This window comes from Alnus glutinosa, chromosome 1 (assembly GCF_958979055.1).
Source record: "Alnus glutinosa chromosome 1, dhAlnGlut1.1, whole genome shotgun sequence".
Classification (NCBI taxonomy): Eukaryota; Viridiplantae; Streptophyta; class Magnoliopsida; order Fagales; family Betulaceae; genus Alnus; species Alnus glutinosa.
Window position 1 is genome coordinate 11,541,358 of NC_084886.1, and position 71,375 is coordinate 11,612,732.

General features: G+C 38.5%; 6 protein-coding genes across 7 annotated transcripts in view; 3 read left to right on the top strand and 3 right to left on the bottom strand.

Annotated features, from left to right (window-relative positions):
* The first annotated feature begins 3,506 nt into the window (after positions 1-3,506).
* Positions 3,507-14,462, top strand: LOC133872617 (dihydroxy-acid dehydratase, chloroplastic). The gene is made up of 14 exons (XM_062310194.1): positions 3,507-4,213; positions 5,359-5,430; positions 6,801-6,848; positions 8,457-8,611; positions 8,697-8,891; positions 8,977-9,088; positions 9,247-9,316; positions 9,404-9,462; positions 9,591-9,714; positions 9,820-9,890; positions 13,297-13,398; positions 13,644-13,724; positions 13,880-14,038; positions 14,127-14,462. The coding sequence occupies exons 1-14, from the start codon at positions 3,665-3,667 to the stop codon at positions 14,175-14,177; spliced, it is 1,848 nt and encodes a 615-aa protein (XP_062166178.1). The 5' UTR covers positions 3,507-3,664; the 3' UTR covers positions 14,178-14,462.
* A 6,161-nt stretch (positions 14,463-20,623) lies between these two features.
* On the top strand, positions 20,624-32,887 carry LOC133872626 (uncharacterized). 2 transcript variants are annotated; one of them, XM_062310215.1, is made up of 10 exons: positions 20,727-20,751; positions 22,551-22,638; positions 22,973-24,030; positions 28,222-28,897; positions 29,057-29,140; positions 30,129-30,377; positions 31,724-31,821; positions 32,014-32,113; positions 32,250-32,348; positions 32,439-32,887. In XM_062310215.1, exons 3-10 carry the CDS (start codon positions 22,976-22,978, stop codon positions 32,499-32,501), a joined length of 2,424 nt encoding a protein of 807 aa, XP_062166199.1. In that variant the 5' UTR covers positions 20,727-20,751; positions 22,551-22,638; positions 22,973-22,975; the 3' UTR covers positions 32,502-32,887. The 2 variants fall into 2 exon arrangements, with proteins under 2 accessions (XP_062166190.1, XP_062166199.1); XM_062310206.1 differs by lacking the exon at positions 22,551-22,638 and having other exon boundaries at positions 20,624-20,751.
* Positions 32,888-34,372: 1,485 nt separating this feature from the next.
* On the bottom strand, positions 34,373-40,572 carry LOC133872638 (3-ketoacyl-CoA thiolase 2, peroxisomal). The gene is made up of 14 exons (XM_062310220.1): positions 40,294-40,572; positions 39,817-39,893; positions 39,585-39,669; positions 39,323-39,449; positions 39,106-39,204; positions 38,937-39,004; positions 38,719-38,826; positions 38,559-38,636; positions 38,320-38,452; positions 38,130-38,226; positions 36,355-36,478; positions 36,162-36,270; positions 34,724-34,807; positions 34,373-34,608 (listed from the first exon to the last, which is right to left on the bottom strand). Exons 1-14 carry the CDS (start codon positions 40,378-40,380, stop codon positions 34,499-34,501), a joined length of 1,386 nt encoding a protein of 461 aa, XP_062166204.1. The 5' UTR covers positions 40,381-40,572; the 3' UTR covers positions 34,373-34,498.
* A 4,472-nt stretch (positions 40,573-45,044) lies between these two features.
* On the top strand, positions 45,045-47,061 carry LOC133858609 (9-cis-epoxycarotenoid dioxygenase NCED6, chloroplastic). The gene has a single exon (XM_062294086.1). The coding sequence runs from the start codon at positions 45,163-45,165 to the stop codon at positions 46,999-47,001; it is 1,839 nt and encodes a 612-aa protein (XP_062150070.1). The 5' UTR covers positions 45,045-45,162; the 3' UTR covers positions 47,002-47,061.
* Positions 47,062-53,332: 6,271 nt separating this feature from the next.
* LOC133869289 (uncharacterized) lies at positions 53,333-54,034 on the bottom strand. The gene has a single exon (XM_062306276.1). It carries the CDS (start codon positions 54,032-54,034, stop codon positions 53,333-53,335), a length of 702 nt encoding a protein of 233 aa, XP_062162260.1.
* Positions 54,035-70,739: 16,705 nt separating this feature from the next.
* Positions 70,740-71,375, bottom strand: part of LOC133869366 (uncharacterized) — a 7,296-nt gene continuing 6,660 nt past the window's right edge. The window contains exon 9 of the mRNA XM_062306382.1: positions 70,740-70,952. Within this exon, the coding sequence (XP_062162366.1) occupies positions 70,765-70,952 (188 nt within the window). The 3' untranslated portion in view covers positions 70,740-70,764. The remainder of the gene's footprint in view (positions 70,953-71,375) is intronic.

Here is a 71,375-nt window from a genome sequence, read left to right on the forward strand (position 1 = left end):
CGTAAGTTACAGGGACTCCCAATAATCCTAAGAATGATTTCCACGCAGTTGTGAGTCCTATTCAGATAAACAACTTGATTCGAAAGATCAAGGAACAAAATCAGATCCAAACGCAAACTCTTAAACTCATATAAAAGAAGGACGAAGTCTAGGTAAATGGGCCACACATTTTTCTCTCCCTAATACGCTTCATTCAATAAGTCCATTGCTCTTCTTGAGAAAGAGATTGACTTGAGGGTTGGAACTTGGAACTATCTCTGCAGAGGCTTGTGCTACACAGGGACACTCATCCGTCCCTGTGAACCTTTTTTAATAAAAAAATTAGTTTTTTATTAAAAAGTTAGCTCTGGTGTCACATTAAAGTCAACTTTTTAATAATTTTTTTTATTTTTATTATTATTATAAATGGGTGATCGGAGACGGATGAGTGTCCCCCATCAAGCATTTCCCATCCCTGCAAGACCATCTCCGGCAAGCTCTGATTCTTATATCTTTTGCAGGTCCTTATCACTCAATCTAGAAATGCTTGTCAAGATTGAAAATTATGAGTGTACAAGCGAGACGGTTTTTAACCGTTAATAACTGTCAACAAATCGCTGATCGCACAACTAGATAACCGTAAATAATTGCAAGATCTCTTGAATAAAGTATTTGTAATTGTATTTACCGCATATAAATTGTTGTTGAATGGAGTAATGTGCCCGTGTCATGAGAATCGTTGATTTTCTTTTTTCTAAGTAAATAGTTTTCAATTCTCATATAATTATTTGAGATTACAATAAGAAAAACAAATTAACAATTTATGAAAAGCGGTTACCGGTTAATAATTAATTTTTAATAATCATATAACTGTCAATTACTATACTAGTACAATTATAAGAAAGTAACTGCAACTCTGATCACTCGTATACCCATACCGAAAACTGTACTAACATTACATGATGTAGTTGAACCAGTTGCGAGGCGGCTATGCTTGTTATTCACTGCATGGCAAGAGGTTGCCAAACACGAGATAGTAATAGAAAATTGCGACTAAATCCACGCAATTTTGATAAGTACTTGGTAAAAGAAAGTTTCAAATGTTTAGGGGTTAATGAACACAGTTGCCAACATTTTGATTTAAGAGGAGTAAGATTAAAATAAAAAACTAAAGCAATTAGACTGATCATAAAAAAATAATAAAAATAAACCAATAATTAAACACTATTTAATTATCGTCATATAAATGCATGTAACATGTAATTTATACACTAATTTTAATTAATTGCTTTTTAAAAAATTTCATATTTTGAAATGTCTATATATTCACCAGTATGCTCACTACTACAAGTATATTTTATAAAATTAAATTTATTTACTTTGTATAAGAAATGAATAAGTTGTATAAGGAATGAATAAGTTAATTGAGCAACTCGTGAATAAACTTGAGTTAGTTTGAAAAAAAATAAATGAATCGAGCTTGAACATATTATCTAGGTCGATGATAAGTTCAAACTCAATTTGTGTTTGAAATAAAATTAAATAGTCTAAGTTTAAACATTGAATACTTAGCTCGATTTAACTCGATTGCAGTCCTAATCCTAACCTTGTCCACGTTGTTCAAACTAATGAGCCTAGTTTAAGCAATCAGTTATTGAAGTTAAGGGTGGCTATTCGTGTTCGTTTTTACGTATCGGGTTTAGGTTGTATTGAGACATGTGTATAAAACTATATATGTCAAAAGCCAAATGCGACCCATTTAATTAAACGCGTCATACCTTTCAACCCTAATCCACTAAATCGTATTGGGTTTGTAGATTGTGGAAAAAAAAATTCAGTCCTAAATATCGCGTGTCAGGTTCAGATCATGTCGAAGCATATATACAATACTATATAAGTAAACCCTAACCTAACTCATTTAATTATGAAAAAAATGTTATATGTACTTTTAAGTGCTTACTCTCTGATATGATAGTGAAAATTATCATTGATGTGAAAATATATAAATGTGAAAAATTTAAAATTAGTTCATGTGGTGGACCTAAATCAGAAATTGCTCAATGTCGTATCAAAGTGAATTCAGAGGTCTCTTGAGTATGTCAAAAAAATAATTTAGTCCCTAGAGTCAAATTTTGTTAAAACATTTAACAAATTTCGTTTGGTGCCACGTTATCTCCAATAAAAGGAAAATATGTGTCACTCTTAATAAAAAATATTAATACATAAAACTAAAAAAATTATTATTTTTTTTATTAAAAAGGAAAAAATGAAAGAGGTGGCTTGCCATGGGCTGTGGGTCCCTAGATCAAGCTGGGGTGGCACGCAGGCCACCACTTTGTTTTTTTTTTTTTTTTTTAGTTTAATATAATTAGATTTTTATTAAGAATGACACATGTCGTATTTTTATTGGCACTGGCATGGCATCTAACAGAATTTGTAAAATATTTTAGCGGAGTTTAACTACATGGACTAAATTGTTTTTTTAGTATTTCACATAAACATTTGAATTCACTTTGATACGACAATGAACGATTTGTAATTTAGGCCAACCACAATGATTAATTTTACATTTTTTCTAATATAAATTAATTCGTCTAAAATCTAATGGTGATTATCACCACACTTGGGAGTAAGCACTTTTATTTATTTATTTTTATTTTAAGGTAGATCGACATTCTATAAATTATAATAATTTAAGCACAACGTTCTACTTAGATAATATCATCAATACAATGAGAAAATTATTCAATGAATACCCGTTCCTCACTAAGATATAGGGCTTCCTTCGCATGACAGCGGGCAGCTCCATTGAAGATTTGTCGGATATGAGTGACATATCATTATTAGAGACTGTTTAAGACCTCACGAGCCTCTTCCATTAGATGCTCATATTTAGTCCAATTACAACATTTTCTTTACATGCCTGCACCATATGAAATTGGAGAGCTTATCCTTCCAATTTCAACTGTTAATGTCCCAGCTCACTACATCATATAGCGGCTTTGTCAAGCTGTAGTACTTTCGGTAATAACAAGGTCAGTAATATGATCTTTTGAAGCTGATAAAGTAGCCAATACCATACCCCGGCAATCTCGAATAATGCCTCAATATCCATCTTTCGGTTGTCTGTCTACAACCGCACCCTAATTGACTTCTACAAACTCTTCCAAAGAGCCTTGCCAACTCAGGTTCGTGATAGGAGCAACTTTTGCCTGAGTTCTTTAATAGGAGTTAGCACTACGATAAGCCACGAGAGTCTAAAGCTTTAGTCCATGTAGTATTTCTTATTAATTAAATAGATAAGACCTAAAATATGTTAATTTCTCATTAAATTAATATAAAAATTTATGAATCGTGTAAAAAAAAAAAAAAAAATTACCACGAAGCGGAAGTCGCTTGATGAGCCTACTCTTGCGGCTACCCCAGGTCCCCAACGCATTTGTTAAAAGATAAAGGTAAAAACAAATTAAAACCCTACAACGGTGCCCCTCACGTGCCATTTCAGTGTCTTTTCAGAGTCTTCCACTTCCTCCGTAAAGCCCAAAACCTCAGCAAAATCATAAGCAACTCGGTAAAAAGTTCGTATAAAAAAGTTACAATGAATCGTTACTCAAACCAAAACGCCCAACCCCTCTTCGGAAAAACGCCCCAGTCCCCTCCCTAAACCCCACCACCGCGGGCAACCATGCAAGCCACGCTGATAACCACAACACCACGCGCCGCCTTAATCCCCACCCGGTATGGACCCCACCACCCAAGTGGTAGACCCTGCGCCAGCTTATCTCTCCGGGCTTCCCTCGCCTCCCCGGCTGTCACTGTGGACTCCTCACCCGCACCCCCAACCAGCACCGAGATCCGCAAGCTCAACAGTTACAGCTCCCAAGTGACGGAGCCCAAGTCCCAGGGCGGGTCCCAGGCGATCCTCCTCGGCGTGGGGCTTTCCGAGGAAGACCTGTCGAAGCCTCAGATCGGCATCTCTTCCGTCTGGTACGAGGGCAACACCTGCAACATGCACCTCCTCAGTCTCTCCGAGGCCGTCAAGGAAGGGGTCCTAGAGGCCGGCATGGTGGGCTTCAGGTTCAACACCATCGGGGTCAGTGACGCCATTTCTATGGGCACCAGAGGCATGTGCTATAGCCTCCAGTCGAGGGACCTCATTGCTGATAGCATTGAGACTGTAATGAGTGCCCAGTGGTACGATGGAAATATATCTATTCCTGGCTGTGACAAGAATGTGAGTCAGTCGGCTCCCTTTTATTGAGATGGTGTCTGGTTAATGGGTTTTTGCGGGGTTTGAATTTTCTTTGATGGGTATTGATGATTGCGATTGGTTTTGTTGGTTTTTATCTTCTGGGTGTTTTTAGTTATAGGGAAAAAAAATCATTGTACTTCATTCTCACCTTTCCTTTTCTATATGTTTGTGACATTGGTTTTCTTTTTTACTGGGAGGATGATTCAGCAACCATAAAAAAAGGAAAAAAGAAAAAGAGGATGATTCAGCCTGAAATTATTTGCTTTTCTTGTTTTGTTTGCTTGCTGATATGTTGAGCTGCATAATATTTGTTTCTTGATATTAATGTACCATCTAGAAAAAGTTAGGTCCTTGTGGAAACCATATGCCCCTAGTCTGTGATTTTTGCTTTACCTCTCAATCTGGTACAGTAAATGTTTTGATTATTCGAAGCGAGAATGATTTTGAGATTCATAGTTTAATATCAACTTATAAAGTTATCTCAACTTGTATGTGGTCCATTCCCATTGCATGGACGGCACTTTGTGAGATTTTGTATGCTACCATGCTTGCGTTTTGGGTGGCTAGCCGAGGAAAGTAAACTATTAAAAGGGCTTCTTATTGTTCAATGCCTCCGCATGTTTGTTTCCTTAAATGAAGCTATCCATCAGCTTGACTATTGTGGGAGCTTTCTATTGTTGACTGCTAAAAACTGATGTAAGGAGTTGTTGCGTCTGTCATAACGATTACATTTAGCTGTTTAATTGACAATCCCCCTCCCCTCTTTCCTCTTGTATACACAACTACATTTGTTTATCATCTGATTAAAAAAAGCCAGGTATTTTGTTTTAATTTTTTGTTTCACTTGTGACTCCCAGAGCTTATCTTTGTATCTTGGAGGGATTTCTTCTTTGTGATCTATCCATTGGTTAAGATTTGTTTATGGTTTCATCGATACTTATTAAGCTTTGTTCATGAACAACCATTATACTACTGCTGCTGCTATAGTTAGTCAATAATGGCTTCAACACTATTCTATGTTGCTTTTGAGTATTATTGATAGTTTTAGACTAAGGTAAGTGGTGGATTAGCTGTTTTCTTGTGCAATTGTACAATTATCGATAGTCTTATGCTAGTAATTTTTGCAGATGCCAGGTACAATTATGGCAATGGGTCGGCTTAATCGACCAAGTATTATGGTTTACGGTGGAACTATCAAGGTTTTGGATCTTACTTTGGCTACTTAATGAGATTTGCTTTTAAGAATTAGTTGTCCGGTCCATAATATTTAATAATTACCTATAAAACCTTGGTATTTCTTCTCATGTAATGTTCCTTGAATAAGTATTTGGATAAGAAAAGGGATCTGACATCAGAGTCAGTGCTTTCTCAATCCACTTTGTTAGCTATTACTTAGAACATTCAGTTAGGTGTTTCTCTTGTATACTTCTTATATACTTAGGTTGCACTTTACGCTTTTCTATATATAAAATTATTACTCAGAACACCCTAACTTAAGATTTGTCTTGCTTAAGATGACAATTTTTGTGGCAAAATAGGGATCATTTACTTTAGGCATGGATTCTCTTCCAAAATGTGATGAAATTAGTTACGTTACGTAATGCATGTGACTAGATTTTGGTTAATTTCTGGAATTTAGTAGGTGAACGGTTTTGGAGTTAAGTAAGCTTAGAAGTGTTCACATCATTTTGAACCAGGTGACCACCTAGCTAATGCTGGATGATATTTTGCTTCTTTGGATTTTTCATATCACCTTTGCTGTTGGAGCTATGGGCTCTACATGGTTAAAAAACAGTGCTGACTGTGCTGTTAATATTAAAGGATCTTTATCCTATGTAGTCATACTATTAGACATGCATATCCAGGAAATCATATAATATAAAAAAAACAGCTCCCGTGTACCTTTTCTCCATTACATACCAATATCTCTTGTTTTCTTTAGCTTTTGATGTAGTTTAATGAATAAATCATAACAATCAGGGAGATCCCTTTTTTTTTTTTTTTTTTTTTTTTTTTTTTTTTTTTTAAAAAAAATTATAAAAAAAGGCAAGTTTTACTGCACTTTGAATCATCTAGGATTGGCAGACTAAGTACCTTCGTTCTTATTGGATCACCGAGGGTGCATATGAATTTTGGTGACGACTCCAAAAGATCTGTTCCAACAGAGGGGTTACCCAACATTATATGGACCCTATAGATTTATGGTTCTCAATCTGGCTGCAATGGTTTGATGTTCACCATCTAGTTCAAACTCATACTCTTTGAAGATGTCCTTTTTTTTGTAGTGAAATTTAAATCTTACAGAAAATTTACTTGTGAAGCTCTTCCAAAGTTACTATCAATTTTCAATTCTTGTACTTATGGACTTAGAGATGCTTAGATAAGCTGGTAATAAGCATGTGTGTCTATGATGTAGAGAGAATGAAGTATCCAGCTGTTGGATCAACTAACAAAATAACCCAAAAGAAAGAAAAGAAAATACTTCAACAAGGCTTGTTCAAATTGTAGCTGGTTAGAAAGAAGTTTTTTAAGTTGCTAAATTGTCTTCTTTAAATTGTTTCTTTTGCAGCCTGGTCATTTTCAAGGCCATACTTATGATATAGTTTCTGCCTTTCAGGTAGGTGCACTAACTTCCTGAGGCTAATTACTTCTGGCTTAAAGTTATATACGGTTACAATAATGTTTGATATCAACTCTCTAATTGTTTTTACTGTTCTTTACTCTTCTTTTTCTGCCTTTTGTGAAGCATTGAACATCTCTAACAGAACCAATAAAGAATTTGAAATTGTTCCTTTAGTCTGATAGATATCTGCAATGCTTAGCTTTTGGATACATCCAGTTTCTTCTTTAGATTATGGACCAGCTGAAGTTTACATGTATTTATTAGGTAAACCTTTTGCATATATCCTGCATACTTAAGGTCTTTCCTTTTTCTTACTTCCTTGATCCCAAAATAGATGGAGTGACTGCAAATGGCACACATTTTAGTGAAACAAATTAAACATAATAATATTCCAAAAATATCCTTAGGTAGGCCAAGAAGGTCAATTCTAATTTTAAAAAAGTGGGATCCAAATTGGAAAAAAAAGGGGTGTATTTAAATGTAGTGGTAATATGAGAAGTTAAATGGTCTTGGAAACTCTATATATTTTCGGGTAGCCTAAAAAGGGAACCCACTTCATCTTTTTCTGAGACGGAGGATTACTTATCGAGAAAAGACATTGAGCCATTAACACTAGTTTTTTTTTTGTAAGTACTTTAACACCAGTTCTGAATTGTGTTGTAAGCACTTGTTTAAAATCTAAAGCTAATACATAAGGATTGCTAATATTCAGGGCAGATTAATAATAATATCATAGGAAGAAATAGACACAGAAAATAGGGTTAGATACAAATTTTGAATGATGAGCTCTAAGAAACTTAGTCTCGATTTTTTTTTTTTAAAAAAAAAAAAAATAAAAAAATTAAATAGGGTTAAATACAAATTTGGTCCTTGTGGTTTTCCACTTCATCAAAAAGCTCTTTAAGTTTTCAAAAGTGACAGATTTGATCCACATGATTTTTACTTTAATCAAAATGGTCCTTTTGTCAATCTGTCGTCTATAAACTAGCGGAATATTTGCCGCGTGTACAAAAAGCCACGTAAGACCTGTAAAACATTGCCACGTGTATATTCTTGCCACTTTAGCATATCCTTTAAAACAAAAGGCAACAAAAATACCACCCCCACACTTGCGGAGGTGGTTTGCGGGGGACCCCCACTCTGTGACAACCTTCGCGGGGTTGGGAGAGTCCCCCACGACCCGCCCTCTCTTGTGTTGCATGGGTTGCGTGGTGTTGGTCGCTCGCGACCACCTCCTCGGGGCAAAATGAGGTGGTCGTGGGGGTGGAGGGTCTCTGCGATGACCTTCGCATGACAAAAGGAGGTAGTCACGGGGGTGGGGGTCTATCACAATCTACCCAACGCAGGAGAGGGCGAGGGACTCCTCACCCCTATGACCACCTCCGTGGGGTGGGGGTCTCCTGTGAACCACCTCCATGAAGGTGGAGGTGGGTCACCGGAGAACCTGACCACCACCGGCGACGGGGATTTTCCCCCACAGCCACTCCCTTTCTTTATTTTAATTTTTTAATTTTCAAGAATAAACTCTTACATGTAAAAGCTGTAACTCATTCTTTTCTTATCCTAATATTGCCTACTTGTTCTTTTGTCCTTTTGATGTAGTGTTATGGAGAATTTGTAAGTGGATCAATTAGTGATGAACAGAGAAAGATTGTAGTCCGAAATTCATGTCCTGGGGCAGGGGCTTGTGGTGGGATGTATACAGCCAATACAATGGCTTCTGCTATTGAAGCTATGGGAATGTCTCTTCCATACAGGTAGAAAGTTGTCTCCGCCTGATCACTTGAATTGGCAGCAGCTAGCAATGTTCTTATCCTCTTATTTGTTGTTTTTCCCTGAAAGCTCTTCGACACCTGCTGAAGATCCATTGAAGTTGGATGAATGCCGTTTAGCAGGAAAATATCTTTTGGAATTACTAAAAATGGACTTGAAACCACGAGATATTATCACTCACAAATCCCTACGTAATGCGATGGTTATCGTCATGGCACTAGGTGGCTCGACAAATGCCGTGTTACATTTGATTGCTATTGCAAGGTGAGGAGATTCTTTGGTACCAGATTTTACAAGTTTACCATTTATAGCATTATGTGGAAGTAGCTCATGCCGATATTCTTGTCAGGTCTGTTGGTCTGGATTTAACTCTGGATGATTTTCAGAAGGTCAGTGATGAGGTTCCATTTCTCGCAGATCTTAAGCCTAGTGGCAAGTATGTCATGGAGGATGTGCACAAGGTCTGAGTTCATAATAAATATCGTCTTGTGCTTTTAATGCACTAATACTAGGAAAAACCTTGGCTGGAGATAACATTTTTTATATGGTTTGCTTTATTTATTTATTTCTTCTTATCCCCATTTCCTCGTAATGAGCCAATAAATGATTGTGTTGATAGATTGGAGGAACACCTGCAGTCATTCGCTACCTTTTGGAGCGTGGTTTTTTAGATGGAGATTGTATGACTGGTACACATATTTGGATTGTTGCATTCATCAGAAAATGTACTTTGTTACAGTTTTCTTATTATTAACCTAAAAGTATTTCCTCTCTAGTTACCGGGAAGACACTGGCTGAAAATGCAGCAAGTTTCCCTCCCTTATCCAAAGGACAGGTTAGATGGCTTTTATGTTTCTATTTTTGAGATTTACGGATTCCAATGTTTCTGTTGTTTTTAATTTTGATTAATGTTATGTATTTGAAGACAAACAATGCAATTCTTTCTTGCCTTTTCTCAATCAGGACATAATAAGACCATTGGAAAATCCCATAAAGGAAACAGGCCACATCCAGATATTGTATGGAAATCTTGCACCAAATGGTTCTGTAGCAAAGATCACCGGAAAAGAGGGGCTATATTTCTCTGGTGCTATTTTATGTTCTTTTGCACTATTATTCTTGAAATTATATGTTCTATTTGAAGTTCAGTCCACTCTACTCCTAAAATATTTATTACAAAAATGTTTTCCAGGTCCTGCACTTGTTTTTGAAGGAGAGGTATCTATGCTTGCAGCTATTTCAGAGGATCCTCTGAGTTTTAAGGTATGTGTTCTAGTTGGCACTGTTGTGCAATCAGTTCTTTAGCTGCAGCAGTTTTTGATGTCATGTCACTAACTGGTAAGGAGTTAAGAACCCAAAGTTGCTGGGGTAAATGCTGAATTTTGGATAAATGACTGGGTCTTTGCTATGCCTATGCTTTCTTGTTCATGTATATGTAGTTCATGGGAAGCAGAAAGGACTGTTGCCCAAAAAAGAATCCCATGTGTTTCATAGTTAATTTGGGTGCATAAATTTTGGCCCCTTGTATCATCAAAAAGAAAAAAAGGAAAGAAAGGAAAAACCTGGGGAATTGGGCTTTGTCTCGTTGTAAAAAAATGTTGTTGTTTTGTTGGTATGGTTCCAGGGTGTCTCCTCTTCTAGCTCTTCAGATTTGCATTAGATGGAGTGGTGCTTCTCTGTGGAAGCCAAACGTTTTTCCTTTTCAGCGAAGGCTGAAGCGCCGGAACTGCGCTTGGAGGAGAGGAGAAAGGGGTTCTACGGGTTCATAGTTTTGGGTCTTCAAGGTTCAGCTTGGCTGTTGGCTTCTGTAGAGGAGGCCTTGAAGATTTCAGCGAAGGAATTCGTCAAGTACTTCCGGGAGGATGTGAAAGTATTGATGGTTCGAGGGGGTGAGAACAAGTCCAGCCGCTACCTAGAGGTGGAAGTCTTCGCTGAGGGTGGTCGAAAAGGGGCGATTGGGCTCCCCGAAGGCCATGAAGGTTGGGGCTGGGCTCGGGTTGCGGGGGTATTGCGGAAGATGATCAATTTCCTCGGTCCTAAGGATCGGACAATGGGTTTTGAGGCGTTTTCTTTGGAGGGGACTCAGATAAGGGGTGTCTCTTCCAGTCGACTGGGCGGGTCTCCTCCATCGTATGCGACTGTGGTTCAGGGGGAAGTTGTCTCTCACGGCACGCATGCTGGGTTGCGGGGTTCGGATTGAGAACTGCGTGGGTTGGACCTATTTTCGGTGTCATGGTGTAGGGTGCTCGAAGACGGGAGATTGGTGGTGAATTGCTTTGACCTGGAGGAGCAACTGCACAGGTCGACGGAGAAGTCCACGCCTCCAGTATGGTCAGGGAGCTCCTCGTTTGATCCGCTGGACAAAGGTTTACCTTGTCGTCCGCTGGGTAAGAAGAAGCATGTTGTTTACTCTGCACGAGGTCCATCTCGTTTGAATTCAAATTTGCGTACGTGGGCCAGGATGCTCCTCAGCTTTAAATTGGCTTTGGGCCGGGCTCTTGGGAATCTTCTGGGCCTGTTTGCTGGGTCCGGTTCGGGCCTCAAACGAAAAGGGCTTCGGTTGGGTTGCTTCTTGCTGAAAATCAAAACCAAAGCATCGTTTCAGACAGAAACTTCCGAGGATGCGGGTCCCGTGTCGACAGTTGTTCTGGGGTGCTCTCTTCGGCCGGAGACGACATCGCCGACAGACTCTGGGTTGATTCTGGGGTTGTCTTCTTCCGGGGGTGGGCCTAGCTGTCGGAAACTTTTTCCAGCTGGAGATGTGGGAATGGGTACGACGGAGATTCAGCCGGAGATTTTGTCGGGGACAGAATCTGGGGTGGTTGTGGGGCTGTCATCTTCTGGGAGTGTGTCGAGCCATCTGCCTCTCGTTCCAGCGGCTGAATCCGTCACGCTGCCTAGTCCCGATGCTTCTATCCTTTTGTCTAGCAACTCAGTGGTGTTGGTGCTGGGTTGACTCAACCTTTCTTCCCCTTTCCTTCTCTCTCAGGGGCGGCTGAATTGGGTGAGAAGATTTGTTCTTCTATCCCCGCGTTACAGTCTACTAAACCTTTCCAGAGCTATTACTAGAAGGCTAGGGATCTCAGGGAAGGTCACTCAATAAAGTGGAATGAGGGGCTGTTAGCAGATTCCCTGGCTGCTTCAAAGACGCCTATCTGTTCTGCTAAAAAGGAAGTAGCTGCAGTGCCTCCGTTGATGAATTCTATGGGCTCAATCCTCGCCCGGCTGCGATATCCCCTACCGCGTCTCATGAGGCCAAGGATGTTGGGATGATAGGGCTTCACTCCCCACTGGGAGGTCGCATCATTCCTTCATCCGTAGAGGGCAATGGTTTTTCTCAATCTCAGGATTGGCCTGTCGGGTATGATCTTAATGGGGAGTTAGTTGTTTGGGAGAAGGATGGTGATTTTTGGGATGGGTTGCCCTTAGACTGGTCGTTGGACGGGGTTCAGGGCGAGGAGTCTTTGGCAATCCTTGATGCCATGGAAGATGAATTTCATCGGGACAAGATGATAGCACGCCAAAAGACCAAAGGAAAGAGGGAGCTTTTGAATTTGAAAAGTTCCATTAATTTCGGCGTTGCAAGCCCTCCCTCTAGGCGTGGGAAAGGCAAGGCTCTCATGTAGGAGGGTTTTGTGCCCTTGTGGGTTTAGAGGTTTTCGGGTTTTAGGGCTTACCTCCTTGTGGGTTTTGTTGGGTTTTGTTGGGTGCTTTTGGTGGGTTGGCTTTGGTTGTTCTTATGTATACTCCCTGTGTACTTAGGGGTGCCTTGCGCTTTTTCTAATATAACTTTTCTTACTTATATAAAAAAAAAATGTTCATTTTTAAGCACTGCTCTCCCAGAGGGTGGCTTTCTCTCATATCATTTGGCCTGGGTAATAAATAATATCTTCTAGTGTGTCAAATATAATTATCCCAATTGACTTTTTTGCATAAGGATATCCATTAAAGCGATACTTATACAATATATTCTTGAATTTTCTTACTTCAGACTTATCTGTGAAAGGCTTGTTAAGCCCAAAGGACTAATTATGCTTCATTTAATCATTTTTTATAATTCATTTTTCTACAAGGAGAGGCCTGAAACTTACAATATTCTGTCTCCTATATGGTCTTCTTTCTAAATGTTCATAATATATATACTCATTTTATCTTGTGTTATTTTATCCTCCCAACTAAAGAATATGGATTTTGGAATAGAAAGAACTTTTCCAACTCTGTTTTGGGGGCTGACAATTTTACCTTTCAGGCTTCTTCTCTAAAAGTTATTTGCCTCAATTGCTGATTGTACATTTCATGCAGACCAGTACAATATCAATTCTCTGCCAAAAACTCATAAAATCTTTAGTTTCGGTGGTCTTATTTAAGGAGCTTCCACATTTAAATTTCTGTTTTATTGCATTAACAAATTTCAAATTCTCCGCATTTGTTTAACCCTAGGTATTGCTGATCTGCATTGTGAATATTTTGATAATTATTTAAATTGCACTGTGTGATGCTCTTTCCCTTGATACAATAATTTATCCTAAATTTTACTTGTTGGCTACTCTCCATTACATCCAATTGTAAGCAGCATTCTCCATGGACTTAATAGTGGTATATTTTCTGTTTTTACATGGGACTCAGATGTGGGATATCTGATTTCTTGTTTATGTCTGTCATGTTCCAGGGAAAGGTAATCATTATTAGAGGAGAGGGGCCTAAGGGGGGACCGGGCATGCCCGAAATGTTAACACCAACAAGTGCAATAATGGGAGCAGGTCTTGGGAAGGTATGACTTTATAATTAGATCCCTGTTCTAGTAATTAGTTGAGTCAAATCATTATCGTGTAGTTTTCCGGATTGTGAGGCAACTTGATAAATGCTTCTTCATTGTATTCAAATTACATTGTTACTTTAAGGTCATGAATCCACTTTACTTTTAGTCTGTCGATATGTTCGTTTCAAGCTAAATAACGGCAAATTTTGCTTTCTAAGAATGATGTTTTGTTTGGATATTGCTGTTGAATGCTGCAGGATGTTGCTCTGCTTACTGATGGTAGGTTTTCAGGAGGCTCGCATGGATTTGTTGTTGGCCACATATGCCCTGAAGCACAGGTGCACTACCTTTTTATACATGATAACAATATAAAAACATATAATGTAGAATAAGGAATAGTTTTCCATCTTTTTAAGGAAAAAAAACCCACAATTTTTTTCTTCACAAACAAAATTTTTTTGACCAACATTATGTGTTGTGAATTTCTTTCCAGGAAGGTGGTCCAATTGGTTTGATTGAAAATGGAGACATCATCAACGTTGATGTTGAGAAGAGGAGAATAGATGTTCTGATAACAGATGAGGAGATGGAGCAGCGAAGAAAGAAGTGGACTCCACCTGCATATAAGGCTAACAGAGGAGTTCTTTACAAGGTATGCGGGTCTCTGGCCATGACCTCCATGTTTTGCATATATTACTTCGACGAATTTAGTAAAGAAATTCCATCTTATTTATTTCCAGTACATCAAGAACGTGCAGTCGGCTTCGAGTGGATGTGTGACTGATGAGTAGTGGAGAGGACATATTTGTTGCATCCCATGGGGTGCCTTATTATTGCGGCTATTTTAGGGTATCTAGCTACTCAACTCATCGGTTTGTTTAGCCTTAGAGAACTAAGAGTGATGTACGTTTAATAAATTTCGATGTGGCAAATAGGGATTCCTTCTTTGTGGCCCTTGCTATTTGTAGAAAACTCCCTGAGGACCCTAATGGCGATAAAAGAATCATCATCCCTTGGCCTTGAGAAGGTTATAATGATAGCCGACTCCTTGCAGTTTTCAGTCCCAATTTAACTCATTTTGGAATTTATTGTTCAAGATAACTAATGCGTATATCAGTTGTTGAGGGGGACCATGTTGGGCAAATGGCCGATACATGGTCATGTACCCCGAAGCACCTCTAGCCGGGTAACATATTGGAACAGAACGGACAACCAAAACAGGGCCATCAGTTTCGTATCAAACTACTTGGTGATTGGCTACCCAATGCAAAATGAAGGAGACCATCGGTCCCTCAATGGCATAAGAGATTCGACGACCCCATTTGAGGCATCTGAAATCAACTATACAATTGTGACCTCCATAAAAAGACGACAAGTTAAGGGTTGGAAAGCAAAAGTCCCCTCAACATCTAAGGCGGTCATGTGATTACCTTCCCCGATAGACTAAGGGCACCTTTGACGGGTGGAGAACAACAGTGCAACGTCCTCTTACACTGAAATAGGAGAAAATCATGCATCGGCTCAACAAACGATGATCACAATCAACTTTTGATCATGCAACAACCATGAACCATCAACTTTTGATCATGCAACAACCATGAACCAAGCCCATGAGTTGTCTAATGTGGAAAAGTGAAGTCGTGGTTTGGAAGACATGGATGGGGTCCAACAATCATGCCGTCATACCATGACCACACATTGTATGGCTTGACACAATGAATGAGTCATAGGAAATCTAACATGGAGTTGATGAGCAACAGTTGAATAGTTAAACCTCAACTAAGTTTTTTTGAACCTTGACAAGTCACAATCTCAAATAATTTCATCCATTAATGAGCATTAGGAGTCTGAATCTCGTTTCCAGCAACTTGCATACTTGAGAAGCAAAAACATTCATCATGAGAAAACTAAGAGCAAAAGTCTTATTTTTCGCTTACCCATGTAATAACCCACTGCCCAAGATGAAGATGTGATGTCACATCACTCGTCTCACTTTCTTTTGCATTGCTATATGGATTCACTATCCTATAAAGAGAACATAACCTAAGCCATAAAGAGGACACAACAGGCCCAATTTGATACATTCACCCAAAAACACAAAATCAAAAAGAGAGAAACCATGGAAACTCTTTTCCCCCCTCCTTCTATCTCTCTCTATTGTTGTATGGATACTTCCCAACCAAAGGCGGAACTATGCTTTTTTGAGTGAGGAGTCCGAACTTATGTAAATAGTGCCTGTGCATGTGTTTATGTAAAATAAAAGCAAACAAGCTTTAAACTTAATTCCATATTAATTCATAATTCATAATTATATACAAAAGTCATATTTTTATAAAATCATTTTTAAAAAGAACTTCCATTTCAAATACAAAAAGTTTTTTAGTGCTATAGACATGTAGAAAAAAAAATATCCAGAGAAGAACTTGGCGTCCCCTTCGAATTATGCTCGACAACAATCTTTCATGGAATAAAATTAATTCATTATCATCTACGATTTGAAACCCTTAACAATTTTTTTTTTCAATATAAACTATCAAATGATTTGCCAGTCATTCTAATTTCTCTCTTTTTTTTCTTTTTTTTTTAATGTTTTTACGGGGTTCGTCAAGAAGATATTCGAGATTTTGCTCGTTACTAGAAACTTGTATAGTCTTGGTCCAATTCCCGCATTTTCTCCTATAAATATTAGAAATTTAATCTTTGTTCTTTTATCTATCCAATGCAAAAATTGATCTTGGTTGAGAATTTTTTTTTTTTTTTTCTAGATAAATAGGCATTGCTTAAAAGTATTATCGCCCCCTTCTTTGTAGTCATCCCATTGTAAAATAGCAGTTTCAATCAGGGACAAACGAGATTGTGGACTTTCTCTTTTTCTTTTTCCTAAGTGGGATTGAGAGAGACTTTGAGAGTTATTGACAATGTTTTTAGGATGAAAAAAAGTTGTTCAAATTGGCTCAAAACGCTATTTGCCCCTTCCCTTGTGCAGTGTATAGCGTGTTGGAGAGTCCATGTTTTAAATTTTAAAAATATTTGACAAGAGGTCCTAATCTAGAAAATTGTATTTTTATAGGGATTGTATTTTTAAAGGGGTTGCCATTGCCAAGACCCTCATGAGTCATGAGTCATAACCAACCATGTAGGTTTGCCCTTGTTTCCAACCATATAAAGGAGATTGGTCTAAAACCTCCAAGCAAGATAAACAAAGAGCTAGAATAGAGGGAGTTTATCATCTCAAGTATATTATCCCTAGATATTTTCCGAGCTTAGAAAAATTATGGAAAACGACACCGTACTGTTGAGCTCATCAATATTCCTATTGATGAACCTTGGGCTTTCTTGTATTATGGGATTTTGAGCTTGAGTGTTTCGCAGGTTTCTAGTACCCCGGTGGCTGTCAACTTCTCTAGTTAGCGTGAGTTTCAATCTTTGACTCCCTCTTTAACGAAGAGAAATGATCCCTACACTCATTTCTTACAACAGCCCTACAACAAGCTGACGTGGCTGGTAATATTTTATTATTTTTTTTGTTTTGTTTTCTTTTCTTTTTGTAAAAAAATAATAAAATATTACCAGCCACATTAGCTTGTTGTGGGGCTGTTATGAGAAATGAGTGTAGGGATCATTTCTCTTAACGAATCTGGGGAAAAAGAGTTGTCCATCCAATTTTTGACACATAGACAGCAATTGAAAAAGTTTCCCAAGCCCATATTTCATCTAAAAGTAAGCATTGAATATTGCATAAAAAGAGAGAAATGGAGACATGGTATCCTGTTTTGTTACGAAGAAAAATAGGTAAAATTAAGCAGAAATTTGAAGGCTTTTGATTATTTGGAAAAAAGAAAAGAAAAGAAAAAAAGAAGATAGAGAGAGAAGCAAATCTAAAGGGAAAAAAAATAATACAAAATTGGTCATTTTGGTTAATTATTACCCTTAAAATCAAACAAGTTAATTTGAAATCTCTTTCAATTTGTAAATTTTCATTATTTATTATATCAAAAGAGATAACAAATTAGTCCAAAACAATTTTCTCGGATTCATTTATATTAAACAAAGGGAAAAGTATAAAATCGGTTCATGTAGTTGTACCAATTTGCAATAATCTTCATCAGGCCTAAAAAATAGCTTAAAATTCTCCGTGGTAAATATAAGTGGCAAATAACCTTTCACCCCCAACTTCCGTCTATAATTTTGACGGAAACCCTCAATGTGCCACATCAGCACCAATAATAATATGACACGGGTCTTATTTGATAAAAAAATATTAATATAAAAAAGAATAGAAAAGAAAAGAAAAAAGACCAAATTTTATGAGGGTTGTCAAACCACCCCAATATTGGCAAAAGGGGGTGACTAAATCACCCTTAGATCAACCTCTCTTAGATTCAGCCAAAGCAGGTGGCTGAACCACTCACATGGCTTTAAGGTGGTTCAACCGCCCCTTCTAGCCAATCTGTGAATGCTTCGACTACTCCATAAAACTTTGTATCTTCTTCTTCTTCTTCTTCTTTATATTTATATTTATTTTTACATTTTTTTTTTATCAAATGGGACACATGTCATATTATCATGGGTGCTTATTAGCATACCGATGGTTTCGGTCAAAATTTCTTATTCTTCTTCTTCTTCTTTCTTCAAAATGGGAGACATATCATATTATCATGGGTGTTTATTGGCATTACCACAATGAGTTTTAAGCCATTTTTAGACCGTAGGGAGCTTTTTGTAAATGGGTGCAATCACATAAAAGGGTTTTGTATATTTTTTTGGGTTAAATACAATTCATCCCCCAAAGTTGTTAGCCATTTTTAATTTGGTTACTAAAGTTTAAAAATTTGCAATGTATCCTCCCAAAGTTTCAAAAAATTTCAATTCAGGCATTCTGTATGGTTTAACCGTCAAACCAGACGAAATTTTGACCACGTGCGTGTCACGTAAATTTTTTTAGGCAAATTTGTCTCTTTAGGGGTGGCTGCCCAACCACCCCTTAGTATTTTCTTTCTTCTACCTTTTTTTTTTTAAAAAAAAATAAAAAAATAAAAAAAAATTATTTTTATTAGATTTTACAATTTTTTATTTTTAATGGACACGTGTCAGCTTCTTATTAGGTGTGACGTGGCACCCATAAAGAACAAGACGACGTCGTTTCGAGTGAGGGTAAAACGGATAAATTTGCTTAAAAAAAGTCACGTGACACGCACATGGTCAAAATTCCATCTGGTTTGACGGTCAAACCAGACAAAATGCTTGAATTGAAATTTTTTGAAACTTTAGGGGGGCACATTGCAAATTTTAAGCTTTGGTAGCCAAATTGAAAATGGCTGATAACTTCGGAAGGGTGAATTGTATTTAACCCTATTTTTTTCCTAAAATAAATTATCTTAAATCAACCCATACAAGTAATACAAGTTAAGCTAGACAAAGTTTTCCTCTGATCTATATAAAAGGAAATTCACCAAATCAAATATATTAAACTGGCATTTATCCAAAATGCATGTGATTTTCACAATGCAGGACAAAGATTTTCTTCAATCTAGGTTGAACGAAATTCCTCCGATCCAGTTGATTAAATTGACATATGTCCTTAGAGTACATATCTTCACATGCATTTTTTTTTTTTACATATGTCCTTAAAAATTAATGTGAGAAATCACATGTTATTAATCCTATTAAGTGATGTCTGTTAATCTTATTAAAAATTGCATGTGAGAATCATCTACTCTAAAGATATATGTTATTTTAATAGATTAAGTTAGAAGAATTTCTTTCAATCTAATTTGGAGAAACAATTTGTCATAATTAAACTTGAAATAAACGCCGTCTACATTTTAATGAAGTTCTTCTATATTATGCTCAAAACTAGGGTTGAGCATGGGGCGGGGATGCCTGTTTTTTGGCCCCGCCCCACAGGGGTGCGGGTTTCCCAAAGGGAACCTGCACCCCGCTAAAATCCCCCTGCATCCGTGCAGGGGGATGGGGATGGTGAGGGGATTCGCGGGTATGCGGGGATTCTTACGGGTATAGAACACCTAAACAAAGAAAAAATCTAAACAAATAAAAAATCTAAGAACTCATCTCCATAAATAAAGAAGATTCTGTGAAGAAAAAGATAAGAAGGAAGAAGAGAAGAAGAAGGGCTACGGCGCTAGGAAGAATAAGAATTTGGAAGAAAAGGAAAATATATGAGAGAGAGAGAGGGGGGGGGGGGGGGGGGGAGGCTATGATTCTGTGAAGAAGAAGAGAGAAAGAAGGAAGAAGAGAAGAAGAAGGGCTACGATGCTAGGAAGAAGAAGAATCTGGAAGAAAAAGAAAAAGAAAATATATGAGGGGGGGTTGTGATTCTGTGAAGAAGAAGTGCTATGGCGCAGGAAGAAGAAGAAGAAGAATCTGGAAGAAAAAGAAAAAATATATTTATGAGGGAGGAGGGGGGAGGTAGCGCTCTAACACTAAAAATTAGTTTTATTTACACAGGGAGGGGCAGGGATCTGGGAAAAAAAAAAGATTAAACCCGCGCCCCGCCCTGTCCCACACGGGTTGGTTAAAATTCAACCTGTACTCGTAAAAAAAAAACATTAAAAATTGCATTTTTAGGGGCGGGTTCGCGGGTTTTTGCTCACCCCTAATCAAAACATAAGATATGATGAAACTATTTTGAGTTTTTCTTTGATTTTGATTATTTTCTTTTTGGGGAAACTACCTTTTAATTATCTTAACTATAATCCTTTTGCAATGTCCCCCTACCTCTAATGTTTTAATTTTTATAGTGTCCTCCATAACCTATTATCAGGGCTGTAATGTCTCCCTTCCGCGACAAAAAATAACAAAAATATCCTCCATAAGATAAAAAATAATGTAGTCATTTTGTATCTTATAAAAAGTATTTTTGTCATTTCATATCACATAGGGAGACATTGCAATCTCAATGATAGATTGTCAAAATTGAAATATTGAGGGAAACATTAAAAAGAAAAAAAAAAAAAGAAAAAAGAAAAAGAAAAAAGAAAAAAGAAAAAAAAGAAGAAAAAAATGGTTAAGAGGGGTAAATCTCAACCCTTTCCTATTTTTGGGCCGGGGGGGGGGGGGGGGGGGGGGGTGGGGTTGTTATTCTCTGGGTCGGAGAAAATAAACAGGCTGGGCTGGTACGGTTTGGGCCTCAGGTTTTTCTCTCCCATTTCAATTTGCAAAGAAAGAAAATTAATGCTCAAGCTCAACCTAACCTAACCCAACTAGACCCGACCCATTGATAGCCTGGAGCGAGACAAAACCATGGGCTCAAGGGACGGAGCGATAGGAAGATACAAAATATCGTACTTGAATTCAACTTCGGTGCTTCTTTCTCTCTTGGATTTGAACCTCCAACAAGATCAGGTATTGATTTTCGTTTTTTTTTTTTTTTTTTTTTTGCATTCTTTGGGTTTTAAATCTCAGTTTCCAATTTTTTTTTTTTTTTTTTTTTCCTTTTTTCTTTTTGAATTGAATATGTTTTCTTGTTGCTCTATTTGTAATTCACTCCAGAATTTGTGATCAATTTATAGTTAATTAAGCAATTTTTATTTGAATTTCAATCAGAATCGTTATGGAATTAGTTATATTTATTGTTTGATGGAGATTGAACCTGCTTTGGTTTTCTCATTAGTTTTTTTTTTTTTGTTAGACATTCTAATTTTGTTTTTTTGTTTTTTTGGTTGTCTACCAATCATTTGATGTGGTAAACATATTCTGTGAATTTCATTATCTGGGTATGCATGACATGATGGGTTGCATTTTTTAAAAAAAGTCTTTTTTCCCCCCATCATAGAGCTTGAGTGAATTTGTAATTGATAAAGCTTATTCCAAGTTTGCTGTGTTTGATGATTGGTGAAAATGTCCAAGGGCAATCAAGCTTGCCTAATTTTAAGCCCATTTTGGAATAGACAGGTTCATGTAACAGTCTCTCAAACCAGCCACTATTATTATTTTCATGCTTGTTTTTATTTTGTGAGTATTTTTTGTTTTATTTTATGAAGATCTTTACAGTTAATGGCTCTATCTTGACTTAGCCTTTTTTGCTTTCACTTTTTTTTTTTTTTTTTTTTTTTTTTTTTTTTTTTTTTTTTTTCTAGCTGTATATCTCTGTTACAATCTTTCTTTCTTAGGGCTTTGTTCGCCTTACACGCAATTTATCCATGTATTTCATGCTGCCCTTACACTTTATATAGTTCTTATTTCTTTTTTTGTTTGGATGAATAGGCTTTCATTAGAACCAACAAACGAAATACACACCAGAATTAACTGGTTCTCAACTCAAAAACTACAAAGAAAACTCCATACTACTTACATTTCACCTCAAACTCACAATATCAAACCCTTTAAAAGGAAAAACTCAATTATGTACCTACAAAACCACCAAACCAAAACATCAACTCAACTTAACCGGTGAGCACTTTCTCAGATACTCCCCAGCGACAGCAGAGGGCTCTGTTAGTAGCCGTATTAACAAATTTACGAGAACCCATAATACGAGTCCTTACCTTCCAATCGACCCTTTTAAGAATATACTCAGAATTCAACTTATTATTATGACGAATATCATTCCTGTGCTTCCGGATATAGTTCTTATTTCTTTAATATTGTTTTCAATCCGAGCCCTGTTATGAGGTTAGTATTTATATGAAGCTTACTCTTTACATTCTTTGAAAACCTGTTGAGTCAATCTATTAAAAAGTTGTCTATTTTACTTCTTGTTCTCATAGTGTTTTCAAACATGATCCATATCATATTGCTGCTAATTTCTTGAAAAGTATAATTGTACTTATCCTTTTAATCATAATAAACAAAGTAATAAAAGAAAAGAACAGATCTTTACATTTAAACCTTTTTGAGTGGATAGTGTAATGCTTCTCAAGTTATGTGCAGCTGTTGCGAGGCTATTTTCACTCTTAAGATTCAAGGAGAGGTTTTGCAAGATTACTATCTTCTATGCAGAAAAGTTCCCTCTTCTTTGTCTCCTTTATATGTTTGTATGCATGTACACAACACAGAAAATATCTCTCAATTTAAATTTTCTTGAACCAATTCATCCAAATAGTTAATTAATTTTTTTCCTAGTTAAGTTTGCATGTTCTGTACTTCTGAAGTTATTAACTCCCTTTCATCTGAGCCTTGCTCTTTCTACATGTCAATGTCAGGATGCTAACATACCTTGATGTCAGCATGCTCACAAACGTCTATGTGCTAGTACTGGTTTCTTTGAATGGGCACTGTTGAAATTCGTTGGTACGGGTCATTTGCAACACTTATATGTAGCATGGTGTTTGGCATGTTGCTTCCACTAGATACAGTGGCCAATTATACCATAATTGGGACTTATATTTTTCTTATACGAGTAATTGTTATTTAAGATTCTACACTTGAGTGTTACTTAAAAAAAAAAAAAAGATTCTACATTTGAGCGTTGCTAAGTGAAACATTTTTTTTGGTTGTTGTTTATAGTTCTTTTAAGAAATCTATGTTACGTATAGAATTTGCTTGTTAGATGTAGCGGCTGCTGAATTTATTGATTGGATTTGATTTCTTGGATTTATTTATTTATTTTTTTTAATTCACACAGGATATGGAGGAAATGGACATTGATGAGGTAGTCGATGTTCCTGACACGCCTGATAGGTTAGCTGCCCGTCATATTATTGGTAAGGAATGTGTTGGAAGAGAAAGCAATTCGTCATTAGCTGCTTCTTTGAGGAATCCTGATTTTGTGAATGGCAAATATATGAATGGGCTGAGGGGCCAGGGTAGGCTGGTCAATGATAATGTCCAGAACAGAAGATTGGTTATTCGTTCTCGCAAGAATCTCAGCAATGATGAACCTAAGGGTTGCGGCAACTCCCTTGTACTTTCCCCTTCAGAGAACTCCGATGCTTCCCAGAATGCTCACTTATTTAGAAGACCAGTAAATGACAAAAGCTCCATTCATAAGACCAAGCATTCTATTGGAACAGAAAACGTGGATAAAGGGAAAGGAATATGCACTAAATTTCCCTCTAAATCATCTGGTTGTGAAGAAGGCACTGCTTTTTCAGATTTAACTGAACAGAATGGTCACACACAAAAGCCCAAAACAATATTTCCACATGATCCATTTAAAGATCTTCTGGTTGAGGATAAGAGAAAAGAACAAATACTGACCATTGATGGTTCTTCTTCAAATCGTATTCTAGATTCTTCAAAGGCATCCAGCAATGCCTATAAGGGAAAGGAAAAATTAGAGGACAATGCATCTAAAGGTCCTGAATTGGCTGTGGCTCATGGAAAAGGGGCTAATATGTCCAATGATCCTCAGCATAAGACTGAAAAACAAATGTCCAAGCCTGTTCAGTCTCTTACCCTGCCAAGAGTCAGTGGGCAAAAAAGGTTGGTTCGCAATGGGTGTATCTCACCACAAAATATAGCAACAAGGGCAAAACAATTAGCTGAGGGGCCGAGTACCGGTTCCATTGCCAAACAGAGTCCTTTGGGGGTTGTGGTTTCCAAAAGTACACCTTGTTTGATAAATATTAAAGACATAGTTTCAGAAGACAATAATGGTGATAGAGTGAAAGGAAAAGGTGTTGTAATTCATCCTTCTACATCAACGGAGCAAGGTGATAAAATTATTCATACAACTGGCAGGTAATTTGTTTACAGTTTAAAATGCTCGTTTCTATGCAGATACTCCTGATTGATTGCAATATTCTTGTTTATTTGGAAATAATTATTTTTTCTTTTTTAGCATCGCATCCATAATCTCATAAGCTTTAGATGACACGTAATACTTCCTAGGAATTTTAAAGGTATCCTGAAATATCAAGCTATACTTCTGTTGATATATATTTCTTTTTTCTAATCTTTCTGATATTTTCGGCAGGAGAATCGGTGTTTTTCTCATAAGCCTTTGTTTTTTCTGGGAAACTGGAAATTATTTCTATTTATTGAGGTGTATTTTGCTGTAAACTTTACAGACTCACTCTTAATCCTTTTCTTATTTTGTTAGTCTACGCAGCTAGATCCTAATTCATGTTGCTTTTTACTTGCTTCTTGCTAATTTTTTTTTTTTTTTTTTTTTTTTTTTTTTTTTTTTTTTTTTTTTTAAGTAAGAAAAACTTTATTAAAGAAAGCGTAAGGCGCTCCTAAGTTCACATGAAGTATACACAAAAACAACCAAAGCTAACCCGCAAAAACCCACAACACCAAGGCCCCAGAAAATGAAAAAACCAAAAACAAATTACAAAAGGACTCAACTAAGAATAAGACTACCCACTACCTGCCAAGGCACAACAAGCCTACAACATGCGTGCCTTGCCTTTCCTACCCCTAGAGGGATTTTTCGCGTCACCATAATTGATGGAGCTATGCAAATTCAGAAGCTCCCTTTTTCCTTTAGACTTATGGCGCGCAATCAACTGGAACTCCTCTTCCATGGCATCCCGAATAGCCATGGCCTCCTCCCCAAAATCTCCATCCATCACCCAATCTAAGGGCAAACCATCCCAATAATCATATTTTTCCTCCTCCCACACCACATTCTACCTGTTATGATCAAAACTGACTGGTCAATTCCGTGATTGGGAGAAACCATTTAAGCAACCACTCAAAGGGGAGGAAGGACCTACCGCCCGGCGATTGTTGACCTCCTGAGGCGACGTGGGAGGGACTGAAACTATCGGGGGAAGGTTGAGAATCCCCTTCCTAAAAAGGCCCTGATTCACTGGCGTCTCTGACTTCTTCAATAAAGGAGGCTTTGCCACCTTCTCCGCTGGCGGCTCTGCACCCGTAACCATCTTATCAGCGTGGCCAACAGACATCTTCACGGCTTCCAAGGAATCCGAAAGTATCACATCATTCCACTTCACAGATTGTCCTTCCCTTAGTTTTTTCGCCCTCCTGTAGTAACATTGAAAAGGCTTAGAAACCACCATGGGGAAGGGAGAACGCAGCTTCTCTCCCAAAACAGCTGCTCTAGCGAGAGACGGAGGGGTAGAATAGGGTTTAGGAATCTGAAGTGTCCCCAATGGAGTGAACTTAAAGACAGGAGCTGAAGGAGGAGTAGGATCCGCCGGAAAACCCAGATCTAGTGTCGGCGAATGGGGGGAACTGAATACTTTAGAGGCTGGACTCCGGCTAGAAAACACCGGAAACACCTAGGAACTGCTTGACTCACCCCCGGAAGAAGACTCCGTCCCTGTAACTGCCGCCGACGAGGGCTCCGACCTAAAAGAATCCTCAACAAAAACTAATGAAGCTGCACTCACGCCCTCTGTAGCTCCCAACGCTATAACCTCCAAACCCCCAGGAGGAAGCCGATTCAAAACCATCCTTGAAGACACCTCCGGTGTCGTCTTTGACAGGGATGGCGGTGGACAGGAAACTTTAGGTTTCCGCATGAGTCGGGCCACGCGGAAACCTAAGGGTTTTCGATTCAGCCCCGACCTGGCAAACCGGTCCAGAACTCTCCTTACAGCCCGACCTAATTTTTGCTGCCAAGAACCTGTCATCTCAGCTGATAATGGCAACTGCCACTCTAATGTTCCCTTATCATCTTTTCTTTTCTTACTGGCTATCTTTCGATGTGCTAAATAATAATTTTCGCATTAAAAGATGGACATAAAGTTAAAAACCAGATATAGGACATAATTTACCATCAGCTCTGTCCCTTTTGTTGCAGTATGTTGACTTCCTATAAGTGCAGTAATAAATGGTCAGTGGAGAGGTGTAAATATGCTTTTGCAACATGCCTTACTATTTGAGCAGTGTCACTAATTTCATATTTCCTAAGCGATGTCCATTCCCCCTTGAATCTGAATTGGGTTCTCTTACTCTCTCTTGGTAAACAACATATGCCTACAACTGGCTTGATTGCCCAAGATACAGAACACTATAACAAGATGGTCCGCTGTCTCTCAACTACATCCAGCACCAACAGTGGGACGTACTCTCTTGTTTGAAGAATACTTCCCATGGTAGTTAGTGCCACCAAAAAAGGGGAAAAAACTAGTAACTTATATGGTCGACCTGAATGGAGAATTTTCTTTCAAGGACTCTACCCACAAATCACCCCTCATAACAAAATAAAGACTTCGCACTAAAGTTCTGGTGGCTAGAAGGTTGCCATTCCATCTCAGCATCTCCTGCTCCTCTGAAATTAGTCTTACGCCTTCATGGCCAGTATTCTTTCAAGGAACTCAAACCCCAAATCACCCCTCATTACAAAATAAAGACTTCACATTAACCTTCTGCCTACAAAAAGGCAGCCAATCCACCTCATCATCTCCTGCACATCTAAAATTAGTCTTTTGCCTTCATGTAAGCACTGTAACTCCTCTTAATCCTGCTTCACTTGTGAATCTCGGGGACAATGTGTTTGATGAGACCGTTTTAAATGACTGTAGTCTGCCTTGGTTGGCTCCTTAAATGATGATTATCTGTATCTTCCTATAAACTGTACTCCATGACTTGGTGTCTGCTTCTTGTGATTTTTGTTTACCATTGTCAATTTTATATGGTTTAGGACTGCTGATTATCAGGTCTTTCTGATATATATTAGTTAACTTCCAACTTTCAGGCTCTGACTTTTCTGTTCTTTCCTGTTTCAAATTAGATTATATTATGCCAGAACCAATCCTTTTTTCCTTTTTCTTTTTCCAATAACACTTATATGTTTCTTTGCTGATTTCATACTTTCTGTCTCTGATTATCCTTTGTCGCTAGTTTTCTTGTTACAAGTTCTGCTGTAATTTTCATTCCCAAAGATCATATTTTCAGATCTGTCTTGAATACGTCATCATTGTGGAGTTTTATTCTGCTTGTGCCATAATACATATTGATATGGATCCAATATCAGCTTCTTGATATTAACTCCAAGGGGTTGGCTCAAGTGGTAAGAGCTTTGGTCTTTGTGGTAGTCTTATGAGGTCTAAGGTTCGAATCTCCTTAGGTACAAACAATTTTTTGGGGCCAGTCCGCCGGCAAAGCTAGTGTATTACCCGATCCGTGTGGATGGGGCACTTTACATGGGTTTGAGGTTTACCTGACAGCGGTGGGTATACGAAGTGGTCCTGCCTTGGAGGAGTTCCTTGTCATTAAAAAAAAATCAGCTTCTTGATATATATAATTTTTGCATAAATGTAAAATTGATTACCATTTTATTTTACTTTTTTTTTTTTTGCTTTCTTTTTGAGATGATGGCTAGTACTTTGTTGCAATGCCGGTAATTTAGATTATAGTTTTGATCATGCTTATCAACATAACAATTGCTGTTCGCTATTCAATGATCGTTTAGCTTGCATATCCAATCATCATATACTTCCTCCTCTTGACTTCACGAATTTACTGTCAGCACAATCACAACTCCTGTGTTAGTTGTGCACTTTTTAAAAATATTTTAAAGATTGATTTTGAATAATGAGCACTCTCTAAAGTTTAGCAAGCAGTGGTGTGTGCTTGCCTTGGACATGTAGGGGTTTACCTCTTAGGTCTTTGTTGAAATTGGCCTGTTCTTTTTTGGATGTATTTTTCGTTCTTATTTTGCCAATGCTTGGGCAATTACTGATTTTCAATTTCTTTGGTATACCATTTTTTGAAGATCTGGTATATATCATGACCTTTTTAAGTCTCTGAAAGTTTTAAATAGCACATGATAGAACAAGATTTTGAAGATATTGCCACTGTTAAAATTCAACCTTGTTTTGAAGATATGATACCGTTAAAAGTTTCAACAGTGTTTTGTTATTGTTGTTGCCAACATTTGTTGGATCAACTTAGATATGTAACTTTTTCAAGTGCTTGTATCCTGAGACCTTATAGTCTGCTATGCTTTTGGAGTAGGCCTGTCATTAATAATGAAGAGGCTGATGGAAGTAGTTATGCCAATGCATTTGGATGCTCAGAAGGATTAGGTGGTTGGAGAAGCACACGGAGTCGCTCAAGGTTTGCTGATCATCCCTTGTCTGACGTAGCTGTGTCTCTTTCTGGGACAATTGATGGTGTTGGAGGCTTAATTAGTCAGCAACATAAAAACATAACAGAGCAAAGAGATGCTGCTAGCAGAATAAACCGCAGGGCTCAATTTGATTTTGCAAAAGAATCAGATGCAGCTCAAACAGCTTCCAGGATTGACTCTGAGGTTGAACGGGTAGCTGGACCACATCATGCTGCAAATACCCTTATTAGAAGGCAAAAGAAACATAAATTGACTTCAAGAAATCCTGGTGAATGCTCAACATCAGTTTCTGATGACTCAGATATTGTGTTTCTTGGTTCTTCTGGAGAGAATTCAAGACCATCCAGACTTCAGACTCGTCAAAATTGGGGCAGTTTGGACCCGGTTATTGAAGTTGATGAGTTATCACCTGAAATGAGACGAACTATCTCCCGTGGTTTAGAATGCATAAATAATGATGACTCAGATGCTAGGGCAAGACAAGTAGAAGCAGATGAAATGTTGGCGAGGGAACTCCAAGAACAACTATATCATGAAGAACCTGTGGTTGGAGGTGGTGGGGTAGGTTCCCAATCAGATGTTTCTTTTTCTTTTCTTCTTCTTCTTTTTTTATTTATTTATTTATTTATTTGCTGTTGTTTTTGTTGTTGTTGAGTGTGTGTGTTTGGTAAGTAATGCTTCTTTCTTGCAAGAGTTTCATGTTTCTCAATCTTTTTGCAGATTGATGAAAATTTAGCATGGGTGCTGCCCCAGGAGGATGTTCTCCATGCTGCTTCTGGTGGAAGTCACGTTGAACCACATCCTGTGAGTGAGCCTCTTTTTTTTTTTTTTAGTGATTTACTGATACCTTGAAATGCGCATCAAGTATGATGTTAGTCACTGAATTACTGCTATCGGATATTTATCAAGAAATTTCATATTGAAAATTATGAACTGGTTTCTTCATTTAGCCTTGGTTGTAAAATTATGCATATTCATGACTTGTCATGTCAACAAACGGGAGGCCTCTATAATTTGATGAAGCAAGGATGGACAGTACTCCAGCATGTAGTGGTGATAATTTTTGCTATATTAAAAAATCCATAGATAATATTGAGAGCTGCCATTTAGCTGAGCTAAGCCAAGTTTTTAAATGTTTGAGATTGGTTTGTTTAATTTTGTATTGAGTACAAGCCAAGCTTGATTGATTTTTATATTTTTACTATGCATGAGGTTGTTCATGAGCTTGCACAACTTAACTTTTTTTTTTTTTAACCTCCAAATATGTGAGTAAACATTGCATCTAATAATTCAGACTTTCACACAATCCTACACTTGTGAAGTCACAGGTTTATCCCATCCGGGTGCATGATGGTATGAGTTGTGTATTTACCTGTCATTACGAGAATGGTGTAGCAGGTCCAAACATAATTTTTGGGCCCTACTAATTCCAACTTTGTTAAGAGGTATGTGGAAAAGATTGTGCAATATATTATAAGGGCCTACAAAAGGAATGATTGTCTTTCAGTACGTGGATTTGTGAAGATATTTATTTTGCATCAGCACCTACTACTAAGTTTCACTCAAAAGCAGGATCGTATCAGCCTGGTGACTGATATGTTTTTTTTTTTTACTAGAATATGTATGAATTAATGTTTACACAATTTCCAAAATGAAGTTTATCCCTGGTAAATGGACATCTATTTGCCAGCATACTTGGCATTTGTTTTATGTATACTTGGTGTATTTTATTCTTTGCTGGACTGTTCTACTAGGTTTCACTAACAGTTCATTTCGTTTGCATGTTTGTTAGAGAGGCTCATCGGTATCACATTCATATAGACAACCCCGGTCACGGCCTTCTCAAAACCCATCAATTAGAAGAGGAGCCCAGGCTCGAGCTCCCACCTCTAGTCGACTAGCACAGTTGATGCGAACCCAGGCTCGAGTTCCTACCTCTAGTAGAATAACACAGCTGAGGAATCACTTTTCCAGACATTCTCCTACAGTATCATCAAATAGAAGGAATCTCCAGTTTCCTATGGACATGGATTTAGACATGGTATCTCTCTCTCTCTCTCTCTCTCTCTCTCTCTCTCTCTCTCTCTCTCGTCCTTCTATCCCTTCTGTTTCTTTTTTCCCGTTTCTTTATGCTGTGATATGATGATGGAATATAAATTGAAAAGTTATTTTGATAGTTTAGATGATCTAGATGTAATAGACATATGTGATGGTATATAGATCATATTACATTGCTATCCTTACTTATCAAAAAAATGGTATGGCTATTAGGAAGTTTGAATGTGTTTATGGTTTGAAAATTCAACTCATGGATACCATGGACATTAATTTTTGGATAGCATTTTGAAAGTGCTATTTTTGATGCATTAGGCTATGTGAAAAATGTAAAAGGAAGCTCTTCATGTTTTGTTAGAAAAAGAAATGATAAAAGGGAGTCTCATATGTGGCCCACTTGAGCAAATTTGAACTACAAGTTTGTTTAATTCCCCTATTTTGGTTATACAGTAACTCTTTAGTACTAGGGCAAGGTATTTTTCTGAGTAGGAGAGACATGTATCGCGCCCATTTGCATTTAAAGCTTGTGAATTAAGGCTTTCTGGTGATCTATGTGTTGAAGCAGCATTAAATACATGGTTTTCTTATCATTTTGAGGAATACCTATGGTTGTTATTACTACCCTAGTTTTGGATGAGAGAAGATAACTTGATTTTGTCATATTGACCTTTCCATTATTATTTTTCTTTTTTGAACTTCTGATTTTGTTTTTAAACAATGATTCTATTATAAGTTACACATTACAATTTAATGTTAAGAGGCAGTTTGACTTTTTTATCAAGGAAAAAAGGTTTAATTATATAAAAAACCGCTAAAGTTTGGCCTTAATTTCAATTTTTAATTGTATCAATGTCCATCCTGTAGTTTGAAAGTCATTGCAATCTGGATCCTCAATAATCCTCCACTAGCGAAAAGTTACATGAACCGCATTTAGGAATTTGGTCATTTGGATAAACAATCAAGCACTGTCTCCCTCTAATTGTATTTATTTGTTAGTGTTTTTTTGTGTGTGGAGTGCTCATGTGGATGGATTTTTTGGCGCTCAAAGTTTTAAGAGCGGCTCATGTCAGTCTTTGCTACTTTCAGTGAACGCTGACTCATTTAAGATTTAGTTTGTTATATTTTTGAAGCTATAGGTTGGTCAACACAATTTTCAAGGCTTAATTCAAAGTCAACGTCAAACTCTGGGATTTCTTATGTAATTACCTGAAAATAAAGAGAACACCTCTTTTGCTCTCTTGTACCGAGAGTTTCGATGCAAAGGTTGATTATGTTGTCAGTATGCAGGGGGCTATTTTAAAATGAATGCTGATCTCTTGCTTTCTCATGCAGAGACTTGATATATTGGAAGCATTAGAGGCTGCGGTCGGGGACCTTAGTGATATGAGTATGTTCAATCACATCTTTCAAGTTCAGCGTGATTTCAATGAGTAAGATTTTATTCTGTTTGTTAATTAATCTATATTTCCTGCTAACTCTCTTTGATTAATGTTTAATGAATCTTGGAGGGTTTTTTTTTTTTTAAATCTGTTTCTTATCAACAATAATATATTTCTATTTTCTTCTAGATTTACTGACAAAATTTTTAACTATATTTCATATCTCTTTTCATTTTTTTGCAGAAATGATTATGAAATGTTGTTGGCCCTTGATGACAATAATCACCAACATGCCGGTGCATCTGTCAATCAGATTAATTGTCTGCCGCAGTCTACAGTACAGGTAGGTGTAGGGGTGTGTGTGTGGAGAATGAATGGATCAGGGTAGTACTTTTCTTTATTGTGGGTCATGCACTGATTAGTCAGATCTGCAGAATTATTTTGCTAATTCATGCTGTTCTGTTTTCTGTGCTTCTCAGACTGACAGCAGTGAAGAAGCTTGTGCAGTTTGTCTTGAAATCCCAACTATTGGAGAAACCATTCGCCATCTCCCTTGCTTACACAAATTTCACAAAGATGTAGGAATTCTCTTTTTCGCAAAACACAATTGTCTCGCAAAATAAGCCAACAAACATCTGACTATTTCTTTCTTTCTTGACACTTGACAGTGTATTGATCCATGGCTGGGCAGGAAAGCATCATGCCCAGTTTGCAAGTCTTCCATCACTTAGTTTGCTGTGGGATTCTAGTACTTGAGTAATCATGTTACAATGAATGACTTCACATCTGCAAGCATTCTCATTTTGGGGCTGAGGTAATCAGTAGTTCAATCATATTGGTCTACCCATTGGATGATGTTGTAAGGGAAATTATGCAATGGCAGAATGCTGTTTGTACTTTTGTTCCATTAGGTCTTAAAATCAATTAATAATTTTAAGACAAGCTTACATTTGTATGAGTCATGGAAAATTTCTTTCTCAATGGTGCTGACAAGGTTGCCACAACCATTGTCTCCTGTGGAATTGATCTATGGGCTCCTTTTCAGCTTAGGATGTATACTTGAGTTTGAAGTTTTCAGAAGGGTCCCCTGAACCTGAACAACTTGGAGTTAAGTTAACTACCGTGTTATGATAACAAGTTGGACCCAAAAATAACAAAAGCGCTTTTCGTTACTACAGATCCGTAATTCCTAGGTAGCTCCTTGCTTGAAGGTGATGATTTCTAATCTCATCTGAGCTTAAATATGCGTTGAACCATGCGGCCGATGTCATGTCTTATTGCCCTTTGGTCCCTTTATTTTGTTATTTTCCAACACAAGGGCGTAAATGTAATGACGAGTCTGCTGGTGTCAGTCGCATCATCGGAATCTGGTCGACCTTTAATTGAAAGAACAGGAAGAAGAAAAAGGAATTTAGTCCACAAATGGAATGGGAATAATATTGATTAGAATTCACCGAAAATTTCAAAATACTGGAACAACTCTTTTATTTCTTTTGACACTTATTTCAGGTGCTAGACAATTGAAATTTTATAGCGTACAAAATTCAGTGTCCATAACAGCCAATGCTGGGGGACATTATTTGCCTTTTTTGTTGTCTTGTTCCTGTCCGTTAGGTTTCGCTCTTATTTAGCAGTGTCATGAAATCTAAAATTCTTCAGAAATGCTCCTTGTAATTATGGGAATATTGTTTAATTGAGACTATTTAGTAATAATGGACCAAATTTAGTAAACCAATCTATCCATTTGATTCCTACTAACTTTACTGCTGTGTTAAACAGTATTGAATAACTAATACAATTCCTACCTATCCCCAAAAAAAATAAAAAAGAAAGAAGAAAGAAGCTTATACAATTCCTGTGTTTTAACAAAGATTTGGAATTGCATTTTAAGGATACGTACGTTTATGGATTGCATTGCATGGTTACACTTCAGCAATTTGGTTTTGGGCGCTAGAATAGATGCAACGAGGACAATCCATGAACAAGTCTTTCTCCTCGTCCCAGCATGCACCATGCACCACCCACCATCTCTTTCTCAGCTTTTTTTCCAGAGAGCCATGTCACTCACAGTGCCACTAACTGGCATGCAAACACCACTAGTCATTTCCGTGGTGTCTGGAATCCAAACCATCATATGATTCAGTAATTGCCCTAAAGGGATAAAGCTTTATGGGGATTAAACACTCAAAAAACTGAAAAGTTCGACCATTTGATAATTTGCAGCTAGGACTTTCACTTCCGAGCCCTAGTCAATAAGATCTTAACCTAATCCTTACAACACCAAGTTAAGCAATTTCTTTTATACAAGTGCAAAAGACCCGCGTTCCCATGAAGCCAAAGCCTCAATGAAATCACAAGAAGAAAACAATCTTCACAAGAGGAGAAAACAAAGAAAAGAAATTGAAAAACAGACTAAAACCGTCCATCTGACAAATGGAAAGAGAGTTTTGAGTTTTGAAATTGAGAAAAACAAAAATGGGATTGGGTTGCCTTCCTCTCGTTGAGTCGTTGGAAATATACGCGTCTTAACACCTAACAACCATAACAAAAAGGGTTGAGCTTGATGATTCTGAAATGCAGAATGGGAGTGGAAGCGAAGAAATGTCAACTAATTACCAAGCCTTTCAAATAAATAACGCCATCTTTATTACAATGCTTTAAAAGGATTTTCAATCCCAAACATGACATTATTAATAGAGATTTCCAACCAGTGATAGATAAAAATGTTCTACCGAGTATCCCTCGATAAAAGATTGTTGCTTCCAACTGTCCGGGCGTTGCAGAACTCATCAACAGCGTCCCCTCGTTCAAAAACAGCCGCGGCCCCCATTCCTGTGCCTGAATTTCAGTTATAAACATTCGTGGTTAGCCACATACTCCAGCACGCGCTTGCATGAGCTCGGCTCACACTTACAGAGAGAGAGAGAGAGAGAGAGAGAGAGAGAGAGTGTACCTATGCACATAGATATAACTCCAAAGCGACAATCTTTGCCACGACGCTTCATCTCATACAACAGAGTAGCAACAGAGCGAGCGCCTGTGACAGCCAGAAGAGTCTTATCAAATTGATAAAAGAAAGCTTCGCACCATTTTATGCTCCAAAAAATATAAGTATGTACACCAATTTGAAGATCACATGAACAGACATCAAAATGATGCTCCAAACTTTGTTTCTGCAAATATGCATAAAGGGGTGATCCAGAGAGTAATAATCAACTACTATTTCCCTGGCACGAATCCAGCATCACTTCATAAAACCAACCATTTGTGCACATGTTGAACTCATTGGTTATCATTTGTGCACAGGGATATGTTTACTATTTGGGAGTTTTTTTTCTTTCTTTCTTTTTTTGAGGAACCCCTCCAAGGTAGGGTACTTTGTGTACCCACCCCTGTCAGGTAATCCTCGGATCCGTGTAAAGCACCCCCCCCCACACGGATCGGGTAATACTCCGACTTTGCCGGCAAGTTAGCCCCCAAGGAATTGTTTACACTCGAGGAGAGTTGTGCCCTCTCAAAATGAATCCTATTTCAGCTGTTACCTTCTCCATTATCAATTTAGTATTGGTGGCTTCTTATAATTTCAAATGAAATTGATTAATTTATTCTTAATTATAATCAGTTATAATCTAATTAGATTAACATGTGAAGTATGACATAAGTAATTAACATTTGAAGTATCATAAATTTACAAGAGTAATGCTACACAACTATTTTACAACTTTTAACACAAGTCAACATTTGATTGGAGCCAAATGTTACAGTCGTACGTCTAGCATTTTTCAACGTACAATGTCAATAGGATGAATTGTTTATGCAGCTTATTTATTGCTCTAAATTAATTGCTGTTAATCTTCACAATAACTGTTTAATCCCCCATCCCAAGCAAGCCTCACCACAGAGCAAGCTGTCAGTACAGGAACTAAAAACCACTATCTATTGAAACCCCACTTTCCTCGTCAAAAACACTATAAAAGGATCTAAGTTTTCCTTTGTATACTGGCATTCTAGCCCAATGAGCATTTGCCAGAAAATGATATCATGCCCGCAATATAAAACCTAATATAACAAAGATCCAACTACATGGTTAAGTCAATCATCAATAGCATCTCCATAAGACACTTCATACTGATGATAACTCAAATGACATGTTTAACAAATTACTATATCACCACATGCTTGCATCTGATATATATCTTGTAAATTTTTGTATTATTTCAGGTGCAATTACCATGTGTTGACCTCAACACTTGTGGCTCAAATGAATGTAGACATTCCATAATGTAAACCCTATAGAGTCCAATTACCTTTAATAGTTCCTGTCAGTAATACCCGGGTTTTCAAACTTTTAGGCAGTGTAACTCAAGTTAATTTGAATTTCTAGTGTATACCTGTTGCACCCAAAGGATGCCCAAGGGCCATAGCACCTCCATTCACATTTATCTTTTCTGGATCAAGCTCTAGCTTGTTACGGCAATACACAAATTGGGATGCAAATGCCTGCACAATTGCACATTTCCGTATTAATTATATATTCACAGTGCCTGGATACAAAATTAGAATTTCTTTCACATTTAATAATACCTCATTTATCTCGAAAAGGTCAATATCATCAAGCTCTAAACCAGCAGCCTTGACGGCAGCTGGAATTGCAACAGCTGGACCAACACCCATGATTGCTGGGTCGACACCAACAGCGACAAAAGTCCTGCACAACAAACAAAAGTGATTTTCTTAGTATAAAATAAGTAATGTCACTTGAAACAGAAGAAAAACACGGGAAGTAGCATCTCAACACACATTTACTTGATGAATTAATTTAGGTCCAATAAATCTTTTTTTTTTTTAGGGATAAGTAATATATATTCATTCAAAACGCAGAAGGGTGCAACCCTTATAAACAAGGAGTATATGAGAGAACTCCTAAATTATAGAAAAAGAAGATAACTCCAAAAACTCTAAAAAGTTTAAGACATGCACACTATTCTAGGCCACTTTCCATGTCTACAAGGATTGTAGCATCATCTTCTTTATCTCTAGCAATCCACTCTCATGATCTTCAAAACTATTTGTGTTCCGCTCTCGCAAAAGACATCGCATTAAACACAAAGGAGCCAACCTACAAATTTGCATACCATGACGATTTCTCGATTGTCGCCTCTAACTTCCCAACAAATCACTTACCCTTCGAAGCATAACCCAATCAACACCAAACAACTGAAGAAATGCACTCCACAATTCTGTTGCAACCTCACAATGAAGGAATATATAATCAATAGACTCCCCACACTTCTTACACATACAGCACAACTCCATTACAATAACATTCATCTTTCGTGAATTATTCAAAGTTAAGGTTTTTCCTAAAGCCGCTGTCCAAACAAAGAACGCCACTCTTAAGGGTTAAGAATTTAATTATCTCCATGAATGGTTATTAGATCAGATATATATCTGATCTAATAATGGTATATGTATGTATGTGTGTGTGTATATATATATATATATATATATATATATATATATATATATATATATATTGCAGAGTGAAGCTGAGAGAAATTCTCACCCTAAACTTGTTTAAGTCACAAGACTCATCACTAAGTTTTTGGGTTCTGAAGTATACTAAGGTGAGGTCACATTGAAGAGATAAACGAAAAGAAAAAAATGTTGCTTCACATCATTGTCCTGAAGAGCCTCTGACATTATAGAGCACCTTTTTTACTTTTTATTTAGTTATTTATTTAGCGAGGGTTCTGATGGGTGATACTGTGCTTGAAATAACATTAGTGGGGTAGGTTCCAGCATATACGTTGAAAGCAAATAAGCAGTACACAGAATACCATTGAAAACCAAGCACTAAAATAAACTAGGCTTCTGTTCCAAGAACTCGAATATGCCTGTATACCAGTGTAAGGGATATAATAGGTAAGGGATATAATTGTAATAATGGGCTTAATTGTTAGTTAGTTAGAAGATATATGAGGTATAAAAGCCCAAAGGGAGTGTAGAGATAGTGATCGAAAGTGTTTAGTGTTTTCTCAGAATTGTAGTTCTTGGAGCCTTTGGGTTGAGCTCGAATCACCCATTCTTCTTGGAGCCCGACTAAGCTCGAATTAGTCAACCTTTTATCAATTTCAATATACAGTTTATCCATTCCATTCTTTCATTCTACAGATCCATCAATATCCATTCCAATTTCATATCCATTTCCATCTATATCATAGAAAATATCCTAAAAAACAAGAAAGTACATTACAACCGGACCTTTCTTATTAAGCACATCTATGCACCACTGCTTCATCTCCAAGTCAGTGCAACTTATCACATTAATGAATGAGTTCTACACAAAAGTTACAAACCTGAATACACCAAGGATGGGTAATCCTTTTTGCAATGCAACACTTCTCTTCATGAGGAGAACAGCCCCAGCACCATCACTCACTTGGCTAGAATTGCCTATGATACAAGCACCAAATGATGAAATAGAATAGACTCAAATGAATACTAGTTCAAGACAAAAAAAAATCACCTGGGCTATGAAAATAATACCTGCAGTGGTGGTCCCATCTTTCTTGAACACAGGCTTCAGCTTTGCCAGGTCTGACAATGTTGCGTTAGGTCGAATCCCATCATCAACAGAGATTGTAACAGGTTTCTCCTCACCCGTTTTCGGGTCAACAATCTATTTCAATTAACTGGAGATCAGTGCCCAACAAAAATCATACATGCACCCGCACAAAAATGCTTGCATAAACAAATTCAGCTAGAACATCAGAAATAGTGGATACCTTGGTGGGCACAGGAATAATTTCATCTTTGAATTTACCAGAGGCAGTAGCAGCAGCAGCTCGCCTATGTGACTCAACCTAACATCACAAGCGTAAGAAAATGAATAGAAGAAAATTGCTTTAGACCATTATACCACCCTGACAGGTTCATTCAACTCACTGCAGCCTGATCTTGCTCTTGCCTAGTTACACCAAAACGATGTGCAATATTTTCTGAGGTGATACCCATGGGGAGAAGGCAATTTTGGGCTTGTTCAAAGATCTTTACCTGTCATTGTCAATGGAAGAAGATCACGTCAGAATCCTATGATCCTTCAGAAAAAAAAATTCTCACAAACAAATTTTGTTCATATAAGAGAAGAAGGCGAGAGAATATACTTTTGGGTTGACAGACCCGTCCCATGCCATTGAATCAACAGTCATGGATTCCAAGCCAGCTCCAATGCCTAAATGAAATGATAAAGATTAAGGGTCTATCTTCAAAGAAGATAACTCTACGACATCCTAAAAAAAGGAAGAAAAAGAAAAGAAAAGATGTACTCTTTACCAATATCATAAAATCCAGCTTTTATAGCAGCGGCCACATCAGCAACCGCCTGAAGCCCAGACGAGCATTGCCTGTTCACGGTCCTGACAGGCACAGTTTCTACGCAGAACAATTGTGACATTCATGACCAATAAACTAACTATAACTACGAAACTTATAAGCTAGGCTTCAAGGTGAACAAACTAAGCTTGCAAAAACTAAAATAATCGATAAATACCAGGGAAACCAGCATAGAATGCAGCCATCCTGCATTCACTTGCTCTTTGAGATCCCGGTGCCAACACCGTACCCACCACAATATCCCCAACCTCACTAGGATTCAGATTGGTTTTCTCAATCAATGCCTACACCAAACAATTATAACCAAAGTAAGCTACAACACAACGAACGCTAAGATACACCGACCAAAAAATCGGTTTTTCCCAGTCCTCCAATCTTGAATACCAAAAAGCAAGTGAACAAAGAAGCATAAAGTGCACCTTCAAAACCGGTGCTAGGAGATCATCGGGATAAGTATCCTTGAAACCACCACGCTTGGATTTGCAAATTGGAGTTCTGTACGCTCTGTGTAATACAAAATTCAACGAAACACAATTCGAAACAGACCCAATTAATTGAAAATTTTACGATTCGACAGTTTGCAAAAATAAAAAATAAAAAAATAAAAAAATAAAAACTCGGAAAGGTCATTTGCAAGACGGAGCAACTTACGCCACAATCACCACATCGTCCCCAAACACCGGAGTCCTGTGGTACGCAGCGCTATCCCCGGCCAGACATGCCGATGACTGTTAAGAATTTTCAACATCAATTAATTTTATTTTTAAGGAACCAAAATTAAATTTGAAACCATCATTAAAAAAAAACAAAAAAAAACTAAATTTGTATAATTAACATCAAGGTTCACAGCTTTCGGAGTAAACTTGAAAATAATAAGAAACATCATAGCCGATCATTTTTTTTTTTCCTTTTTTGGCAGCTAAAATTTATAGCTACGCATCTAATTTTTAGATCGAAATTTCAAAGTGTCCGAATCATTTCGATCGCTCAATAGTGTACGAATGCGAGAACAAATAAATCAATCCACCAACATAGCGAGCTACAGAAGTAATCAATCCTGAAACGAAAATAGCGGATCGGACCGAAACAAAAGAAAGGCAAAATCGAGAATCGGCAAATTGAACATACAGAAATTGAGGAATCGCTGCTGTAAACAGAGGAAGAAGGTCGGAGGTGATCCAGCAGAACTCTCTGCCTGTTGATAGCTTTCTCCATGTTATTTTCTTATCTTTCGCTGAGCGAATTGTGGAGGGGACTCGAAAACTAGGAAGAAAGATTGGGAATGGAGGTTTTGGTTCTTATAATAGTGTGGCTTTGGCGGTCAAAGAACGAAACGAGAAATTATTCAATGATTTTATTAGCAATATGGAAGGATGATTGTGTGTAGCTCTGAGATAAAATGGCAAGCGTCCGAAAAAGACGATCAAGATCAAGCGTCAGCAATATTGGCAGAGGATGGCAATATGGTTATCTTATCCTCTTTCTTCACTCTTACTTTCCGCGCGTGCTTGTTTCTACGGTTGGCAGAGCGCCACTTATTTTTTATAACGAGGAGGCTGATCTGACGCGCTTCAAGAGGCGTGGTTCTAATAAGTAGTTTACGATTGCTTCGGCAATTGGAACGCGTGCCGGATTGGGAAAAGCGAGAGAAATGACCTACTACTTCGGTGCTGATATTCAGGCTGATATGATACACCTGGTAGCATTCTATGACATGCCTTACAAGGTCTACTACCGTTGGATGAGATGGTCAAATTTCTCTTTAGAGGCTTTGATTGAAGCACAGTGAACAAATAAGAGAGAAGGAATTAAGAAAAAAAAAAAAAAGAGATTAATTTTAAAAACACAATTTTTATCTCACAACTATCCTACAAATTTATGTGGCAATCTCAACCAACTTTAAGACTATGGTTGACAAATTTTCAAACAATCTGCGAACACGAAATTATTGAATTAAAGTTTTGTATAATCGGGTTTTGAATCGTTTCGAATTAATCCGCTTAATAAAATGAATTAATCATGAGTCAACCCACTTAACCCATCGGCGACCTATTTGACCTGTATAATTATAAAATCAGTTTCCTTTTTCTTTTACAATAGAAAAATAAAATCTAAATCTAAAAGTAAAGCAAGTCGTAATTACTAAGCAACAGCTTCCATAAATCTCATTCACTTCCTTAAATGTATGAAAAACTCTTAAAAAAAAATTATGCAACAGGCTCCCTTAGTGTTCCCTAAACCAAAAGAACCAAAAATGTTGCCCTAAATCTATGTTAGAACTTTTGCTTCTCTTAACATTATTTTAATATAAAAATACTTGTTTTCCCTCTATTTTCTCTAGCATTTATTTGAAATAATATATAAATGGCTTTCTCTTTCCCCTAACATTTATTTAAAAGAATATTTTCGTGGTATAGATAAATAATGAGGAAGCTATTGTGAAGTTTAATTAAATAGGGAAGCTGTTGCTAATGCTCTTCCCTCTCTCTTTGTAAAGAAGTTCACCAGCTACAGTCAAAACCACAAACAACTGGGTTTCACTTTTCAGTTGCTTCAGGTCAAGGCTAACCATCAAATTCCCCCGGTTTGAACCAATACTAGTGTTTTGCATAAGAGAAATGTTATTTTACATTTTTAGTATATTTTTGTACATTTTTTTTTTTCCAAATTAACCATTGAATTTGTATGACCCACGTGTAGGTCCTACATATATAATGGTTATTTTAAAAAGAAAAAAAAAATGTATGGAAGGTGTATATATAGGAGCTCTCTTTGCATATAGCGAGAAGAAAATGTATGGTTTTGTCATTTGTGTGGTGTGTTTATTTTGCTTCTCCATAATAGCTTTTCCTTACGAGCAGCCGAGCGTGCACAAATTTCCTTATATGGGTGCAATTGTCAAAACTCCTTACTTATTAATCAAATACATTACTATGCCTATGAGTAATGATATGAATCATATTTTTATCGTTGTAAATTTCATGAATCTTTTAAAATTACAATTGGATCAAAATTTAATAGTGATCTATCATAAATCTTATAGTGATTTTAAAAGCCACATCAACTTTGAGATGATAAGAAAAGATGGTCCATGGCATTAATTACTCCATGCATATTTATGGGTTCTGAGTCGATAATTGATTGGAGTATAGAGACACTAATTTCTTTGAGTTATATGCCAAACATAAGGCATTTCTCGTCACTTACGGCTAAGGGACCCAAGAACATAATAAAGTTGCCAAAAGAATGAATAAAACACTGTTAGAAAATGCGAGATGCATGAGGTTAACTACAGGATTGCAAAAAGAGCTTTTGAGATGAGGTGGTTAATTATGTATGCTTCGTTATTGACCGATTTCCATTGGTAGTAATTGATTTCAACATTTCAGAAGAAATAGTCAGATAAATTGTTTGATTATTTCGGTTTTGAAAGTATTTGATTGTCCTATATACGTTCATGTGTGAAGTGGAGTGCGGTTGAAATTAAATCCAAAGTTAAGAAAGTGTATGTCTTAGTTTGAAAACTGGTGTTAGGGTCTGTGTAAGTTATGGATCTGGTTTCAAAGAAGAAAATTGTTAGCAAAAATGCGGTGTTTACTAAGCCTATATGCTAAGAAAATGTGAGGATAAAACATCAACTAACAATCAGAAAGGGAAACAAGTAGTGGAAGCAAAGTTTAATGACTAAAGTTTACCCATGGATAATAACAATGACGAACAATTTTCAAGAGACTCACAACATAAGAGCTCTATTCTTTAGTAAGAAGTAGATAAAAATGTGATTGAAAAGCACCATAAAAGTATGCATTTGAGAATACGATTTATTTTTGCCTTGGTAGTTGATAGTGGAGATTTATCGTCTGTCCATCATGATATGCCGAAAGAGGTACAGTCATTACAAAAAGGTAAAACATGGGAGTGGGTAGAATTACGCAAGGAAAAGAGGATTACAGTGTGCAAATGGGTCTATAAAAAAAAGAGGCAGATGAGAAATTTTTGTGGCCAATGGAACTGGTAAAGGAGCATGATGTTCTGTTTAAACCACGTCCCATGCTCAAGTTCAAGAGATGCTTGGACTTGAGGATTGTGATTGACCTGAGAGACTTTGGCAGAGACATATGGAGGAGATTCATATTGTTCTGATATGATGAAATTGAAGTCAAAGTAGAAATTTGTTGGGCGCGCAGACTTAAAGTGCATCATGTGGGTCTCGTTGCTTTTTCTTTTTTCTTTTTTTTTAAAAATTTTTTTTAAAATTTTTTATTTATTCCTTTTGGGTTTTGGATACTTTTCTCTTATGGATGGTGGAAAATTAACAAACAAGTGGTGGGCATGCAGGTAGCGCTGTGAAATGGAAAGAGAAGGTTTGGTCGATCAATTAAAAGTTGGACATTTGGCACGAGGCCTTTAAGGATTGGACCGTCTGTCCTTTAGTTGTCAGGAAATTGTCAAGTTTGGGCTGTTATAGCTAGAGCTACACAGGCCTACACGCTGGACCACGTGATCAGGACATGGGCTTCAGTAGCGCAAGAATAAGAAATAGAAATTAATGTGCAAGATATTTTTAACAAATTATTGCAAAAGAGCTAGATGGAACCTTAGAAAAAAAAAAAAAAAAATTAGATTAATGAATGTTATTCAAGTTATAGTGGTGCATTTGAAGATAGGCTAGGATTGAAATTAATTTGACTCCAATAGAAGAGGACTACTACTGATGTTAAGTGCAGGGTAAATTTCAGGCTCTATTTATTTTTTTAATTGTAGCATCCCAAATCTTAATTAAAAAAAAAAGGGTTGCCCAGTTTAATCATTTTGCCATTTTTTTTTTTGAAAAAAAAGAAAGAAAGAAAGAAGAAGAAGCGATAGAAAACATAATAGACTGAAAAACTAAAGATAAAATGTAGAAATAATAAAATAAGAAGACGAGATTTTACGTGGTTCGGTCTATGACCTACGTTCACAGGATAAAATTCAAAAGAACTATATTATGCTCTTACTACTTGATGTTTTTATAATATATGATACTCTTATTTATAGGACGATAGGAATGTTTGGATAGATAAGTATATGATTATAATCAAATCTTTTAAAAGAAAAATATCGTAATATAAAATATACAATACCAATAATATATTTCCTATATTGGTACGTAGGAAATATATTTTCTAATGAGGAGAAGAAGCTATGCAAAAAAAAAAACGTAAAAAAACGTAAGAACATTTTGATTAATTCCTAATAAAGCATAAAAGTTTCATATCCACTATGAAGGAGATGATAATGCAATCTTTCAGGATGAGGCCGACGCACATGCAGCGACTGGGCTTCGTTGTGCCTGAAACAAATGTCAAAAGCAGAAACTGGGAATTCGAGAAAAACACCCCCAAAAAGACACGTGGTGAGAGTTTGTCTTTGTGGACACGTGTTTAGTGGAGTCACAAACCCAGCAACAGAGACGATGGTATGCAATTTGAGAGAGAGAGAGAAAGGTCAAAGAAAGTATATATATATGGGCCTGGATATTTGGGCTGCATCTGGACGAACGCATGCATTCCCATCGCTAGCGGGTGGTGGTTGTACGGACGACCCAATAGGGTTCTCTCTGACTAGGAAGGTCCATGTCCTCTCCCACGTGCAAATCCCCCTCACGTCCACGACTTTTCAAATGATAAAGCAGCCTCAGCGTAGTTCTGCTTCTGTCACTTGATTTTGTGTACAAAGCGTGTGCAAGAAGAAGCATTATTGTTAGTCTAAAGCCTCAACGTAGTTCTGCCTCTGCCACGTTTTTCCACAATCTCTTAATATGCCAGCTCGAATAGCTGTATACAGCCCCAGGTATATATGTAGCCCTCGTAATTAGTATATATAGTCGCGCGTAATCGCGTATATATACAGCTCCCGGCGAATACTTTTCCACACTCCTATAAACGCAAGAAAACACCATCTCTTCGACACCCCTGACACCCGGACACTCTCTCTTCCCTCTCAAGTATTTCAGCCATGCAGTTCTCTTTGCACTTCATCGCCCTACCAAAAACCTCTAGACTAAAAAATCCCACTGAAATTTACACACCCACAACACCAAAAAACTCAACCCCCTTCCCACTTTTTACATGCAAAATCCTCTTTAATCCTTCCAAGAGATGGAGAACAGGCCCCCTGAAGACACCACCACCGCCACCATCACCGCCATCGTTACCGCCGGAACGCAAACCATTGCTCGTACATCAGCCAGTATCCACCCCACAAAAACCTACGTACCCACCTCACTTAAACCCATTGCAAAAGATAGCAGCTTCGGTTCTAGACCTTATAGAGGCCTCATTGATATCGCCACAAGAAAAGAACCATAAACTGCCCAAAACTCTCGACCCGGCGGTTCAGATATCCGGTAACTTCGCCCCGGTTCAAGAGTGCCCGGTTCAGCATGGGCTTGAGGTGGTGGGTCAGATACCGGCATGCCTTCACGGCGTTTACTTGCGGAATGGGTCTAATCCCATGTACGCGTCCTCAGGCGGACATCATTTGTTTGATGGGGACGGTATGATACACGCGGTTTCTTTAGCCTCCGGGAACCAAGCCAGCTACAGCTGTCGGTACACGCGCACAAGCCGTCTTGTGCAAGAAGCCGCTATGGGGAGGCCTGTGTTTCCCAAGTCGATTGGAGAGCTGCATGGCCACTTAGGACTGGCTCGGCTTGCGCTGTTCTTTGCTCGAGCAGGAGCCGGCTTAATCGAGGGCTCACGAGGCACAGGCGTGGCCAACGCAGGGCTTATCTATTTCAATGGCCGATTGTTAGCCATGTCAGAGGACGACCTTCCGTACCATGTTAAGATCAACGGTGATGGTGATCTTGAAACGATCGAACGGTTTAATTTCAACAATCAGCTGGACTGTCCCATGATTGCCCACCCCAAGGTGGATCCCGTAACCGGTGATCTCCATGCACTGAGCTACAACGTGGTGAAAAAACCGTACCTCAAATACTTCAGGTTCGACACGTGCAAAAAAAAGTCACGTGACGTGGAGATCTCACTTCAATGGCCGACAATGGTGCATGACTTTGCGATAACACAGAACTTTGTGATACTCCCGGACCACCAAGTGGTATTCAAGTTATCCGAAATGATTCGGGGTGGGTCTCCGGTGATCTACGACAAGAGCAAGACCTCCCGGTTCGGAGTTTTGCCGAAAACCGACGTCGACGAGTCGAGAATTCAGTGGATTGACGTACCCAATTGCTTTTGCTTCCATTTATGGAATGCTTGGGAGGAAGATTCTGAGACCGCAGACAAGACTATCGTTATTATTGGGTCCTGCATGAGCCCGCCGGACTCGGTATTCAACGAAAGCGAAGTCCCGATACGGAGCGAGTTATCGGAAATCAGGTTGAACATGAGAACCGGGAAGTCCACGCGCCGGGTCCTCGTTTCAGGCATGAACTTGGAAGCAGGGCAAGTGAATAGGCAGCTTCTTGGGCAAAAGACTCGGTACGTATATTTAGCCATAGCGGAGCCGTGGCCCAAGTGTTGTGGCATTGCAAAGGTTGATTTGAGTACTGGTAGCGTTACCAAATATTTGTATGGGACGGAACGGTTTGGGGGGGAGCCGTTTTACGTGCCCAAAAAGACAATACGCAACGGATCAAGTATTGATGATGATGATGAAGGGTTTATAGTGGGGTTTGTGAGGGATGAGAAAAGAGAGAGGTCAGAGATGGTGATAGTGGAAGCTTCAAGCATGAAGCAAGTGGCTACAGTGAGACTGCCTGCTAGGGTTCCTTATGGGTTTCATGGTACATTTGTTAGTGACGAAGATTTGAAGGAGCAGGAACCGTAGCCTAGCTGGGCACGAAAATTTTATTTTAAGTTTTTTCTATAAATAGTTTTATTAATATTATATTGCTATATATATATATATATATATATTTCCAAGCTTGCTGTCGAAGAAATTTTAGTTTGGTCCAAAGTGATTTTAAAACAATATTCCTTGTCACTAGGGACAAATGATCATTTCCATTGCATCTCCAGAATAAGCCCGTGCTTTAACTTTGGACACGCAGTGAGATGTATTATATATATATATATATATATATATATATATATCTTCATAGATATGTACGTATGAACTTTTTATACTAGAAATGTTTGTTTTCAATTTCATAGATATGTATGAACTTTTTATACTATAGCTACAAATTTTTATTTTTATTTTCTTGCATTTTTTTTTTTTTTATTTATTTATTTATTTTTTTTTATCTTCGTATAAAAATGATACAAATTTACTATCAAATTTATGGAATCACATGGAAGATTTACAAATTTAATAATAATTTTTTTTAAAAAAATTTACAAGAAAATAACATCAAATACATTTACCTTCCCTATCGTGTCAAAGCCTCCTCCCGTGCAAACAACTGTGTTTACATGTTTTATATATATGTATGAAGCCAACTGCGGTAGGTTTTAAGCTCTAGCTGTTGCGATGTTGTTACAATAATTATAATTAAAGATTTTATAGTAGCTAATTTAGCCAATTAATTTGGTCCGGCGAAACTTTGGTTTTGACCAGAACCAAGACAAGGAAAGGAGGAAAAAGAGTCTTACGTAAGGAAACATGCACGTTTTGTGAGTTTATTGTCTCTCTAAGCTACGGTATTAGGGCTGGTAAAACGGGTTCACGTTTCAGGTTCGGGTCAATTCGCTTGACCCGCCAACTCGTTAAGAGTCAACCTTGACGCGACCCGTTAATTAACATGATCATTTCGTGTCAATCCGTTACTTAAGTAGGTCGTGTTAGGGTCGAAAGAGTTTGACTATTTTAGTTAAACGGGTCGTGTCAGGAGTTTAATTAAGAATGAAAGTTTGTAACACCTCGATTCCATATTAAGAAGAGGAATAGCACACATAAAGTGTGGTTTATAAAGATAGTATTTAAGAGTGCTAAGTTTCATATTGCTTAGTTATTAGGTGAAACTGAACTTTATAAATAATTATAGGGAAACTTTAAATTGACTAGTCTTTTTGAAGTAGAGTAATGATTCAACATCACTCAAAGATACAACTTTTTACCACTTTGCTTATGTGGCAAGGTGGTCCCTCACCTTAATTTATTTTTAAAAACTAAAAAAGTAGTGGAAGACCATCTTGCTACATAGGCAAGGTGGTGAAAAATTGTATCTTTGGATGGTAGTAAATCATTACTCTTTGAAGTATTAACACGTACAAATGTGACCAACGCATTTTTCTATATGATTATAATTTCACTCCCAATTGAAGTCAAAGACTCACAAGTCCTCTTTTTCTACTGATATAGCAGATCGATGCTGTCGATATGTATTGAGAACAAGCAGGAAGATAAGGCGAAGCATCAGTATCAAATGCTCATTGACAAAGGATCAGTCTCTGCTGTTAGCTAGATAACAACTCATTCAGTTGCTGCATTGTGTACGCTGTACGTATTGTTTAACTCTAGTTTGAATTGTAATTATCTTTTTGATTCGCACAAAATACTCGAAGCTATCATTAATTTTTATAGCCACCTTTACGGTCCATATATTGAATACAGCACAGCAGGAGAGAATTTATCGTGGCCATGCAAATTTTCTTTCAAGTGACCGGGTGCAGGTAGAGACTAGAAACGCTTAACAGCTCTTTGTTTCATCGATCGTGATTCGTGCCTATAATTTGTCAGACTGTAAGACGTATTACTTTCTTTCAAGTGGGTGGGACAGACACTTATTAGCTCTTTGTTTGATTGTTTCATCGATCGTGCCTATTTTTTCAGGCTGTACTAAAAGTCTAAAACGTATGCATTTTTGTTCCCCCCCTCTCTCTCTCTACCCATGACCAATGCACGGACTATCAAATTCCCACATTAAATGGTGGGGCCTGTGGATATTTTCATGGGGCCAAAATATCACAAATATGGGTAACGACAAATTCTAGAATAGGAGTTACGTACATTCGGTCAATCATTCATATATATATATATATATATATAAAATGATACAAATACTCCTGCTGCATAAGTTGTGCACTCACAATAGACACACTGAGTCTCACTTCCTTGTGCTTGCTGTGAGTGCACAAGTTGTGCTCGAGGAGTGCAACGATCACTCCTCTATATATGTATATATAAAGGTGCTTTTCAAAGCATAGCACTAGAGCAGATGGCATCCCTGATCCTCTTAGATATGTAGCTGCCTATAATCCTAACTAGTTCGAGGGAGATACTGATCATGATCGATCATGGTCAGTCGAGCTATCAAAAGGAAATAATTTATTTTTTGGCAAGTACAAGGAAATGTTATGGAAATCGAAATGTTCTAGCAATGTTTCTTATGTAATTATTCAAAGAAATGCTACACATTGTCATTGTCAATCCTCACTTTTTGATTTCGATTTTAAACTCACCAATGCATCGTTTTTAATAATAACCATTTCAAATTTAATAGTAATTTTAAAAGTCATATATATCAAAGAATCAATCGTTAATCGAGAGTTTCAATTTTAACCAATTTTGACTTAAAACCATATTTCTCTCATTCTATATAAGCTTCATATGCCACGACTTTTTTAAGATGTAGGAGGCTATATTTTATTGTTATTTGAGAGGTTTATCATTGTTATTGAGCCTAAACAGCTATCAGAGTTCTGGGTTGCAACGACGTCAGTTGTTAGCAAATGATGTACAAAAAGGCTAAAGGTTTGGAGCTACTGTTGCAAATTAAGGGATATAATACATGTTTATCATTCAAAAATGCTTCGAATGTTATAATTTTTATCACAAAATTATTTATAAATTGATTTGACAATTAATAATTAGTGAAATAATTAAGAGAAATTGATAAATCATATTTTTTGTTAATTATTTCATAAATTTTTTATATAGAGATTGTCACATCAATTTATAAATAACCTTATAATAAAAGTTGTAATACCTTTAACACCATGGTCAACAGAATGAGAGGCTTTAATTATCTGATTGCCAGATAGCTAACAATTAGGTGGCCTTTTGCCAATTTATGTTGTCATTATTTGTGGGTTTCTTTCATTAATATGGGTATAAAAAAAATGTTATACAATCACACGATCGAGGTTAGTACACATTATATATAGAATCCAATCCCAATAGACGCAGTAAAATATTCTTACTAATTCTTCAAGCAATTTGTGCAAGAGGTAATGCATCATGTCATTTACTTAAGTGGATTCTTTTTTCTTTTTTTGAGATAAAAGATGTTTTATAAATGCTCAATCATAAGGATTACAATTAGCTGCTACATGTTGGATAAAAGAGGGGCACTCTTCTACCTAGATGTTATCCAGAATTTGAGAAATAGCACATTTAGCCATTACATGAGCTGCTCGATTTCCCTCCCTACAAACATGAGACACCAAAACAAAGTCGAATTGTGAAAAGCTTTCTTTGATATCATCAATCATTTGCCCGAATGCCCGATTGCAGGAGCCCGAATTATGCAAAGCCGAAACCACCACCATAGAGTCTCCCTCCATTATAATCCTCCTCCCCCCCAATTGCCTACCAAAATCCAGAGCAAACCAAGCTACCACTGTTTCAGCATGATTGGGCTCAATGATATAGGGAATGAGCTTCGACTTCACTGCCATGATACCACCTGCATCATCACGAATGACCACACCTACCCCCATTTTCTTCAAGTCCTTAGCAATAGCCGCGTCCCAATTTATTTTCCAACAACTCAAAGGAGGTTTAATCCATACCTTATTGAGCTTTGGCTAAGCATATTGAGCAATAGACACACTGCTAATATAACTGCTTGGGAGAACCCTGTAAGAGCAGACTTGGTTGCTTCCATGATCTAGCGAGGAGGAGTAAAGCCCCTATTGAAGACAAAGTTATTACGCCAAGCCCAGATCAGCCGAGCCACGGTCAAGACCTTCAACAACTCCTCATGAGATAATCTCTCCATAAAATACCCCAATAGACGCATCCCATTAGTAGGAGCACACGCCATTTTTTGCACCCGCCTATCCCCCTCCTACCACACTGCTACCGCCGCAGGGCATCCCCAAAGACAATGATAACTAGTTTCAGGTTCACAATTACAGAGCGGGCACCAAGGGTCAGAAACTATCTTCTTTCTATTTAGATTTTCTTTAACTGGGGGTAGGTTGTTGCAAAGCTTCAACAGGAAGTTACGGAGCACAGGTGGGGCTTGCAGACCCCAAATGGTATTCCATACCTCCTTAGCACCATCTACATTAGAGCTTTCACCTCTATTTTGTTCCAATCTCCGCATCTCCATATGATACACACTCCGAACAGAGAATATACCCATTGAAGTTCCTATCTAGATCATTTTATTTGGCTGGTGTAGTGGGCTAAGCAATATCCACATCTCCCGGATCAAATAAGCTACGGACAAGATCGAGAGTCCACCAACCGGACAAAGGATCAATAAGAGTGCTTACCCTAGCGAGGCAGAATTGAATGAGGAGGACGAGTCAACCAAACTTGGGGCGGTGGCAGCCAAGCATTTCCCCAAATTCTCACCTTTTCGCCATTCCCGACCCTCCATCCCACTCCATTTAGAAGCAAAGGCATAGCCTTTATGATGCTTCTCCACACAAAGGAGGGTCTTCTCCCTAATGTTGCCTCCAACAAACCAACCCTAGGAAAATACTTCTCTTTCATTATTCGGGCCACTAGGGAATTTGGATTTGAGAAGAGCCTTCATCCTTTTTTCGCAAGCAAGGCTAAATTAAACACCTCCAGGTCTCTAAACCCCATGCCACCCCTGCTTTTTGGAGCTTCCAATCTTTCCCAGCTCATCCATGGAATTCGCCCTTGGTTTGATTTATGCCCCCACCAAAACCGACTCATGAGGGAGTTGAGAGATTTACACAAGACCTTGGGCAATTTAAACACGCTCATACAATAAGTAGGTAAAGATTTGACCACTGCTTTGATCAATATCTCCTTCCTCGCCTAGGAGAGAAACTTTTCTTTCCATCCATCCAACTTTACCTTCACCCGTCCACATATACCATAAAAAGTTTTTTTCTTTGATCTTCCCACCATGGCTGGAAGGCCTAGGTACTTATCAAATCCTGTAGACATCGAGATACCTGCTGTGTTACGTAGGAAATCCCCGAAACTCCTCTCTGCAATTTCTACTAAAAAAAATGGACGTTTTTGCTACATTCAATTGTTGACTTGAGGCTTTTTCATAGGATTGTAGAACCTGGGACAGGTTTTTCAACTCCACACCCGTATCCATGCAAAAGAGGAGGGAGTCGTCTGCGAACAGTAAATTACTTAACCTATAATCACCAGCTGCAATAGGAACTCCTGAGATCTTCCCTTCTGATTTTGCCTTGGACAACAAGGATCTCAATCCTTTCGCAACAATCAAAAACAGGCAAGGAGAAAGTGGATCTCCTTGTCGTAACCCTCGGGTAAGGGAAATATTCCTAAATGGTTGGCCATTAATCAAAATCGAATAAGAAACACTTTTAACACACTTCATGATAAGGGAAACCCACCTCTCCTCAAACCCCAAAGGTCCTCATCATTACTTCGAGAAATGGCCATTCCACTCTATCATAGGCCTTCCTCAGATCCACCTTTACCGCCATGAAACCTTTCTTACCACTCATCCTAGAATTCATGGTATGAAGGGCTTCAAAAGCGATCATAATATCATTGGAGATTAACCTCCCTTGCACAAAAGCACTTTGAAGCTGTGATATGATAGAAGGCAATACTAACTTTAACCTGTTAGCAAGCACTTTTGTAACAATCTTATACATCATATTACAAAGGCTAATTGGCCTATAATCAGCAACCAAGACAACATTTTCCATTTTTGGAATTAAAACTATATAAGTTTCGTTAATAACAGGGCATAAGTTACCCCCATTAAGAAAATCCAAGGCTGTTCCACGTACCTTTTCACCAATGATCTCCCAATGGTGTTGGTAGAAGCTGACTCCAAAGCCATCAAGTCCCAGAGACTTGAGAGGGTGCATCTGGGCTAGAGCATTATCGATCACCTCATTTGTAAATTCTGCTCCTAGCATAGCATTCTGATTTGGATGGACCTGCGCTCGCACACCTGAGATGCAATCCTCAACCCTAACCACCCCTCAAACAAAGTATGAAAATAGTTTGTGAACGCCTTTCATATCTCTTTAGATTTTTGCCATAAATGCCCTTCCAAATCTCTAATGGAACCAATGAAATTAAACCTCCGCCGTTGGTTTGCCCATGCATGGAAATACTGCGTGTTACGGTCCCCCGCTTGAAGCCAATTAGACATTGCTCTCTGGTGCCATTTCGTATCCTCCATTTCAAGGAGTTTATTGAGTTCCCCTTGGACCTGCTTTATAGAATCTAGGTTTCCAGGATGCTCCTTCGGTTGCAAGCTTTCTAACCTTCTAGAGAGGAATTTGATAGTACTAGAGATACTGCCAAATTTAGCCCGACTCCAAGCTTTTAGATCAATCTTGCACCACTCAAGCCCCTGCACAACTAACTCCATGGGTCCTCTGCTCGTCTCCCCCTCATTCCATCGGTTTTGGACAACCAAAATGCATTCGTCATCAAGGTTCCATTTTGCTTCATACCTAAACATCCTGTGGGGCATGCAGAATTCAGTATCCAACTTGAGCCATATAGTTTGATGGTATGAGTTGCTAACCGGGAGAACTTCCACTTGAACATTCGAGAAATAGGTGCACCAACATGGCATTGCAACAGCTCGGTCCAGCCGCTCTTTCACAAACTCCCCAGAGTCTCTCTTATTACTCCAAGTATACTTGGACTCGTGATAGCCCAAGTCTCCTAGTTGGTAATCCACCAATGTATCCCGAAACCGTTCCATTTAAGCTTCCCTATGTGTAGCTCCCCCAACCTTCTCACTGTGATCTACGATCTCATTGACATCGCCCATGCATAACCAAGCACTTCGACTCAGCGTACCCAAGTGATTGAGGAGAGACCAAGAACTATCTCTATACGTCGGTTTCGGATGACCATAAAAACCCGTGAAGGACCAAGAGAAATTAGTGTCATCAACACTAATGGTGGCAGAGATGTGCCTTTGCGAGAAATTCACAATTTCTACCCCCTTAGGCGCCTTCCAAAAGAATGCTAGCCCACCACTCCGCCCCACCGGATCCACGTGCATCATGCCCTCAAAACCAAGGGAAACCCGTAGCCTTTGCAACTCACCAGAAAACACTTTTGTTTCAATAAGAAATAGAAAGTGGAGCTTCTTACTCTTCACTAAACTGTGAAGATCCCAAATTGTCTGAGGGTTCCCAAGCCCTCGACAGTTCCAGCGGAGAAGACTTATGGTGAACGGCGGGGCTACTCAGCAGCCTCTGTCGGTCCTAGATGGCACTCAGGAACATTCAACTCATGCCGAAGTAAGGCAAAACATTGAATCTTCTTGGGTGAACTGTTAACCCCCTGAGCTTGAACTCCACCATCCACAGCCCCAACAGGAACCCCAGGGCTTACCATAGCAACCACACGACCTTCAGCTGATGAAACCTTCTCAGCACCTTTCGGATTTACAATATTGTTCGACTCATCCACAATCCCGAAAGCCAATCTTTTCCTGCTTCTATCTTCCCCTCCTCTGTCACGAATCTCCCTAGGGATCATTGCTGGCCACTGCAGAAAGGAATCTTCCATTGACTCCCTGTTCTTACGTTTTCTGTCCTGTTGAGTGACCGAAGGGGATGGAATTTTCTGGAGAGGCTCCTCCAGTATGGCAGTTTCTAGTACCTGGGCGTTTACATGTACTTCCTGTTCTTGACCAATCAGAATGTCTCCCTTTCCACGTGGGCCTAAATCCCTTTTGACTTTATCGCCAGAAAGAAGCTCTTTAAAACTCTTGGGCCTATAGGACAGCCTGGGCTGGCCCACACCAAAGCTAGACTTAACCCTCTCTTTCCATCTTTCGTTCCAAACATTAAGTGCCAACTTTTGAATCCCATGTTCTACCTTTCCTTACATTTTCCTTCTTCTTGCCTTTTGCATCACCCATTATCAGGCTTCTGCCACCTTTACCCGATCCTTTGTAACTTATGTATTTCCCATTATTCTCTCAATCTCTATCCCAGTCCTTCCCAAAGTATTTGTTGTTTCCACCTCCTTGCCATTCTGTGATTTCAAAATTGTGGCCGTTATGCGTGAGGGACGGGATCTTGAATGCATACGAGGACAAGATTCCGCACTTGTCTCCTGGTTATCTGCTGGTTTATTACTTCCCTTTTAGGGAAAATCTGCCACCAGAGCTTCTTTCGTTTGGCCTTGACTTGACCGTACCGGCGAAGGGGAAGAATCTGCCTTTTTCATCTTAGGACCACCCCACCTTTTGGAAGCATCATCAGCACGTAGCCACAAACCCCACCCATTAGAACCTTCGCCATGGAATGGTTTCTGAATGGAACCCTCTGCACATCCTTTAGGACCATGGATAATGTATCCACACCTAAGACAGAATACCGGTAACTTCTCATATTTGAATGAGACCCAACAAGAGTTCCCAGAGATAAACAAAGTTCTACCTCTTTCTAGGGGCTTAAATAAATTGATGGCCACCTTGACCCTAAGGTAGCGACCCCAACCCACATCATCCTCTGCTACAGCCACATCTTCCACTTTCCCCATTGTGCTTCCTATTTGGTTACCCACCACTTGATTCATACACCCTAGTGGCATATTATGAATATGGACCCATATAAGAGAGCTAGCGAATTCCATTTGGGACGGAGCAAGCCTCCCATCAAACTCGTTGAGGATGAGAAGAGTACGATCATAGGACCATAGACGTCCTGCCAGAACTTTTTGTTTGTCTTCTTCCTCTTCAAATTCAAACAGCCACAAATGTTCTTGTACCTCTTTAAACATCACTTTCCCCGCTGGACGCCAAATTTTAATGAGGATTGCTTTAAAAGCCTCCTTATGTAATTTTTTGGGAACCCCTAGCCTTCCGACAAGGCACTTAGAACCCTTAATACGTAGTTCTTGAATAGGTTCAGGAGCTATCTCAATCACAACTTGTTCTCCCTCGGACAAAGGAAGACCCCCCAACATGGTTCCCTTACTTTCATCCATTGTCTCTTGAGAATACGAAAGAGATCAAAGGGGAAAGAAGAGACCGCCACAATCACTCCTACACCGGCGACCAGAAGGAGACCACCACACACCGGAAGGGGCTCATGGCACAGGGATGATTATATAACACACACTTTTTTGGTAGTTAGAATTTGCCCTAATACGGAATACTTACGTGGATTCTGATTGGGTGCAAGTGACAGCATGAGCGGTGATGCAGAATAAAGTAAGAATATTTGGTCTTCAGATGTATTTAAGTTTTATTGATTATTTAGATTTTATATTTTAAGAGTTAATGTATTTTGCAATTTAATAATGGGTTTGACCTAAAGTCAATCAAAATAAGGTTAGAGTTATTTAATAATTCAATAACGGGTTTGGCCCAAAGTCAGTCAAATTAGATTTAGGGTTTAGTTTACGGTGTCTTTTAAAGGCTCTTTGTACTCCTATATATGGAGAGAGATAATGATTTATGAAAACAAATATTTGTTTCTTGGAGGCGTGATTCCTCTTCACTTTTGGTGGTGAGACTCTGCCAAGACCAAAGAGACTTTGGTTCAACCCGTTCTTATCGTTATTCTCGTGAGACTAAGAATTAACGTAAGATTTATATTTATTTTATGTTGTTTTCTTTTTTGCCCTGCATCAGGCGGACCTCACCTTTTTAGGCAAGTGTCAGGCAGTCTGAGCCCCACCTACTAGTTAGGATTGTTCGAGCAAGTAAGGTTCGCCCTAATTTTTATATGAGGCTGCCCTATTGCAGTGCAATAAAATTACTCTATTTTAGGGTAAGAAGACAATCAGGAGCGAAATTATTATTTTTGCTTGACTCCATACTTACATAAAGAAATAAATAAATAAAAACAAATTATAGTAAAATAAAAAGTTAAATTATTTAGCCATCTAAAAAGTGAAAAAGACTTTATTGACGGGATCATGATATACAAAATAATATTTTTATAAAAATTTAAAGTTCTTGAAAATAGCGCCATTATTGAGTTGGATCCGATCGTCCACAAGTGACAGTGTGTCAGTGTGTGTGTGTCGTACATATTGATTAAATTCTGTAATATTCTATTAATAAAAGAAAAAAAAAGGGAGCAATTTTTGCAAGTTTAAAAAGAAAACATCATATGAAAGGGGGATAATTGCACCACTGGTCCCTAGGTATGCCATAATTATGAATCACTCTCTATAGTTTAAAAAGTTCATGGAAGGTCCTTGTGGTAAACTATAATTACAAATTGATCCCTGAAGTCAAATTTTGTTAAAAAAATTTGACAGATTCTGTTAAATGCCACCTCAGCGCCATATTAAACCAATAAGATGGTGACACATGTCCATCTGAATAAAAAAAAATATAAATTTATTAAAAAATAAATAAATAAACTTATTTTTTTAAAAAAGAAAAAACAAAAAAGGGAAGGGTTGGCTGGGCCATCCCTTTGGGGGTGGCCTGGCCTCCCCCAGTGTTATGTGCACAATTGTCTGAAGTCTGAATGACTAGAGTGTTCAAGTGCTGTTCAACATAAGACAGGTGGAGTTTATCTAACTCTTTGGGAGGACACCTTTTTGAATCAAATAAGGATGACTAATGAAGTTGAAGACAGCTGGGTGCCATTTCGTAGGGTGCACGAGTGTGTTTGTTTTAGATAGTGTCATTTAGCTTATGTTTGTATTCTGTCGTGTTTATGTTCTGTTGAGTCAGTTATTTCCCTAAAATGATGTTACCACTTGTCCCACTTCTCCTCAGCAGTTGGAACATGGTTACAGCAAGTAGTTTAGTGATATTTCGTGGTGTTAGTGGGTAGGAGTGTGCGCCATTGTAGGTGGCTGTCATGCACGTTCTGTTAGGGGGTATTTTAGGCTGTAATTCAGCTAGTATTAAACTTGCAGTTGATATCAATGAAGTTATCAGAAATTCCAAAAAGCAAAGAACATGAGGCTTGACCCCTCGAAGTGTTAATTTACTGTTTTAATTCTATCTTTTACGTTTTCTACCAAGTAGGCTCATAACAAGTGGTATCAAAGCCAAGTTCCTGCGACCATGGCGGATGGGACTCGCTTTGCTCAGATCACAGAAAGCGTTGCAGCCAACAGACAAGAAACATCAAGGCTTTCAAAAACTATAGCTGCCACCAGACAAGAAACAACAACCAATTCAAAAACTCTCCGGCAACATACCGAGCTATTAAACGTAACACCTTGATGAACCAAGTAAGTAACATAGCCAGTGACTTTGCTTCATTTAGCCAAAATCATAGACAAAACACCAAAACTCCAAGAAGTCATAATGGTGAGAGCAGCTGAGACAAAAATGGGGAGAAGAGTAGGGAGAACAGTGGAGAAAAAAATGGGGAGAAGAATGGAGAGAAAAGTGGGGAGAAGATTGGAGAAAAAAAATGGGGAAAATAGTTGTGTAGAAAGAGAAGTTCACACCCGACCACTCAAGTTAGACTTTCCTAAGTTTGACGGGTCTGAACCAAACAACTGGATCTTGAAAGCTCAGCAGTTTCACTCATACTACAACACTTCAGAAAATCAAAAGGTATTTGTGGTTGGCTTCCACATGGAAGGAAGGGCTCTCACGTGGTATCATTGGTTGATGGATGTGACGTCCCACATCACCTGGGAATGAGGATGTGCTTATATGTATAAATGCACCCTATATGACACAACGCGTTTTAAAGCCGTGATGGCAATGAACCTATCAGAACTCCGCAGTTAAGCGAGCCGCTGCGAGAGCAATCCCAGGATGGGTGACCTCCTGGGAAGTGAGAAGTCTGATATGGGGAGCCAAAAGCGGATAGTATTGTGTCATTGGGGGTGGGTCGTTACAAAAATGGGGAGAAGAATGGAGAGAAAATACTGTCCGCTTTTGGCTCCCCCAATGACACAATACTGTCCGCTTTTGGCTCCCCATATCAGACTTCTCACTTCCCAGGAGGTCACCCATCCTGGGATTGCTCTCGCAGCGGCTCGCTTAACTGCGGAGTTCTAATAGGTTCATTGCCATCACGGCTTTAAAACGCGTTGTGTCATATAGGGTGCATTTATACATATAAGCACATCCTCATTCCCAGGCGATGTGGGACGTCACAATGGATGCTGGTTATGCAGGGGGATGGGATGACCTTGTAAGTGCTCTCAAAACAAGGTTCACACCTGCCGCCTTTGATGATCCTGTAGGGGTTTTTACCAAGCTCAAGTAGACAACAAATGTAAAGGACTACCAAACCTAATTTGAAATCCTTTCCAACAAAATCCAAGGCCTTAGTGAAGAGTTCAAGGTCAGCACATTTCTGAGTGGGCTGAGAGAGGAGATAAGAATCACGGTCACTATGTTGAAGCCTAAGGATTTGACCACTGCCTTTGGGTTGTCTAGATTACAAGAAGAGGAGGTTAAGATGAGAAGTAGGGGTCATATGTATCCATCATAGGGAACCAATTCTCAGGGGAATACCAAGCTAGCACCCATCCCAAACACACCTAGAATCACTCCCCCAAACCAACTTGAAGCCTGTAGCACTGTTCCTTCATATACACCCAACCTCAACCGAAGATCCAGCATTCCAATCAAACGATTGACCCCAACCCAGATGCAGGAAAGAAGAGAAAAAAGGGCTATGTTATAATTGCGATGAGATGTTCCAGCCTGGTCATAGGTGTAATCGGCTAAGGCTTTTCTTGCTGAAAGGGGTAGAACTGGGAGAACTCGAAGAAATAAGAGTAGAAGAGGTAGTACAGGAGGAGGAAACAGAAATTGAACCTCAGGAGGCTGAGCTACTAGGCATTTCCTTACATGCCTTGGCAGGAGCACTAACCCCACAAACTATAAGGGTAATGGGCAAGATAGGGGAGTAGCAAGTAGTGATCCTCATAGAAACTGGAAGCACCCATAACTTTGTGGATCAACACTTGGCCAAGAAGATTCACCTATTTGCAGAGGAGAGGAGCCAACTAACTATGATGGTGGCTAATGGAGAAAAAGTCCCCTGCCCTGGATACTATGTGGCAGTCACATTCAATCTACAAAGGTATGAGTTCCAAGCCAATTTACATCTATTAACTCATGGGGGTTGTGATATGGTGTTAGGAGTGGATTGGTTGAGTACCTTGGGTCTTATCTTATGGGATTTCATTAAACTCACCATGAAATTTACTTATCACACCTCGAAAGGTTCTCCTAAAAGGGCTGGTACCTGCTGCAACTAACTTGGAGGTGGTAGAACAATTACCCAAGAAGACAGGAGTTGACTACAAGGGCATTTGACTTTAGCTCATAGGTGCAGAAACCCCACAATCACAGAAGCTGCAGCACCTGGCAATAGCAGAATTGCTGGAAGGGTTCAAGGGCATTTTTCATGAACCTTCAGGGCTGCCTCCCACCAGGAGCCATGACCACAAAATTCCCTTGACAGCAAGAGCTCTTTCGACTTGTGTAAGGCCCTATAATTACCCTTACTATCAAAAGGAGGAGATAGAGAAACTGGTTAAAGAGATGTTGGCCACAGGAGTTGTAAGGGCCAAAGCCCCTACTCTTCACTAGTTTTGCTAGTGAGAAAGGCAAATGGAAGCTGGAGACTCAGTGTTGACTACCGGGCCCTCAACAAGAACACCATCAAAGATAAGTACCCTATACCCAACATTGATGAACTCTTGGATGAATTACATGGGTCGGGTATATTTTCTAAACTAGATCTTAGGTTTGGTTATCACCAAATCAGAATGCGTGATGAGGATGTCCCAAAAACAGCTTTTAGGACCCATGAAGGGCATTATGAATTCTTAGTTATGCCCTTTGGGCTAACTAATGCCCCCTCAACTTTCCAAGGTCTCATGAATGACATATTTCGACCTTACCTAAGAAAGTGTGTCTTAGTGTTCTTTGACGGCATCATAATTTATAGGAAGAGTCTACAAGACCACTTAAAACACTTGAAAGGCTGTTTTAGGGCTGGTCCAACAACACCAACTGTATGCAAAGCCTTCAAAGTGTCACTTTGGGTACCAAGAGGTAGAGTACATAGGGCATGTCATTTCAGAAGAAGGGGTGAAGGCTGATCTCACTAAAATTGAGGCCATGCTTAACTGGCCAGTACCCCACAACATCAAAGCCCTAAGAGGATTTCTAGGGTTAATTGGGTACTATAGGAAGTTTGTGAAAGGGTATGGGGTATAGCTGCACCATTGACCAGCCTGGTGTGAAAGGATTCTTATAAGTGGAATGATAGGGCAGCTTAAGCATTCAACTCACTCAAGGAGGCTATGACAACTCCCCCAATTCTGGACCTACCTGAATTCTCCAAACCCTTTATCATCGAGTGTGATGCTTCAGGGGAAGGGATATGAGCAGTCTTGATGCAGACAGAGCATCCATTAGCCTATCTCGGCCAAGGACTTAAAGGTAAGAGTTTGAACTTATCTACCTATGAAAAAGAACTGCTGACTTTGGTTATGGCAGTCAGGAAATGGAGGCACTACCTACTGGGCCATAACTTCAAGGTGAGAACTGACCAGCAGGCATTAAAATACTTGCTGGAACAAAGGATTGGCACTCTTGCTCAACAGAAATGGGTATCCAAGCTCCTAGGTTTTGATTTCATAGTGGCATATAAGAAGGGAAGGGAGAATCGAGCCGCAGATGCACTGTCCAGAAGGGATTGTCCAGAAATCGACCCAGAAACTACTTATCCAGTAAATAGAGGGGAAAAGGAAGCAAATAACTTGCCCAACCAAGCAATCAACATCTTACAACCATCTTGGACCAGGGAGCTTACCTGAAGCTATACAGAGGATCAGCAGCTCATCCAATAGTTCCAGCAAGGCGACTTGGACCCAGTGAAGTACCAGTTCCATCAAGGGCTACTGTTCTACAAAGGGAGAATCCATTTGGGGACTCTGAATGCTTTCCAGTAGCAGGTCCTGCAACAATTTCACAGTAGCCCATTAGTTGGACATATGGGGACCCAGAAAACTTACTCAAGGTTAAAGAAGGAGTTCTATTGGCTTGGAATGCGGCAAGAAGTCAAGCGGTTCATCAAAGAATGTAAATTTGTCAGCGCAATAAGACAGAAAACATCCATTTGGCAGGATTGCTTCAACCATTACCAATCCCGGAGCACATCTAGACTGAGATCAGTATTGATTTTATTGAGGGATTACCACACTCTCAAGGAAAGGATGTTGTGTTGGTTGTTGTTGACAGGTTGAGCAAATGTGCTCATTTCATTCCCTTGAGCCACTCGTATACAGCAAGCTCAGTAGCCAAGCTGTTCATGGAGCACGTCTTCAAGCTACATGGGATTCCAAGGATGATTGTTAGTGACCGCGATCCAACTTTCACCAGCCAATTCTGGAGGGAACTATTTCAGGTTACTGGTACAGACCTATTGAGGAGCTCCGCATACCACCCCAGACTGAAGTCATGAACAAGGGATTGGAGAGCTACCTATGATGCTTCACTGGGGATCGGCCTAAGGACTGGATGCAATGGCTTTCCTTGCCTGAATGGGCTTACAATACTTCCGTGCACACCTCCACTAAATTATCCCCCTTTGAAGTTGTATATGGATACCCTCCTCCTCGAATGATGCCCTTTGAGCACAGGTCGACCAAAGTGCAGGCAGTGGAGAATGAATTGAAAAGTAGGGATTTCATCCTAAAGCTTCTTCAAGAGAACCTTCAAGATGCACAGGCTCGCATGAAGATGTTTGTTGATCAACACCGAACTTTGAGAGAATTTGCAGTGGGAGATTGGGTCTTCCTTTGCCTCTGGCCCTGGTACATGTCTCAACGACACGTACGTGAATTTTAAATTTATACGTTTGAACCACTTTGCAATAGTACGAATCAATTGTACTATAGTAAGGGTTATCGAACTACCGAGATTTAAGGTTGTTTTGTGTAACGGAATACTTAAAGAGTGTATGTAACTTAACTTTGGAAAAGAAAGCAAAAGTAAATGTTGTAGAATTGAAGCTACAACAAGTAAAGTGAAGAAATGAAAGCGAAAAATGAAAACAAACTTAAAGGAAACTTAAGGTATTGATCTTATCCAATCCTCAACCGATGAAATGCTTAAATTCTATATGGATCTTCCTAGCATGCATGATATGAGCGCGTAATGGGCGTCAACCATTACGACGACCTCGACATGAAAATACTTTAGTTAAGACGTAATGTAAAATACCTAGTTTTACATTAAACAACTCCACATAAAGATTTAAACTACAATTGAAAAATGTTTACACAACCAAAGGTGTGAAGTGATTAATGCTCCCTATCTTACTACTCTATAAAACATCATAATAAATATACATAATACGTGAAAACCCTAATAGGTATCTAGTTTCACACCGATCTATTCCATGTAAAGATTAAACTACAATGGAAAGACATTTTACACTACCAAAGGTATGAAACGACCGGTATTCCCTAGCATACCCTATAAGGTGACTCTAATAGGTAAACACACATCATGTCAAATAGAACTATTGCAAAAGACATCGTTCTTGTTTCCAAGAATGTTGGTTTTACTCAAGAATCCAAGAAAACTCATAGACAAGCAAATCACTTTTTCATGAATAAGTAGATTGGAATATAGATAACAAAACCTTTTAGCATGGGTTTTGAGGTCCTCTAGCCTTTCAATATTATCAAACACATCTAGAAAATCCTAAGAACATCAAGAGCACTTCATAGTTTTTTGGAGAGGATTTTGATCAAATCCTAAGAACTAATTTAGCTATGCATAATTGAATCTAATCTAAGCATGAAAATTAATGAAAACAGCAAAGGAACAAGAAGAAAATGAACTAAAACAATAGATTAAAACTTAAGAAATTCGGATTACAAGAAAGACTAGAAAATAAAATACAAAACTAAACTAGAACATGAAATTTAAAGGAAGAACAACAAAGGAATTAAGCTCTCTGGATTTCGGTCCAGAGAGTTGCATCAAAGGAAACTAAAAATACAAGAAATTAAGTTGATACACTTGAGAAAATCCGAAATCCCCAAAAGATGCATAAACTAAACCTAAATCCGAATTCCATATATATAGGAAATTGGATTTACAAAAAGACTACAAGAGTTAATTCTAGCCAAGTATTCAGAGCTGGTCGCCGTCCATTTCTGTCCATAGAACTCAACTTTTGATTTGGATCGCACAAAGATTTGGAAATATCTGGACCTTCTGGAAGATGCGAAGTCGATCGATCAAATAAATGTCGATCGATCGAAAATATGTTGCTCTGAAAATCGATCGATCGCATCTGGATCGATCGAAGTTGAGTCGACTGAAAGTCGATCGATCGAATTATTGGCTGTACAAATAATCGATCGATCGAAATGCCTTGGACGATTTTTCATCTTTTCAGGATCAGCCTCGAACTCTGGAAATGACCAAATTGCCCTTGATGTATTTTCAGGTCTAATTCAAGTGTTTTGAACTAGATTTCAACTAAGACCTGAAAATAAGACATAAAACAAAACTACAACAAAACGTTATATATACAACACAAACTAGGTCTAACAAATGCAAATTAAGGGGTCTTGAATCGAATAATTCAAGACTTATCAGGCCATATTGCCAAATGTCAGTGGCTCTTTGTCGGAACCTCAAACTGTCCCCACGATATTACGGCCCTTTTCAAGTAACCCAGAAGATCGGGGAGGTTGCCTATAAACTGGAACTTCCTACCGGATCCCAGATTTATCCCATCTTCCATGTGTCTCAGCTCAAGAAGAAATTGGGAGAACGAATTCAGCCACTGCCTGATCTTTTGATTATTACTTCCGATGGAGCCATAGCTCTCGAACCTGAAGTTATCTTGGAGTGACGTCTGAAGAAAAAAGGGAATCATGCGGGAACCAAAGTGCTGGTGCAGTGGAAAGGAACTTCTGAGCAAAATGCGACTTGGGAAGATATGGAGGAGCTTTGGTCTTCTTTCACTGGCCTTGTGGGCAAGGTCCTCTAAACAGGGAAGCCGTGTTACGTGCACAATTGTCTGAAGTCTGAATGTCTAGAGTGTTCAAGTGCTGTTCAACATAAGACAAGTGGAGTTTATCTAACTCACAAGGAGGACACTTGTTTGAATAAATAAGGATGACTAAGGAAGTTGAAGAGAGCTGGGTGCCATTTCGTAGGGTGCACGTGTGTGTTTGTTTCAGATAGTGTTATTTAGCTTATGTTTCTAGTCTGTCGTGTTTATGTTCTGTTAAGTTAGTTATTTCCCTAAAATGATGTTACCACTTCTCCCACTTCTCCTAAGCAGTTGGAACATGGTTACAGCAGGTAGTTTAGTGATATTTCATGGTGTTAGTGGGTAGGAGTGTGCGCCATTGTAGGTGGTTGTCATGCACGTTCAGTTAGGGGGTATTTTAGGCTGTAATTTAGCTAGTATTTAAACTAGCAGTTGATATGAATGAAGTTATCATAAATTTCAAAAAGCAATGAATAGGAGGCCTGACCCCTCGAAGTGTTAATTTAATTTTTTAATTCTATCTTTTATGTTTTCTACCAAGTAGGCTCATAACTCCTAGCCAATGGGGGTGGTCGCGTGCCACCCCCAGTGGCTGCCAGGGGTGGCGTGCGGCCACCCCTAGTGGCCAAGGGTGGCATGCAACCACCCCCAGTGGTCTATGTTAGTTTGAAATTGGCCGCATTCTGTTGGACAAAATCACTTCCTTGTAAAGATGCTCTTTAACAGGGATTCTGCTATTCAGAAGTGTTTCCAGAAGATTCTACACAGTTTGCAAGTCAGAAAAATTTGGCTCCCTGCCAGCCGTCCGTACGACGTCACATACCGTCCGGACGCCCAGCTGTCCAAAGCATCAGCCGTCCGGACGACGTGTCATACCGTCCGGACTCACATCAGACTAAAGCATCATCCGTCCGGATGACGTGGATTCCTGTCCGAACCTTCCTCTGTGTCGAGAAGCTTCGAACTGCTCCAGCTTGCATCCGTCCGGACGATTCAGCAGCCTGTCCGGACGACCCTCAGTGTTCGATCAAGCTTCAGAATTTCTTTCCAAAACACAGATATGGGAAGATTGCTGTAACCGTCCGGACGACGTAGATTTTCGTCCGGACGCGCTCATCCATAAGGCAAGTATTGCAATTCAAATCCAGACGTCCAGATGCAAGTCATCATGGTCCGGACGTGCGTGTATCAAATATGGAAATTGCGTGCATCAGATCAATCGTCCGGACGACCATCCTCCTGGTCTGGACGCGTGAAGCCTCTATATTGAAATTACTTGCAGCGAATGTGCGACCGTCCGGACGCGGCTCTCAAACATGAATGATTTTCAGTGAAATTTTCAGAATTTCGGTCGCACAGTTGTTCGTCCGGACGGCCTATGACCACCGTCCGGACAGCGTCCAGTTTTATCAAGCCAGACGCTCATTTGAACTGTCATCCTATAAATAGAGGCCCCTAGGCTTGAGAATTGCAAGAATTCGGTATTGAATTCCATTAGTGCTTAGAGAGCTATATTGTGAGATTATTGAGCTGAGTTGATCTCTCTGAAGCCGTTGCTGTGTGTGCTGTTGCTGTGTGTGTTGTTGCTGTGCTTAATCTGAAGTTTATCTTAGGGGTTAGCCCTAAGGTAAATGATTCCATTGAAGACCCCTTCAGGTAGGAGACCTGGTTGGGAGGCGTTTGTGTTGGGTTACACGTTAGAGTTCAAGGTACGACTATTGCATCAGGGGTATGTGAGTGCTACTACTTTGTAACTACCTTTGTCTTGTGAATAGTAGATATCCTGGGTTTGGCTGCCCCGCAGTAGTTTTTCTCTTAATTGAGTTTTTATTTCGTCAACAAAATATTTGTTTCCTTTAATTTCTGCATTTAATATTTTGTTGCACACTATTCACACACACTTATTAAAATTAAACTCCATTTAATTTTTCTTGAAGGCCACCCCTGGACCTTCTACGGGTGGTCCAATGGCCACCCCAAGAGGTGGCCAGGGGTGGCGCCTTTTTTTTTTTTTTTTTTTTTAAAAGTTTATTTATTTATTTTTTAATAAATTTATATTTTTTTGTCAAGATGGACATGTGTCTCCATCTTATTGGTTTGATATAGCGCTGACGTGACATTTAACAAAATCTGTCAAAATTTTTAATGGAATTTGACTCTAGGGATCAATTTGATATTATACTTTACTACAAGGACCTCTCATGAACTTTTTAAACCATAGGGAGTGATTCGTAACTATGGCATACCCCAAGAATTAGTGGTGCAATTATTCCGAAAGAGGGAAAGAAGAGGAGAGTTGCGACAACTGTTGTTCATTTTAGTTTGTATGTTTAATAGCATGAGTAATGAAACCCCTTGCATGATATAGGTTGACCTATTGACAAAAATTCAAAAGTTTATTTATTTATTTTTTTGAGGGTGGGGATTAATTAAGTTATTGCTATGCTTTTATAATGCGTGACATTAAGGATAGGATGAGGCCATAAGCCCATAATGTTTCTTGCAACTGCTTTTTATCATTTTGGCAATTGGGCACGTTTTGGTATGTGTCACAGAGGAGACAGTTGGATGGATTGATGGAAAATGGCAGCAAATTATCATCGGAGATGAAGACTTCATTTACAATTCGTTGGTCGAAAGTTCATTAGCTCACTAAAGCCAACAGGAGACATGTGAGAGTCACATCGTTGTCTTTCACTAAACCTAAACTCTTCAAATTATTATCCTTTTCCATATTTCCAAGTTCCATCTTTATTTTGTATCGTCCATTAAACATTGATATAAAAAGAATGAGAAATAATTTAGAAGTGACTTGCACGTGCTAAAAAATAATATGCCAAAGGATAATCGGATATTTAAAATCGAAAAATGGCTATTAATATTTCACGTTCTTACCGTACGTGTCAGTTTTGAGGTACTTTCCATTAATTTTAACAATAAAATTCAATACAAATAAGAAAAATATTATTTACACTACAGGGGCACAACACTCCCTCACATGAAAATAGGTCTCAGTGTGTGAAGTCCACCCTATATGAAAAAGTGTTGTATTCCTGTTGTGCACCTATAATGCAAATATCAAGTTCTTATAAATAAATATCTAAAATAATAATTTGACGATCTTAGTCTTTACCGTGCAAAGATGCAAAAGAGGCACGCCTGGCTGCGGATTGGAGTTGACAACTGACAATAATATATACATACGACAAGCTTTGCAAATGCTGTCACTTTGTTCATTCACATCTTTGCACGGTAGATTGGTGAATTGGTTACTTGTTCTTTCCCTACCTATTCCTTTCTAGTTCCTACTTTCTCCCACCAAACTTTATCATCCCGAAAAATCTGGAAAGAGATTCTCTCCGGTCACTTTAAATCGGAGAGGAGTTGGTCTTTTATACACAAGAGTAAGATTGTAATTTCACATAGTATAAAATTACAATTATGCCCTTTATACACAAGGACCGGCTCATTTTCGGTTGAAAGCAACTGGAGAAGATCCTGATGTCTGTAGCTACCGAAAACGATGGTCTCAAAAAAGTTTATTTAATCTTTCGAGTTTGAGATTCTTTTTATTGCACACGTTTTTTCTCACAGTTTATTTTCTGCTGTCATCGAAAGTCATCGAAAGTTGCTGGTCGTTTTTTCATTATAAACGCTCATTGTCCGCCGTCGCTATTTTATTTATCAGCCAAACGCCAAAGGATGTTTCTAGCTAAAATTATTTTTCTGAAAATGAATGTCGAAACAGTAAGAAAAGACCGGAGTTTCTTCAAGTGAGCTGGAATATCACAAAAGTTGGATTAAATCGTGACAGCACGTAAAAAAGAAGAATAAGAGGCGAGTGAAGGGCTGATAATGACCACTACAATAACCACAATTGTTACCAACCATTCGATTTGACATCGGTGGGTTTGACTTTGTGATTGGATGCACACCTGGAGTATGACTTAATAAAAGCAATCCAATAATTCTTAAAGCAATCCAATAATTCTTGAAGTAAATTGTTTTTTAAATTTATCATTATCTCTATCTGTTTACTTTTTACTGTTTTTTTCGTCCGGTCCCTTTTTTCAGGGGGACAATTAAAGGTGCTTCGGCAATATGAGAAGCAGTGAAGCACACATTAGACAAAGAGGTAAAAAGGCTCCCATCTTTTGTTTACTCTTATCTTCATTAATCTTCTTTCCCACTACCGACTTCAATATATATATATATATATTGCATAAAATACCTTCATGTCAGCCAAGCTATTAGGTGTGAAATGCTGAAACAGCTCCAAGTTCTTCGATCCAAATTCAGCCACAAAGAAAGCACTACAATATGGTTGACCACCATAGTGGATCATTTTGTGCAAGTACAACACAACATCACTTTAGAATAATAGAGAAAATATTGGAACTTGACCCTCTCGACTACGTCATATTCGTCTAAAATGCGTGTCCTCAGTGGTTAATATTTAATTGAAATTGCGAGTAAACTGTATAGTTAGAATTCGAACTTGTTAACGAAGATAAGAAGAGCTGAATGAAGAACGTTTGATGTTCTGCAGCACGTTTGCTGAAACGTTCAGCAATGCTCAACGCTTCAGTTCTAGCAACACTCAATGCTGCAGAAAATGTGTTGCTCATTAATAGAATTCAAGACTTCTACTATGATCTTAAGTTAAATTATCACTTATCCCAAGAGTTTAAATTGATAAGAAATAGTATTAATTAATACTTTAATTCTTTGCACTTCTTATTTCTAAATAATAATACTGTCCATGGCAAGGCTCATCAACTTTGTGCTCAGACAGCCTTAAGGGCACCTAAGCTGGTTTTCTAGGTTGGAGATGTGTGGGGTACTCTAAATTATGCACTCCAGTGAATTTAGGCTCTTATTTGGGTGCTTCTGGACTCACTTCTATACTATTACACTCGACATTTCATAAATTGAAGAAATTTCTCTCTTGGATGCTGGGGCCAAAATCTAGTAGCTTGTCAGGGTAATGCTAAACCTCCACACACAGGAGAATTATACAGGACTTCTCTGATCAAAAAAGTTCTTATTCATATTTTCATCGTATACAACATTTGCCTTCTAATGCATCAGTAGTCACAAACTGAGAAATGACAGCAAGAACTTCCATACTCACTCCAAATGCAACCTTATAAAAGCTCGATAAAAAAGACACGCAGCCCCATAATTTTCAGTAAATAAAGTTACTAAACTAAAAGAATTTTACAAAGAACTCTTGACATTTCTAATAGTATTTCTACTGTGTACAAAATGTTACAGGTTTTTCAAACTCAGTAAAATAAACAAGTAGAGAAGTACAAAGAACATAGATACCTGGATCTCATCTGTGCTATCAATCTACAGGTTGAATCTCTACATCAGTGGCTTGTATGAAGCTATACTTTTCAGACTCGATGTATGAAAAAAAAATAAAAAATAAAAAATTATTGATTGTTTATTTTTGGGTTTTGTAAGTGTGACTTACATGAGGATCTTGGGTTTATCTATTGGCAGGACTATGTCGCTTTTTCTGGAGGGCAGTTGACAAATCACGTAGCCTACTTGTTATCTCTGTGAATGATGGCCTGGCTGCCGGATCAGGACACCAACACTCTTCCATTAACTTCCTCCACTCGGGATCACAACGTTTTGGAATTGGAGGCCTGAGGGTGTTATTTACAATACCTCCTTCATGACAAAAAGTGGTCATCAGAATCATAACAGAGCCACACTGAATGAAGGTTGCATGATGGCTAGTAAAGATCGCAGTATAATTAGCAAATTAGGCATTTTCAAGAACATAATGGGGCTGTTCAAGAAATATGACATAGAAATGGATTAACTTATTTAACAGAAAAACCAAACTTTTAGAAATATAACCTAGTTGTCTACAACTGGCTGATAAAATATGTATACTTTATGTGGTTTGGAGATCATGTTTTGGAATACATTGGTTATCTGAAAATTTCAAATATGCTTTGATCCATTTCACATTGGATGGTTGAGGTTTCAAAAGGCCACACGATTTTTTATTTTTATTTTTCAATTTTTGTTTATTTTCATGAAAGAACAAAAACCAATGCTGGACCAAAATTTTGAAAATGCTGCTGA

Bases quoted from the DNA above. Each gene is read 5' to 3' on its own strand.
- LOC133872617 (XM_062310194.1), top strand. From the start codon at position 3,665: ATGCAAGCCACGCTGATAACCACAACACCACGCGCCGCCTTAATCCCC. The intron at 4,214-5,358 runs GTGAGTCAGTCG...TAATTTTTGCAG, and splicing joins TTCCTGGCTGTGACAAGAAT to ATGCCAGGTACAATTATGGC. The intron at 9,089-9,246 runs GTCTGAGTTCAT...TTGTGTTGATAG, and splicing joins TCATGGAGGATGTGCACAAG to ATTGGAGGAACACCTGCAGT.
- LOC133872626 (XM_062310206.1), top strand. From the start codon at position 20,650: ATGGGCTCAAGGGACGGAGCGATAGGAAGATACAAAATATCGTACTTG. The intron at 20,752-22,972 runs GTATTGATTTTC...TAATTCACACAG, and splicing joins TGAACCTCCAACAAGATCAG to GATATGGAGGAAATGGACAT. The intron at 29,141-30,128 runs GTGAGTGAGCCT...CATGTTTGTTAG, and splicing joins GTCACGTTGAACCACATCCT to AGAGGCTCATCGGTATCACA.
- LOC133872638 (XM_062310220.1), bottom strand. From the start codon at position 40,380: ATGGAGAAAGCTATCAACAGGCAGAGAGTTCTGCTGGATCACCTCCGA. The intron at 39,670-39,816 runs GTAAGTTGCTCC...TGTATTACACAG, and splicing joins GACGATGTGGTGATTGTGGC to AGCGTACAGAACTCCAATTT. The intron at 39,205-39,322 runs GTATTTATCGAT...TGTTCTGCGTAG, and splicing joins ATTCTATGCTGGTTTCCCTG to AAACTGTGCCTGTCAGGACC.
- LOC133858609 (XM_062294086.1), top strand. From the start codon at position 45,163: ATGCAGTTCTCTTTGCACTTCATCGCCCTACCAAAAACCTCTAGACTA.
- LOC133869289 (XM_062306276.1), bottom strand. From the start codon at position 54,034: ATGGAACGGTTTCGGGATACATTGGTGGATTACCAACTAGGAGACTTG.